Genomic DNA, 72,089 nt, shown 5'->3' on the forward strand with positions numbered 1-72,089 from the left:
ATAAAACCCGCCGTCCCAATAGCAGCCTAACAACCTCACGCTATCAGAGTGAACTGGCAACAAATGGAAAGCAGACTCAATATCGGTCTTAGCCAACAATGCCCCCTGCCACAACTCCGCACCCACCTATCTGATTCATCAAACGACGTATAAACCATGGAACAAAGCTCTGGGTCGATCTCATCATTCACAGACCTCCCTTTTGGATACGATAAGTGCTGAATAAGCCTAAACTTGTTAGGCTCCTTTTTGGGGACCACACCCAAACGTGACATGACCAGGTCATCCAAAGGAGGAACGTGAAACAGTCCAGACATCCTAACTAAAGCAACCTCTTTACTCAATTTCTCTGACACAACCTGCGCATGTAACTCGGCCGATCTAAGGTTTTTCAAACTCTGGGGTATAACAAAAGCAGGAGCGGGTATACAAAAACCATCACAAAAACCCACCCGCAGTAGCTCTGCCCTTTTCCTATCAGGGAACCTATTTAGATAGGGGACCATCGCGTCCAACCTCACTGTCGTCGCCCCCTTTGGAATTACTATCTGGTTTCCCTCTTGTCTTAAAGCATCTGGCCCCTCCATAGGAAGACCCCTTGCACTGCGAGCACAAGTGCTTGAACTTACAAGTGGTTCCAAACTTACACTGGCCTTCATTGAACTGCCAGCATACGCCATGCTTCTGACCTCCAGACTGCCCTGACTAACCCCCTGTACGTGAAGATATTATGGGATATCTATATAAAGACCCTTGGACTGCTGCAATCTTAACAGTTTGCTACTGTATCCTGCGTCTTGATGGATCTTCGCATGGAGAGCTTTTATTTCAACCTGGATTTAAGTATTAAGCTGTTTCTTGCCTGTGCGTTTGCTTGGGAGCAACAAAGAAATAGAGAATGACAGAAAAGGACATGGCGTAGGCATTTTTGGAGACACCGCATTATTAAACTCTGGGAGAGCCGTGGAGCCTACCACACGCTATATGGCGAGCTTAATGTCATCTCGGACAAATTCCCGGAATATACCAGGATGTCTCAAGACTCTTTTCAGGATTTGCTTGGTCGTATCCAAGGAGCCATCCGGAGACAGGACACCCAGCTCCGTAGAGCGATTCCTGCAGAGGAACGTCTCCTGGTTACATTAAGGTATGTAATAATTCTAAACAAATGCCAGTCATAATTATTGTTGGTCTGCCATGTATTATTTGCATTTTCCTTTATGCCTTTAGCTAAACACCACCATAAATCAAATTGATTGTAATTCTATTTTTTTATGTTATTTCAGATTTCTGGCAACCGGAGAGAGCTTATCATCCCTCCACTTTTAGTACCGGCTTGGAATTTCCACCTTGTCTGGAATAGTTGCGGACACCTGCCGGGCTTTGTGGAACGTTCTCCGGGATGAATTTATGCCCCTACCCACTGCGGACATGTGGATGGAAATTGCAGAAAAATTCTGCAGTGTGTGAATTCCCCAACTGTTTGGGAGCAGTGGATGGAAAGCACATACGCATTATCAAACCCGCCAGAACTGGAGTACTTCAACTACAAGAAATATTTTTCTGTAGTGCTGATGGCAATAGCAGATGCGGACTGTCACTTTATCGCCGTGGACATTGAAGCTTTTTGCCGTGGCAATGACTCCCAGACTTTCAAGAACTCTGATATGGGCCGACGTGTGTATGGCAAAAGTTTTAATTTTCCCCTGCCACGACCTCTCCACAACACTCAAGGCTCACCAGTGCCATTTGTTATGGTTGGGGATGAGGCCTTTCAGATGTGTGAAAACCTACTGAAGCCATATTCCAGTCGAGACTTGAACCACACTAAAAGGATTTATAACTTGTAGATTGTGAGCCCTCGCGGGCAGGGTCCTCACCTCCTGTACCAGTTATGACTTGTATTGTTTAAGATTATTGTACTTGTTTTTATTATGTATACCCCTCCTCACATGTAAAGCGCCATGGAATAAATGGTGCTATAACAATAAATAATAATAATAATAATAACTACAGACTGACCAGGGCCCGAAAAACAGTAGAGTGTACCTTTGGGATTCTTGTCTCAAAATGGCGCATTCTTGGGACAGCCATTAATGTAAAAATGGAGACAGTTGATGAGGTGGCAAAAGCCTGTGAGGTTCTCCACAATTACATAATGTCTAAGGAGCAACCCAACATTGAACTGGATGAACCAGTTGCAAACCCATTGCTAGATTACCAGCATCACCCGCTGCGGTCAACTGCTGAAGTTGGCCACATGCGGGACCAATTTGCTGCCTGTTTTGATTCTGATATTGGACGTGTGGCACGGCAAGACAATATTGTGTAAAATGTCCTGTTGGGTTTGGGTCTGTACCAGTTATGTTTTAAATGTTGCTAATATTTTTTGTTAATAAACTATGTGTTTTTATATCTTGACTGAGTCGCCTATGTATTTCCTCTAAAAACCACTTAGGTTGCTAGTAATAAAGGTAGTTGACATCATTACGTCCCGATTATGTTCTGCAGTATCTATTGGACACAGACTCAAGAGAAGATGGAGGTATAATACAAAGCAGATCTATACTCATCAGGTCATGTGTCACAAATAATGACTTCATGAGCACAAAACGCAGCCACATGAATTCACTATTTCTGACACCTGACCAGGTGAGTATAGATATGCCTTGTATGACCTCTATCGTCTCTTCAGTTTGTGTGAAATAGATTACGTACACTGAAGAAAAAATGGAGATTATACAAAGGCAGTTCTCTCCTCACCAGGTCAGGTGTCATAACTAATGAGTTTTTTGAAACATGACCTGTTGAGCATAGTTCTGCTTTGTATTACCGTGATTTTCTCTTCAGTCTGCCACACAGATTAAGCAGACTGAAGAGATTATGGAGAAAATACAAGTAATATTTTTTTTGCCACTTTGCCACCTCATAGCTCTACACCAAACACACAAAGCTGCAGTGTTGTACTTACTAACTACTGGAGCTATGAGTTGGCAAAAAAATAAAGTGTGTAGCGCAGTATTTTATTCGGCGCACAGTGTGTGATGACAGCGGCGAAATACACAAATAACCGTATAACACCAATAACAGTATTGGGGGCAAAAAACATTATTATTTATTTTTTAACAAATAACAAAATTTAACTGCGCCTGCTTGGGGTAGAGTGACGGAACTGTGGGGTGTGTAGCTGTGAACCCTGGCTAAGTGTGGATGACGCAGGGGTGGCAGGAGAAGGGGCACTGGAAGGGTGAGACAAACCTGGCATTACAAACACATTGGGAGGTGAGGGGGGGAGGAATGTAGATAGTCGGCTGCTTTTTATTTTTGTTCCCTTTTTGGGATCTACATGTAAGTCTGGGGAGCCTTGGTGCCTCGGTGGGCTCATTTGTTGTGGCCTGGTTGTGGTGGGCGACCTGTCCGGGACCTGCTGCTGCATTGTGCTCGTAGAGCAGACAGCCATGCCAGAGTCCTGCTGCTGATGCAGCATCTTGGTGGTGGAACAGAAGGCCATGCCTGGGTGCTGCTGATGCTGCATCGTGGTGGTGGAGCAGAAGGCCATGCCAGGGTCCTGCTGCTGCCTGGTTGTGGGGAAGGCCATGCCTGGGTCCTGCTGCATCGTGGTGGTGGAGCGGAAGGCCATGCCAGGGTCTTCCTGCTGCATGGTTGTGGGGAAAGCCATGCCTGGTTCCGCTGCATCGTAGTGGTGGAGCGGAAGGCCATGCCAGGATCCTGCTGCTTCATGGTGGTGGCAGTGGAGGAGGTCCAAGCAAGAGCAGCAATTGTCATGGTGGTGGCAGTGGGCTGTCCTACAGCAATCGTCATGGTGGTGGTGCTGTAGTGGTGTCCGGCAGTGCTTGGAATGGAGGTGGCCATGCAGTGGTATGCAGCAGAGCTCGGCATTGAGGTCAAGCGTGACAGTGTGGGCACAGGTGGAAATGCCGCCGATGTCTGCTGAAAATACCGACGCTGCTGCATAGCCTGCACATAAGCAGCATTGCAGGCCTGCATGACACTAAGCTGGAGATCAGGAATAAGGTGTTCCGACATGCCCTTCTCTATTTGATTGAAAAAATGATGTGCTGGCCTCTGGAGGTCAGCTTTCACTTGGTCAAGGCTTTTGGTGACCTCCTGGATACGTGTATTCATATGGTTTATGGCACTATTCAGTCGGTCCATCATGAAAGACCGAGCTCAAGTGCAAAAACTCGGGCATGAGTAACCTGTCCGAGGCCCTCTGCCGCTGCCAGGAAGAGCCCAAAAAAAAGAGGCAGAGGCAGAGGACTGGGACAGGGGAACACCTGATGGACCAGCTTCCTGGTCTCCAGTCTGTGTGGCAGGCCCACTTGCTGCAGCGCTGCTGGAAGGCTGGGATGGGTCCGTGGCTCTTTGATGAAGGACCGCTCCAGAACCAGGGTCAAGAGTGCTGCTCCATGTGCTGTGAAAAAAGAAGAAAAAAATACAATAATACAAAACATTTGCAATAGTAAAGCGCCAACTCCTGTTGAATAGAAAAATACAGATTAGGCAATCCAACACAACCCATTACACCACAAAAAATACTTACGTTCTCTGGGCAAGGACCAGTCTCAAAAATTCAAGGATGCGGTGATATTTTTTATTTGCGGATTCTTGCTCCAGAACCACTAGGAACCCGGCTCTCTTGACGAAGGTCCTTGTTGAAGCGATCCTTCATCGAAAAATATAAATAATGGTTAGACAATGCACTTTTGACCGTGATCACACAACTGTGTGTGATGAGAGAAACTCCTGAGAGTTTCTCTCATCACACACAGTTGTGTGATCTCGGCCAAGGTCACTGCTGCAGCACACCGCATTGCAATACTTACAAAATGCATTTCGGACCCGAGTCGGGGCGTTGTCCCAGCCATCTCACATCGCTTTGGCCACCTCATTCCATAGCCGCTAGATTGTCACGTTGTCCGAGTGCTGCGGAACCCGGGTGTCCCACAACGGGACTCGCTCATGGACCAGGGAGATTAGGAGGTCATTTTCAATGAGGTCCTCTTCCCATTATGGAACCTAAAAAATAAATAAAGACATTAATGTTGGAGACATTAACATAAGGAAAAGAAAGAAAACAGAGACAGAAAACCGGCATGAATATTTAAAGTCAAGGAAAAAAGAAGTCAAGAAGAAAAAGGTAAAGAAAGAGGAAAGTAAAGAAATTAACATTCAAGAATAGTAAAGTCAGGATACAACAAACAGTCAGCCAGGTATACTTACACGCTGCCGCCTTGCCACCCGAGTGTCTCCACGCTGCTCCTGCTCAGCCTCTGCCGCAGTAGAAGTGCTCTAAAAAAAGGAAAAAAAAATTTGTCACACGTGTAGATGTCACAATGAATACTTACCAATCTGAAGAGGTGAGTACTCCTCAGAAGAAGAAGATGACATTCTGATGCATGCAGAATGAAAAAAAATGACAGAAATTAGGATAAATAGAGACAGAAAATAGAAAATACAGACGTTGGCTTTGGTAAACTCACATTGTTCAGAGTCTTGTTTCCTCCAAGGTACTTTCCTGCGTCTGCTCTTGTTCCCAGTCTGCTGAGTAGTGACCTGTTAATGCCCACTCCCTCCTTTTATCTGTTTGTATGTGGGGGGTGGCTAATCAGTGTCTAGACATGTTTTCCTGTGGTACAACGCATGCGTTCACAAACGCAAGCAAACGCATGTGCTTGCGAACGCATGCGTTCACATAGACCGTAATACTTTTTTTGCTGCATTCCTTGCGCAAACAACTGCATACGTTTCAAGGTGGCAAATTGACGCCTCTGAAATTACTACATACGACGAAACGACGCATCCGTTGTCAAACGCGGCAAAACGCAACCTATCACAGGCACCTGCGTCCCTAATGTTAAAGATAGGAATACATGACGCATGCGGAAAATTGCGGCACAAACGCTGCGGACACAACTGCAAATGTTAAACCAGCCTTATTATGAGCAGCCTGTGTGGCCTAAACATGCTCCTGTGGCCGCAGCATTTTCAGACTTATCTCCCATTGAGCACAGGTGGGGCATCATTGGTCGGCATTAGAGAAGTTGCCAGCAGCAGATCTTGATGATTTGCCAAAGTGCATTTAGCACAGCACAACTTTCCTCAAACAACCATTAATATCCTCATTAATAGCAGCTGGGGCTGTAAGTGCAGAGATTTCTGCATGTGGCTCATACTTCATACCGACTGAGTGAATGGAGATGATGTGTCCAATTTATTTCCTTTTTTGTTCCTAATCAGTAACATGTCTATCCATTCTGTAATTTCTAGAATTCTACAAATTCTCCTTATTGGTGCTGCAATTTCAATGTTAAGAAATGTAGAAAAATAGGTAAGTATATGAATAGATAGATCTTTCTGATAGACATTGGGCTTCAAGGCTTAGGTAGCATCCCCACAGACAATACAGCTTTGGTCCAAACATATGCAGTTTTATTGCTTTACACAAGTTGCACACCACCAAAACAAACTCATAAATATAAATCTCTAGCCTTGTCCATATGCTAACCAATGATTCTTGCGGTTCCCTGCACAAGGTCTGTGCAGACTCATCTCAGAGAGGGATTCTGTCCTTTCTTTATCTGCAACCCCAAGACACATCCAGTCTGGTCAGCTTCACTCGGCTGACTGACTAAGGTGAACATCTTGCCAGTTGATCTAATCAGAACCTGTAGAGATAGGATTTATCCATAGCCTACCTGACTTTGCTATGATGCATAAGATAGATAGATTAATAGATAGATAGATTAAATTGGACAAGATATGAAATCTATGTTTGTGCCTCCTGTTCTCCAAGTTTCTGGCACCACACAATGGCTTATTTCCCAGTTGTATCAAGTGAGATCAATGTCCAAATGTTGACTTTGTTCTCCAGAAGGACTTGTGTCTCCTCTCTGTAGATACTGGCTATGTAAACCTCAGCAGATAAGTGCAGGGGATATATTTCTAGGAAAATAGGAATATCTCCTTATGATCTGCCTACTGACAGGTTAAACAGACTGCAAAAATGTCTCCAGCAGGATAAATGTTGTCTCCTTTTTGTCGGACTATTCTGCCAAATTATACAAACAGAGAACCAGGAGGCTTAGCACACTGCTAAAACTGAGATCATGTGGGGAATATGCGGACTTTTCACCACACGTCTACTAATCTACTGTTTTCTGTTAGCATCCATGTCACGTTGGAAGAGGAGGTAAGATATTTGTCTGCAGTTTCATTCAATGTGAAGAGAATTGGCACACATTTTAATAATTGAATTCAAGTTTTTCATTCAGTCCCATTACCCTTGGTGTATAAAATCCAGCCCGCACTATGCCATCTGCTATTACTTACATGTGTGACGGAATGCCTGGTGGTAAAGAGCTCACTGATACCAATGCTGTCCTATAATAGGGGCCGCAAGTACAATAAGTCAGTTCATGAAAATTGTGTGCTGGGAGCTTCACGGCATGGTTGCTCTTGGCCGAGCAACTGCATGCATCCTTGCGTCACCAAGCACAATGCTGAAGCCATAGGCAAAATGCACGTCGGGCAGGTGAAACAGCAGTCTGTTAGTATACTTTCACACAATTAACATCTGTTTCTATTTTCTTTCTTACCTTGGTCACCTTTTGCCACAATATATCAGACTCTCACCTACCATCGAAACCTTCAAAAAGAACCTGAAGACCTACCTCTTCCGGCAAGCCTACAACCTGCAGTAACCACCGATCGACCAAACCACTGCACGACCAGCTCTACCCTCGCCTACTGTATCCTCACCCATCCCTTGTAGATTGTGAGCCTTCGCGGGCAGGGTCCTCACTCCTCCTGTACCAGTTGTGACTTGTATTGTTTAAGTTTATTGTATTTGTTTTTATTATGTATACCCCTCCTCACATGTAAAGTGCCATGGAATAAATGGTACTATAATAATAAATAATAATAATAATAATATATATCTATGCATGGTTACATATATTTGAAGCTCTTCATACACATGTATTTTGTCTTTGGTGCCTAAAAACTTGTATACCGTATATACTCGAGTATAAGCCGAGATTTTCAGCCCACTTTTTTGGGCTGAAAGTCCCCCTCTCGGCTTATACTCGAGTCACACCCAGGGGTCGGCAGGGGAGGGGGAGCGGAGGCTGTCTAATAATACTTCCCCGGCGCCGGCAGCAGCAGCTTCTTCCTGTACTGAGCGGTCACATGGTACTGCTCATTACAGTAATGAATATGTGGCTTCACTTCCCATAGAGGTGGAGCCGCATATTCATTACTGTAATGAGCGGTAACGGTGACCACTCAGTACAGGATGAAGCTGCGGCATTGGGGAAGCAGGGACTGCACAGCGCCAGGACCAGGTGAGTATATTGGGGAGGGGAGCGCTGCACTGCGCGATAGTCACCTTTCCTCGTTCCGGCGTCGCTCTGTCTTCAGCAGTGATGCTCAGGTCAGAGGGCGCGGTGACGTGGTTAGTGCGCGCCCTCTGCTGAACGTCAGTGCTGAACATGGAGTGGCGCTGGAACGAGGAGCAGGTGACTATTGAAAGTGCTGGGGGCCTGAGCGACGGAGAGGTGAGTATGTGATTTTTTTTTTATCGCAGCAGCAGCAAATTGTTGTGAATTCCGCTCTTGGGCTCCCTCCGGTGGTTGTAAGTGGCACTTTTGTGAGTTCTGCTCTTGGGCTCCCTCCGGTGGGTTTAAGTGGAATGGCTGCTCCTTGGATTTAGCAGTCTGCAGCTGCTTCCACTGATTGTCTTTCTGCTCGGCTATTTATGCCTGGCTCTTCCCTTCAGCCAGTGCCACTTGTCAATGGTTCCTGGTTGGATTCACATCTCTCTTGGATTTCCCTGATATCCTGACCAGTTCAGCAAAGATAAGTCCTTGCTTTGCTCTTTTCTGTCCACATGTTGTGGACTTATTCGTTCTGTGCATTCTATGTTTTGTCCAGCTTGTCAGTATGGATTAATTCAGTTAAGCTGGAAGCTCTGGGAAGCAGATTTACCCTCCACACCTTTAGTCAGGTGTGGAGATTTTTGTAAACTCTGTGTGGATTTTTGTAGTTTTTTATACTGACCGCACAGTATTCTATCCTGTACTATCTATCTAGCTAGACTGGCCTCCTGTGCTACATCCTGGTTTCATTCTGTGTATGTCTTTTCCCTCTCCACTCACAGTCATTACCTGTGGGGGGCTATCTATCCTTTGGGGATTTTCTCTGAGGCAAGATAGTTTTCCTGTTTCTATCTTTAGGGGTAGTTAATTCTCAGGCTGTGACGAGGTGCCTAGGGAGTGACAGGAGCATCCCACGGCTACTTCTAGTGTTGTGTTGAGCTTAGGGACTGCGGTCAGTACAGGTACCACCTCCTTCAGAGCTCGTCCCATGTTGCTCCTAAACCACCAGTTCATAACACAAATGGGGCAAGTGTCTGTGTGGAGCATCTATGGGGCCATAAAGTTTGTGCAGCACTATATGGGACCATAACGTTTGTACAGCACTATATGGGACCATAACGTTTGTGCAGCACTATATGGGGCCATAACGTTTGTGCAGCACTATATGGGACCATAACGTTTGTGCAGCATTATATGGGGCAAGTGTCTGTATGGGACCATAATTAACGTTTGTGGAGCATTACAGTATATTGGGCAAGTGTCTGTATGGAGCATCTTATAAAGCCATAATCAAGGTTTGTGCAGCACTATATGGGATAAATATCTTTATGGAGCATCTTATGGGGCCATAATCAGCATTTGTGCAGCATTATATTGGGCAAATGTGTCTATGGAGCATCTTATGGGGCCATTATTAACCTTTATGCAGGATTATATGGGGCATATTTTAATATGGAGCATCTTATGGGGCCATCATAAATTTTATGGAGCATTATATGGGGCTCCTGATTCAATATGGATATTCCAAAACACTTAACCTACTGATGTCTCAATTAATTTTACTTTTATTGGTATCTATTTTTACTTTTGACATTTATCGGTAGCTGCTGCATTTCCCACCCTAGGCTTATACTCGAGTCATTTTCCCAGTTTTTTGTGGCAAAATTAGGGGGGTCGGCTTATACTCGGGTCAGCTTATACTCGAGTACATACGGTATTTATCCCCAACTACTGGGTTACTAACAAGCACTTTGGTTAATATTTATGTCATCCATTTGCAATTTATTTTGTATTATATATTTATTTTGAGCCACGTATTATATATTTAATATGTGCACACATAGTGCTTTAATATAGTCATTCTGACATTGGTGACCTTAATATCCAATAGCCCCTGCTTATGCACTTTTATGAGGATAATTGTACCCCTTTTTCAGTTTCGTTATATTACTTTTCAATTGCATGTTCAAAATCATGTATTTAATAAATCAATATACTGTTTTTCTGGTATATATGACTGTGTATCATGTTTGCAGGCTCTATACTGATAATAGATACACAAGTAGCAAGTTACTTTAATTTTTCTTTGACTTATACATGACTGTATAAAAGAGCATGTCAGAGAGGCAGAGTCTCTCAGAAGTAAAGATGGTTAGGGGTTCACCAATCTGTGAACAACTGCATACAAAAATTGTGAAACCATTTCAGAAAAATGTTCCTTAACGTAAAATTACAAATACTTTACATATCCCACTATCTTCAGTATCATCAAATTCAGGAATTCTGGAAAAATTCATGTGCACAATGGACAAGGTCAATGGTCAATACAGGATCACTGTCCAATCCACAAATGTAAGTTAAAGGTCAATCACGCAAAGAAGAAGCCATATATCTAGATTCTGTGATGGAGCGTTGCTCCAGGAAAGTGCCTGATTGCCATATGGAGTCGGGAAGGAATTTGTCCCCTAATATGGAGTTGGTAGTGTTTGCCCAAAATGGTTTTTGCCTTCCTCTGGATCAACATGTTAGGCTATGGATTGAACTAGATGCACTTAAGTCTATCTTCAACCTTATAACTATGAAACTATGTATCAACACAATCCAGAATTACTTCCATCTTCTCTAGGCCAAAGCTAAATTAAAATGGACTTAGGCAAAATGTAAATCTGTTTTGGGGTCAGATTAATCAAAATGTGAAACTCTTTATGGAAACCACAGATGCCATGTCCTGTGGACGCCAGGAGAGGGACCATCCAGCTTGTTATCAGCTTACAACTCTGCATCTTCTAATGGTACAAAGCTGCATTAGTGCCTATGGAATGAGCAGTTTACACATGGAAGGCGCTGTCAATGCTGAGTATTATATAGAGGTTTTAGAACAACATATGCTCCTCGTGTATTTCAGAGAAGTCTTAGTGCTGCAACTTTGCAACACCAAAAAAGAAAAATCATGGAATTATGGAAGTCATGTGATGGACAGACATGTTAATGATATAGAAATGTTGAAAAAAATGGAAACAACATTTTCAAAACATTTCAATCTATTCAGGATCAAGTGTGAGCAGCCTGACTGAAGTTATTAATGGCTGTCTGAGGAACGTTCTGCTGAGCTGAATGCACTTGGGCTTGAAAATCATCAAGATCCGCTCTGGCAGCTCCCTGTACAATTGTCGACCAATGACATCCTAGATGTGCTTGATGGGAGACAAGTCCGGGCACACTGCAGTCCCTGGCAACATGTATGGGCCATGCAGGCTGCTCACAGTATCATGAGCAACATACGGTCTGCTGTTGTCAATGTTGGAAAAGGTCTCCTGGGACACTGTCATATTACCTTGTGAAGGCATCTCCAGACCAGTCCTCGGCTATCATTGCATTCAAGACAAAAGCTGAAAAGGATAGTCTCCATTGCCATTTTGCTGTGCACCGTGACAGCCTTTGAGATTGGTGGCATCAGTTCAATAGAACATCTGAAGCTGTATGTCTTGTTGGTAGCCCAATGTCATGTCATGTAAAGCCTTCTTATAGTTTATATAAGCACTCTTTGATGCCTTAAGGTACCGTCACACTCAGCGACGCTGCAGCGATATAGACGAGCCGATCGCTGGAGCGTCGCTGTTTAGGTCGCTGTAGAGACGTCAAACACAGCAGCTCCAGAACGATGCAGGAGCGATCCAGTGACGTAACGGCGACTCACTTCTCGTTCTCGCTGGTTGTTAGCTCCATGTCAAAAAGCCGGAGTGTACCGATCCAACACACATCTAGGGGCCCTATGCTCGTTGCTGGCGTCGTTGCTTTTGATGTCAAACATGATGATACACGCCGACCTGGCGACAAAATAAAGTTCTGGACTTCTAGCTCCGACCAGCGATGTCACAGCGGGATCTAGATCGCTGCTGCGTGTCAAACACAACGAGATCGCTATCCAGGACTCTGCAATGTCACGGATTGTTGTCGCTCTCTTTGTAAAGTTGCTGAGTGTGACGGTACCTTTAGGCATGGTGTGTGACGTCTATGTTCATTTGCAGGACAGAGTGGATGACTATGCTTCTTTCTTTGAATATGACAAGACCATATACTGTAGGTAACGTCATGAAGAGGCATCTGCTTGAAGATGTCACACTGGTCCTACTCCTGGGATTGTATTATAGAGTGGCATAATGTACAGTAGCCAAACCCCTCTGGTCTTCATTCCAGGATCACTAACAGTTTGGCCTAACATTAATTTGAAAATGGAACCAGTGGTATGGACATTTTTTACCAAGTGTCCCAAGAACCTGTTTTTCAACATGATAGCAGGCCACATATTTCTCGTGCTACTGTGAGCAGCCTATGTGGCCTAAATGTGCTACCATGGCCTGCAGAGTCTCCAGCCTTGTCTCCCATCGAACACATCTGGGACATCATTGGTCCACAATTCCAAAGGAGCTGCCAGCAACGGATGTTAATGATTTGTCCAAGTGCATTCAGTGGCAGAAAGTACAACAAAAGAAACCAAAAATAAACCCTTTAAAATTGAACCTCTAATTTATGTATTAAAAATAAACTAAATAGACAGCAAATAAGATACATACGATCTCCCAAAACCCTTTAAAAATAGGGGTATATTTTGACAATTTGTTCAGCAAAGACTTAGGGCAGAAGGGTTGGTATGGTTGTGAATATAGCAAACCTGCATGACCCTAATGGGTCCCTTAAATCTGTCTCCCTGCCTGACTTCGAAGGTTGGCACCCTAAAATTCAATATGGCGCCTCCACTCAACGTCCGCAGTCCCTACAAGTCCCGGTTTGCCCCTATTATATAGAGCTATACAAATAATTCAACATGTATCCAATATACGATACTACGATACTAAGCTATGGGGAAGCTATATCTCACAGTGTTACCATTAATGATGTTCTATAATACTTTGGAGCAAATGTCTGTTGAACCAATTTTGAGGTCCATGTATTGATGAACATAAAGTTTAGTTCTCAGTAGTGTTCCCTAAAACTTGCTTCATTGCAGCTATACACACTATATAATAAAGTGCGTGCGTGCTAGATGTAAATATATTCATATAGCATATAAGGTGCAACTGCAAAGAAAAAAACCCCATCAAAATAGTCAGGAAAGTCCTGGATAAAGTCTCATCATTTCTCATAGACAAAACAGAGCATTTTATGGGCAAACATCAGATTAATGTTAGGATGTCCCTTGTCCCATGCATATAGCATATAAAGTGCGATGCATAAGATAGTCAAACAGGCAGGAACTTCCTGAGTATCACCATTAGTCATAGACAAAAAGGAGCATTCTATGGGTAGGCATCATAATGAGCCACTTATCTGGTATTGTTCCCAGTTAGGTTGTCCCTTGTCCCTACACGTTTCGCCCCTATGCGAGTAAGTGCGAGGTTTCAGAATACTCCCTACGGAATAAATCGAGATGCTTCTATTTTTTCATTATTTGCATATTATCCTTTGATTTTTATAATTCCATAAATTTTTCATCTTAGTGTTGAAATTTCAATACAGAGTTTATATATATAGATAGAGAGGTAAACAGAAAAACACACCAGAGTGTTGCTTCAAATATTGTAATATTTTATTATTTCAGATCCAAAAAACACCACTTGTGTAACCCTTATATCTTATAAGCAACAAGATATAAGTGTTACATAAGAAGTAATTAGAAATATATTTCTGGTCAAAGACCCTTCGTCTGGCAAAATACTGCACATCAAAGGATTTAAAGGTCCTGGTGAGTAGGAGCTAAGGGTGGTGTCACCTGTAACTCGGACCTGATAGTCTGAAGAAAGCTTGTGACCAGTGATCTATCAGGTAAGAGTCAATAGGACGTTGCATCAGGACCTTCATGACTCTCTACCACCTTCTTACCATGAACTTCGTTGGTCTTTGATGTCCTCTACCTGCTGAAGGGTCTTTGACCACAAGTTTTGCTTATTGGTACAGGATGGTGATTTTTATACAATGTATTTTCGGTCCTTACAAAAATTCCCAGATTTCACTTTACTCGCGTCAACCGTTAAAATTGTCTTAAACATGACAGCGTTCTGATTTACAACAATTTGCTGATTTTTATTGCTATATCCTGTGACTCATCTCATTCTTCTCTTCGTTTAAAGAAAATCCAAACAAACATTTCCTATTTAATCATAGACAGAAAGATACTAAAAAGAGGAAAAAATAACCTGCCCAGAACCAGAACCAACCGGAAATCGGTCTTGGCTTCAAGCTGAATGAGACAAAGAGATCACAAAATCTGTCGACATATAGACATTCTCCAGGTTTTGGTTTATTCCATGCTTACTGGAAATTCACGTTGCCCAACAACTCAATGAGTTGTTCCAGTTTCATTTTTTATTTTAGTGTCATTTAGAGGAATTGTATTTTTTTTTATCAAGACGATTTCAGGAATTCAGGTAAATTGCATGGAACATTCCTGGGCATGTGGATAAATTAAAGGCATTGTAAATGACTTGAGACTAGAGTTGAGTGAATTTTTCAAAATTTGGTTCCAATTACGATTGGCGGCAAACATTGTTTTTGCAATATTCGCCGAACAAAACCGAACGTCATTTGAGTCAAAGGGAGTAGAAATGAACAAATATGTTCAGAATCGATCATCAAACATAAATTCAGCACAATTAAGGTAGCAATGTGGCACGAATATGGCAAATTTAGATTCGGCGACCTGATTCTGAACATATTCGCTCAACTCTACTTAAGACCCTTATCAAAATTAGATGAAAATAGGCAAAACCAGTTGATTTTCTTTGGACCAGCCAATCATCTGATGTGTATGGAGACATCACAACTCTTCCATGACAGATGGATTGAGCAGTTGAAATTTCAACAATTGAACATTTTACTAACAGGGGCAAAAACCAGCTTCCAGAGGTGTTTGGCTGTGGCTTTGTCTTCCCTCCCTCTTGAAAATACATGAATACTTTACCAAAGCCAAGCTCTCACATGTACCGTATATGGAAGGTGAAGTCAGGAGAGATAGCTGCCATCCACATTAACATTGGGCTGACATCTATCTCATGTGTATGGCCAGCTTTAGATATTCATTTCTAGAATACCGGAGGATGGCCACTGCACAGTGTACCGAGCTCTGGGCTTCTAGTGGAGCCTGCAGGAGCCATTGGTGTTGAACCCCGATTGAGGTTAGACCTTTAAAATGAAAGTCCTGGACAACCCATTTAACGTTTCCATACACATTAGGAAAATGTAATTCAGCTCACCAATTTCAGTAAGCCTGGATAATAAATCAACTTCTACAGGTCTTTCTAATTTGACCCTCAAAGGCAGATGTCAAGGAAAGAAGGATTGAGAATACTGGATTTCAATATGCCGGTTATTGAGTGTCACAGGAGAAAACTTGATATTAGAAATCTCTTGTAGTTACATATTCTCCACGTCAAGATGTGCATGTTTATGGTGAAGTCGGAGGAAATAGCTTGAGGCCATTGTGAGTTCAGCTGACAATTAATTCATACATACATATATGGCCACTATGACTCTAGGTCACTTGTCAAAATCGATATAGAACAATTGGGTTATGGTGCATTTCAGAGTATAATCAAGGCCAAATTCTTGATTTTATGGCCAACCTTACTTGGCTATTTTGTGGTGAAGATATTCTTTAGTTATACCTAGGGGTGCTGTTCGTCTTAAAGGGGTTGTCCACTACTAGGACAACACCTTCTTAAACCAAATGTTATACCCCGATAAAATAATAAAGTCTATACTCACCTCCTGTGCTGTTGGCACTTCCTCTCTCCGGGTCTGTAATGCGGTATTGTGACACGTGGCACTGGCGTCCAATCAGTGTTGGCGTCACTATCTCTGCATTCAAACAAACTGAACATGAAGAGGGAGTCCGGGCTACAGAGGATCCCTGGCTTTCTCTTCATGTTCAGTTTGTCCGAATGCGGAAACAGTGACGCCAGAGCTGATTGGGCACCACCATCACGTCTCTCAACACTGCATCACAGCCCCGGGGAGAGCGAGTGACACCACGGGAACAGCGCCGACACAGTAGGCTTTATTTTATCAGGGGCGAACATTTGGTTTAAGAAGGGGTTGTCCTAGTAATGGACAAACCATTCAATGATCATTAATTCTACAATTCTTGCACGGTCAAAACCAATGTAAAGAAAAGTAATTATTAGATGGAGGAGAAATTGGAAGTTCAGCATGTTCTTCAAGTTCAAGTCATAGTTGTAGTGGCTAATATCCTGTTATTTTCAACTAAAAAACTTTACATATGTCATATCATAATAAATAATAATATCAGCTCTAAAAAAGTCATCTAGACTGGCCTTTTCCACATCTGGATGATTGTTACCATTAGGGTTGAGCGAAACGGGTCGAACATTTTCAAAAGTCGCCGACTTTTGGCTAAGTCGGGGTTTCATGAAACCCGATCCGACCCCTGTGCGGGGTCGGCCATGCGGTACGCGACTTTCGCGCCAAAGTCGCGTTTCAATGACGCGAAAAGCGCCATTTCTCAGCCAATGAAGGTAAACGCAGAGTGTGGGCAGCGTGATGACATAGGTCCTGGTCCCCACCATCTTAGAGAAGGGCATTGCAGTGATTGGCTTGCTGTCTGCGACGTCACAGGGGCTATAAAGAGGCGTTCCCGCCGACCGCCATCTTACTGCTGCTGATCTGAGCTTAGGGAGAGGTTGCTGCCGCTTTGTCAGAAGCAGGGATAGCGTTAGGCAGGGTCCATTAACCACAAAACCGCTTGTGCTGCAGCGATTTGCACTGTCCAACACCACCCTCGGTGTGCAGGGACAGTGGAAGTTTTTTTTTTTTTTTTTTTCCCCTCAGCGCTGTAGCTCATTGGGCTGCCCTAGAAGGCTCCCTGATAGCTGCATTGCTGTGTGTACGCCGCTGTGCAAACCAACTGCTTTTTTCAAAGCACAAATCCTCTTGTTCCTTCCTTTCTGCACAGCTATCTTTTTTGTTTGTCCACACTTTTTATTTCATTTGTGCATCAGTCCACTCCTTATTGCTGCCTGCCATACCTGGCTGAGATTACTGCAGGCAGGGAGATAGTAGCTGCCTGCCATACCTGGCTGAGATTACTGCAGGCAGGGAGATAGTAATTGTAGGACATTCCCTGTTTTTTTTTTTTTTTTTTTTTTTGGTGGGAGATTAAGATTGGCAATTTGGCATTTCTGCTAGAGTGCCATCCCTGTGTGTGCCATCTCTCTCACATAGTGGGCCATAGAAAGCCTTTTCATTTTTCTGTATTTTTTTTTGTGGGGTGTATAAATTCTCCCTGATAAAAATACAGTGGGAGATTAATATTGGCCTTTGGGCTTGTGTGCCAGTCCTGAGTGTGCCATCTCTCTCACAAATAGTGGGCCATAGAAAGCCTATTTTATTTTTTTTTGGGTTTTATAAATTCTCCCTGAAAAAAAGGGAGATTAATATTGGCCTCTGGGCTTGTGTGCCAGTCCTGAGCGTGCCATCTGTGCCAGCCCTGAGCGTGCCATCTCTCTCACAAATAGTGGGCCATAGAAAGCCTATTTATTTTTTTTTTTGGTTTTATAAATTCTCCCTGAAAAAAAGGGAGATTAATATTGGCCTCTGGGCTTGTGTGCCAGTCCTGAGCGTGCCATCTGTGCCAGCCCTGAGCGTGCCATCTCTCTCACAAATAGTGGGCCATAGAAAGCCTATTTAATTTTTTTTTTTGTTTTATAAATTTTCCCTGAAAAAAGGGAGATTAATATTGGCCTCTGGGCTTGTGTGCCAGTTGTGAGCGTGCCATCTGTGCCAGTCCTGAGCGTGCCATCTCTCTCACAAATAGTGGGCCATAGAAAGCCTATTTAATTTTTTTTTTGGTTTTATAAATTTTCCCTGAAAAAAGGGAGATTAATATTGGCCTCTGGGCTTGTGTGCCAGTTGTGAGCGTGCCATCTGTGCCAGTCCTGAGCGTGCCATCTCTCTCACAAATAGTGGGCCATAGAAAGCCTATTTAAATATTTTTTTGGTTTTATAAATTCTCCCAGAAAAAAAGGGAGATTAATATTGGCCTCTGGGCTTCTGTGCCAGTCCTGAGCGTGCCATCTGTGCCAGTCCTGAGCGTCCCATCTCTCTCACAAATAGTGGGCCATAGAAAGCCTATTTTTTTTTTTTTTTGGGTTTTAGAAATTCTCCCTGGAAAAAAAAAGGGAGATTAATATTGCCCTTTGGGCTTGTGTGCCAGTACTAAGCGTTCCATCTCTCTCTCTCTCTCAGTCAGTGGGCCATAGAACGCCTATTTTTGGTTTTATTTGTTTTCTAAATTCTCCCTGAAAAAATCATTTTATTTTATTTGGTTTCTAAATTCTTCCTGATAAAATCATATTTTTTTTATTATTTTTTTTTCTAAAGTCTCCCTGAAAAAAAAAAAAAAAACAGTGGGAGATTAATATTGGCCTTTCTGCTTGTGTGCCAGTCTTGAATCCTGGGTGCGTCATCTCTCAGTCAGTGGGCCATAGAACGCCTATTTTTGGTTTTATTTGTTTTCTAAATTCTCCCTGAAAAAATCATTTTATTTTATTTGGTTTCTAAATTCTTCCTGATAAAATCATATTTTTTTTATTATTTTTTTTTCTAAAGTCTCCCTGAAAAAAAAAAAAAAAAAACAACCAAAAAAAACAGTGGGAGATTAATATTTGCCTTTCTGCATGTGTGCCATTCTTGACTCCTGGATGTGCCATCTCTCTCTCTCTCTCTCTCTCTCTCTCTCTCTCTCTCTCCAATTGTGGTCCATAGAAAGCCTATATTTTTTTTCCTTGATTTGGGTTCTAAAATCTACCAGAGAAAATAACTACATCAATCATTGGTAGAAAAATATTGGCCTCTGGGTTTGTGTGCCACTCCTGACTCCTGTGTGCGTCATCTCTCAGTCAGTGGGCCATAGAACGCCTATTTTTGTTTTTATTTGTTTTATAAATTCTCCCTGAAAAAATCATTTTATTTTATTTGGTTTCTAAATTCTTCCTGATAAAATCATATTTTTTTTATTATTTTTTTTTCTAAAGTCTCCCTGAAAAAAAAAAAAAAAAAACAAACAAAAAAAACAGTGGGAGATTAATATTGGCCTTTCTGCTTGTGTGCCAGTCTTGACTCCTGGGTGTGCCATCTCTCTCTCTCTCTCTCTCTCTCTCTCCAATTGTGGTCCATAGAAAGCCTATATTTTTTTTCCTTGATTTGGGTTCCAAAATCTACCAGAGAAAATAACTACATCAATCATTGGTAGAAAAATATTGGCCTCTGGGCTTGTGTGCCACTCCTGACTCCTGTGTGCGTCATCTCTCAGTCAGTGGGCCATAGAACGCCTATTTTTGTTTTTATTTGTTTTATAAATTCTCCCTGAAAAAATCATTTTATTTTATTTGGTTTCTAAATTCTTCCTGATAAAATCATATTTTTTTTATTATTTTTTTTTCTAAAGTCTCCCTGAAAAAAAAAAAAAACAAAAAAAAAAAACAAAACCCCCAAAAAAATGGGAGATTAATATTGGCCTTTCTGCTTGTGTGCCAGTCTTGACTCCTGGGTGTGCCATCTCTCTCTCTCTCTCTCTCTCTCTCCAATTGTGGTCCATAGAAAGCCTACATTTTTTTTCCTTGATTTGGGTTCCAAAATCTACCAGAGAAAATAACTCCATCAATCATTGGTAGAAAAATATTGGCCTCTGGGCTTGTGTGCCACTCCTGATTCCTGTGTGCGTCATCTCTCACTCAGTGGCCCATAGAAAGCATATAGTTTGTTACATTTGTTTTCTAAATTCTCCCTGCAAAAATCTATTTTTTTTTTTTTGGGGGGTTTCTAAAGTGTTCCTGAAAAAAAAAAAAATAAAAAAAAAATAATAGTGTGACATTAATATTAACATTTGTGCTTCAGTGACAGTCCTGCGTGTGGGGCATCTCTCTAATTTGCAGCCACCAAAAAAAGAGTGTGTAACATTGGGCCTGATTTTCGCTGTGGTCTCACCAACCTGTAAAGGGGTAGCTAAATCATACTGAAGTTATAGCTCACCGTGTAAGTTGTGTGACTGCAACAAATAACGTTAGTTTGGTTACGTTTTTAAAACAATGAGGAAGTCTAGTGGAAGAGGTCGTGGCCGGGGGCGTTCATTGTCAGCTGGTAATGAGGGTAGTGTTAGTGGTGGAGCATCAGGTGGTCGTGGGGAAAAAAATATTGCACCTAAGTCTGGAGCTGTGGAGCCAGGTTCGTCGTCCGGCTACACAAGGCCTCGAACGCTCCCTTTTCTGGGATTAGGAAAACCGCTTTTAAAGCCGGAGCAGCAAGAGCAAGTTTTGGCTTATCTTGCTGACTCAGCCTCTAGCTCTTTTGCCTCATCTCGTGAAACTGGTAAAAGTAAAAGCAGCGCGTCGTTAGTGGATGTTCACGGTCAGGGACAAGTCACTTCCTTGTCCTCTTCAGCAAAAACAACAACAGAGAAGAATGCAGCAGGCGACACAACGGGTTACTCCATGGAGCTCTTTACACATACCGTCCCTGGCTTAGAAAGTGAAGCAGTTAACAGTCCATGCCCATTACAAATTGAATCTGACATGGAGTGCACTGACGCACAGCCACAGCCAGACTACTATGCTGGTCCTTTGACTCAGACCACAACATTGCCCTCGCAGGGTGCTGATCAAGAATCAGACCCTGATGAGACTATGTTGCCCCATCACGAACGCTATACCACCGAACGACACGGTGACACAGACGAAGTTGCGCAGGAGGTACAAGAAGAGTTATTAGATGACCCAGTTCTTGACCCCGATTGGCAGCCATTGGGGGAACAGGGTGCAGGCGGCAGCAGTTCTGAAGCAGAGGAGGAGGAGGGGCCGCAGCAGGCATCAACATCGCCACAGGTTCCATCTGCCGGGCCCGTATCTTGCCCAAAACGCGTGGCAAAGCCAAAACCTGGTGGAGGACAGCGTGGCCATCCGGTTAAAGCTCAGTCTGCAATGCCTGAAAAGGTATCCGATGCTAGAAAGAGTGCAGTCTGGCATTTTTTTAAACAACATCCAATTGATCAGCGCAAAGTCATCTGTCAAAAATGTTCTACTTCCTTAAGCAGAGGTCAGAATCTGAAAAGTCTCAATACTAGTTGCATGCATAGACATTTAACCACCATGCATTTGAAAGCTTGGACTAACTACCAAACGTCCCTTAAGGTTGTTGCACCCTCGGCCAATGAAGCTAGTCATCAACGCAACATCCCTTCCGGCAGTGTAGGACCACCATTTAGCGCACCACCTGCTGTATCTGTGCAGGTATCTTTGCCAGGCCAAAGCAGTCAGGGTCAGGGAATCACCAGTTTCGTAGTAGGAAACACTGCATCTAGGGCACCGGCGGCAACAATACCATCTCCCACCGTCTCTCAGTCTGCCATGTCCACCGGCACCCCCGCTAGTTCCACGATCTCCCGCTCTCCAGTCCAGCTCACCCTACATGAGACTATGGTTAGAAAAAGGAAATACTTAGCCTCGCATCCGCGTACACAGGGTTTGAACGCCCACATAGCTAGACTAATCTCGTTAGAGATGATGCCCTACCGGTTAGTTGAAAGCGAAGCTTTCAAAGACCTGATGGACTACGCTGTACCACGCTACGAGCTACCCAGTCGACACTTTTTTTCCAGAAAAGCCATCCCAGCCCTCCACCAGCATGTTAAAGAGCGCATCGTCCATGCACTCAGGCAATCTGTGAGCACAAAGGTGCACCTGACAACAGATGCATGGACCAGTAGGCATGGCCAGGGACGTTACGTGTCCATCACGGCACACTGGGTAAATGTGGTGGATTCAGGGTCCACAGGGGACAGCAAGTTTGGGACAGTTCTGCCTAGCCCACGGTCTAGTAAACAGTTGTCTGTAGCCGTTCGCACCCCCTCCTCCTCCTCCTCCTCCTCCTCGTCCTCCTGCAGAAGCAAGAGCTCGTCCACAGACCGCAGTCGCACAAACACTCCATCCGCACCTGCCACTGTTGCACACCAGGTCTCCCATTATGGGGCAGCTACTGGCATACGTCAGCAGGCTGTATTGGCTATGAAGTGTTTGGGCGACAATAGACACACCGCGGAAGTTCTGTCCGAGTTCTTGCAGCAAGAAACGCAGTCGTGGCTGGGCACTGTAGATCTTGAGGCAGGCAAGGTAGTGAGTGATAACGGAAGGAATTTCATGGCTGCCATCTCCCTTTCCCAACTGAAACACATTCCTTGCCTGGCTCACACCTTAAACCTGGTGGTGCAGTGCTTCCTGAAAAGTTATCCGGGGTTATCCGACCTGCTCCTCAAAGTGCGTGGACTTTGCGCACATATCCGCCGTTCGCCTGTACACTCCAGCCGTATGCAGACCTATCAGCGTTCTTTGAACCTTCCCCAGCATCGCCTAATCATAGACGTTGCAACAAGGTGGAACTCAACACTGCACATGCTTCAGAGACTGTGCGAACAGAGGCGGGCTGTTATGTTTTTGTGGGAGGATACACATACACGGGCAGGCAGTAGGATGGCAGACATGGAGTTGTCAGGTGTGCAGTGGTCGAAGATTCAAGACATGTGTCAAGTCCTTCAGTGTTTTGAGGAATGCACACGGCTGGTTAGTGCAGACAACGCCATAATAAGCATGAGCATCCCCCTAATGCGTCTGCTGATGCAAAGTTTGACGCACATAAAGGATCAGGCGTCTGCACCAGAGGAAGAGGAAAGCCTTGATGACAGTCAGCGATTGTCTGGTCAGGGCAGTGTACATGACGAGGTACCGGGCGAAGAGGAGGTGGAGGATGAGGAGGATGATGGGGATGAGTATATTTTTAATGAGGAAGCTTTCCCGGGGGCACGGGAAATTGGTGGCGTGGCAAGGCCGGGTTCTGGTTTTTTGAGGGACACAAGTGACGTAGATTTGCCTGCAACTGCCCCTCAACCAAGCACAACCGCAGATTTGACAACGGGAACTTTGGCCCACATGGCGGATTATGCCTTGCGTATCCTCAAAAGGGACACACGCATTACAAAAATGATGAACGATGACGATTACTGGTTGGCCTGCCTCCTTGATCCTCGCTATAAAGGCAAATTGCAAAATATTATGCCACATGAGAACTTGGAACTAATATTAGCAACAAAACAATCAACTCTTGTTGACCGTTTGCTTCTGGCATTCCCTGCACACAGCGCCCGTGATCGTTCTCACACGAGCTCCAGGGGCCAGCAGACCAGAGGTGTTAGAGGGGCAGAAATCAGAAGTGGCGTTGGCCAGAGGGGTTTTCTGACCAGGTTGTGGAGTGATTTTTCTATGACCGCAGACAGGACAGGTACTGCAGCATCAATTCAAAGTGACAGGAGACAACATTTGTCCAGTATGGTTACAAACTATTTTTCATCCCTTATCGACGTTCTCCCTCAACCGTCATTCCCATTTGATTACTGGGCATCCAAATTAGACACCTGGCCAGAATTGGCAGAATATGCATTGCAGGAGCTTGCTTGCCCGGCAGCTAGTGTCCTATCAGAAAGAGTATTCAGTGCTGCAGGTTCAATACTAACAGAAAAAAGGACTCGTCTGGCTACCCAAAATGTAGATGATCTAACCTTCATTAAAATGAACCACAACTGGATTTCAAAATCTTTTGCCCCACCCTGCCCGGCTGACACCTAGCTTTCCTATGAAAAGGTCTTGCCTGTGGACTATTCTGAATGACTTTTCCAATCTCGTAATTTTCTTCACCTGATTGTCCAGCATACGACATGTTTCCACCTCACGAAATGGCCAAACTCCCCACACGGGGCCGTGCTATCGCCACTTTGCGCTTGGACCCTTGAGAGTGCTGTTTGTCTGAAGAGGTGGGTGTGGCCGCTTTTGGTCGACGGCACTGCCACTGGGTCCCTCATAGTACAATAAAGTGTCTCTGGCGGTGGTGGTGCGCACCCAACGTCAGACACACCGTTGTAATATGAGGGGCCCTGTGCCTGTACCGCCGGCCACAAGACAGTTCCCCCCCCCAGCTCAAACAGTGCTCTACCACTAGCAAAATTATCTCTCACAGCTTCACCAATGTGTAGTCTAGGCGCTGACATCCTTCAATGCCTGGCACTGACAATACCATTGTTTTGACATTTTTGTTATGTTAGGCCTTCGAAGCCTGTCTGCGGTCCCTTCTTTCTACAACTACTACACTGACCAGGCCACTGCTGGCCGTGTTACCCTGGAACCAATTTAAAAGTGCCTACAGTCAGCCCAATTTTGTTATGTTAGGCCTTCGAAGCCTGTCTGCGGTCACTCCTTCCACTAGACTTCCACTGACCAGACCACTGCTGCCCGTGTACCCCTGCAACCAATTTAAAAGTGCCTACAGCCAGCCCAAGTTTGTTATGTTAGGCCTTGGAAGCCTGTCTGCGGTCACTCCTTCCACTAGACTTCCACTGACCAGACCACTGCTGCCCGTGTACCCCTGGAACCAATTTAAAAGTGCCTACAGCCAGCCCAAGTTTGTTATGTTAGGCCTTGGAAGCCTGTCTGCGGTCACTCCTTCCACTAGACTTCCACTGACCAGACCACTGCTGCCCGTGTACCCCTGGAACCAATTTAAAAGTGCCTACAGCCAGCCCAAGTTTGTTATGTTAGGCCTTCGAAGCCTGTCTGCGGTCACTCCTTCCACTAGACTTCCACAGACCAGACCACTGCTGCCCGTGTACCCCTGGAACCAATTTAAAAGTGCCTACAGCCAGCCCAAGTTTGTTATGTTAGGCCTTGGAAGCCTGTCTGCGGTCACTCCTTCCACTAGACTTCCACTGACCAGACCACTGCTGCCCGTGTACCCCTGGAACCAATTTAAAAGTGCCTACAGCCAGCCCAAGTTTGTTATGTTAGGCCTTGGAAGCCTGTCTGCGGTCACTCCTTCCACTAGACTTCCACTGACCATACACTGCTGCCCATGTACCCCTGGAACAAATTTAAAAGTGCCTACAGCCAGCCCAAGTTTGTTATGTTAGGCCTTCGAAGCCTGTCTGCGTCCCGTTCTTTCAACTACAACTACACTGACCAGGCCACTGATGGCCGTGTTCCCCTGGAACCAATTTTAACTTGCCTACAGCCAGCCCAATGTTAGGCCTTTGATGCCTGTCTGCCGTCACTCCTTCCACTAGGCCTCCACTGACCTGTCTATTGCTGCCTGTGTACCCCTTGAACCAACATCATTAAATATAAAAAAAATTAATTTGATTATAAAAAATAAGATCGTGTTGAGATCTCAAATGCAGACATTTTAACAATCAAAACAAACACACAACAAATATCTGGAACTGTACTACAAAGGTCCAACAGCTACAATTTCTTTCTCCTGCAAGAAGTTAACTGAAAGTTTTTTGGAGTTGTTAACACAGATATGGCATCCACCGAGTGTTGTCCTGTCGCGTCTCCTTTAAATTATTTCCAATAAGATGTTAAACTATTAATTTAATAAAATCAATAATTAAAAAAATAATTGAGTAAGTCAAAAGCACATTGCAAATAAACATTAATTACAAATCAAGAAGCATGGCGCGTCCGAGGGTGAGTAGATACCGAATAAGAATATAATCACCCTCGGACGCGCAATGCTTATTTACAACAGCCTTCCTTCCTAAGAATCAGCCCTTCCGTGGTGTAGAGAGAGGTTGTGTTACACTCCAAGGTGTTCCCCAGGTTGCCTTTCCTGAGCTTCGATCTTCCGGCTCTCGTTTAGTAGCTGTTGGAAACTACGCTGCATTAGGCCTACTAATTGTGTATGGGTGAAACAGTGGCGCATCTGCGGTCCCTCCTTCCACTAGGCCTCCACTGACCTGTCTACTGCGGCCCGTGTACCCCTTGAACCAACCTAATAAAATATTTAAAAAATTAATTTGATTATAAAAAATAAGATCGTGTTGAGATCTCAAATGCAGACATTTTAACAATCAAAACAAACACACAACAAATATCTGGAACTGTACTACAAAGGTCCAACAGCTACAATTTCTTTCTCCTGCAAGAAGTTAACTGAAAGTTTTTTGGAGTTGTTAACACAGATATGGCATCCACCGAGTGTTGTCCTGTCGCGTCTCCTTTAAATTATTTCCAATAAGATGTTAAACTATTAATTTAATAAAATCAATAATTAAAAAAATAATTGAGTAAGTCAAAAGCACATTGCAAATAAACATTAATTACAAATCAAGAAGCATGGCGCGTCCGAGGGTGAGTAGATACCGAATAAGAATATAATCACCCTCGGACGCGCAATGCTTATTTACAACAGCCTTCCTTCCTAAGAATCAGCCCTTTTGTGGTGTAGAGAGAGGTTGTGTTACACTCCAAGGTGTTCCCCGGGTTGCCTTTCATGAGCTTCGATCTTCCGGCTCTCGTTTAGTAGTTGGTGGAAAAGTACACAGCATTAGGCCTACAAAATGGGTATGGGGTGGAGAGAGATGGTGTGTTACACTCCAAGGTGTTCCCCAGGTTGCCTTTCCTGAGCTTCGATCTTCATGCTCTCGTTTAGTAGGTGTCGGAAAGTAGGCTGCATTAGGCCTACAAATTGGGTATGGGGTGGAGAGAGATGGTGTGTTACACTCCAAGGTGTTCCCCAGGTTTCCTTGCCATTGCTTCGGTCTTCCGACTCTCGTTTAGTAGTTGTAGAAAAGTACACAGCATTAGGCCTACAAAATGGGTATGGGGTGGAGAGAGATGGTGTGTTACACTCCAAGGTGTTCCCCAGGTTGCCTTTCCTGAGCTTCGATCTTCATGCTCTCGTTTAGTAGGTGTCGGAAAGTAGGCTGCATTAGGCCTAAAAAATGGGGAATGGGGTGGAGAGAGATGGTGTGTTACACTCCAAGGTGTTCCCCAGGTTTCCTTGCCATTGCTTCGGTCTTCCGACTCTCGTTTAGTAGTTGTAGAAAAGTACACTGCATTAGGCCTAAAAAATGGGTATGGGGTGGAGAGAGATGGTGTGTTACACTCCAAGGTGTTCCCCAGGTTGCCTTTCCTGAGCTTCGATCTTCATGCTCTCGTTTAGTAGGTGTCGGAAAGTAGGCTGCATTAGGCCTACAAATTGGGTATGGGGTGGAGAGAGATGGTGTGTTACACTCCAAGGTGTTCCCCAGGTTTCCTTGCCATTGCTTCGGTCTTCCGACTCTCGTTTAGTAGTTGTAGAAAAGTACACAGCATTAGGCCTACAAAATGGGTATGGGGTGGAGAGAGATGGTGTGTTACACTCCAAGGTGTTCCCCAGGTTGCCTTTCCTGAGCTTCTATCTTCAGGCTCTCATTAAATTGTGGTTAAATGGAACAACTGCATTTGGCGTACTAGTTGGTTTGGGGCCTACTATCGGTGTCTGCCACTCCTTGCTGTTCTCCTGGTTTCCTGTCCTGAAATACCATTTTCAGCCTCTCGTTAAGTAGTTGTTAATGTTAGACTGCATTTGGCCTACTAGTTGGGTTGGGGCCTACTATCGGTGTCTGCCACTCCTTGCTGTTCTCCTCCACTGAACAAAGCTGTGCCGCCTGTTTACTACGGTTGCCAATTTTGAACTGCATTTCGACTACTTACTGATTTGGCCCTACTCTCTGTGTCAGCCTCTCATTCCAGTTGTCCTCCACTGCAATGCCCCCTGGTTATTCCTGTGTTACCAATTTTGAACTGCATTTAGCCCACTTTCTTCTTTGGGCCTATATCTGTGTTTCCACTTCATCGTGCCCATTGCCCAGCCAGTGATAGATGAGTCTGCTGGTACATTGACCCATAACGCAACATTCCCCGTGCACGCTACACAACAACATTGTGACCCTGCTGAAAGTCAGGTTGCTCTTCCCGCATACCATACCACCTTACACGGGGACAAAGAGGAAGGTGCAGATGAAAGTGCAGGTTCCTTCATCAGGTGGGGGGAGGAATACTAGTTGGCGACGTCACTGGCACAGGGCCTCTCATAGTACGCAAAAGTGTTGCTGCCGGTGGGAGGCGCCCCCGCCGTGCAAACACACCGCTGTACTTTGAGGGGCCCTGTGCCAGTGCCAATGCCAACGAGTGGGCCCCCCCTGCTTGCTCAGGTTCACAGCACTTGCAAAGTTGAAATACTTACCTCTCCCTGCTCCACTGCCGTGACGTGGTCCAGATTTCCTGGGCCCACTAATTACTTGAACCAGCCCTACCCCCCACAACTTTAGCCAAATGACCCCCAATTTCAAATGCCTTCCAATTATTATAAGGTAAATTACGCTTGACAAGCTTCATTAAGAAGAATGGATGGTTTTGACATTAAAATGGGCACTCTAGGTGTTTTCCTGGCCCCCACTCACTGCCGACTATGCTGCCCCATTGACTTGCATTGGGTTTCGTGTTTCGGTCGATCCCGACTTTACGTCATAATCGGCCGATTTCACTCGACCCGACTTTGGACATAGTCGGGTTTCGCAAAACCCGGCTCGACTCTAAAAAGGTCAAGGTCGCTCAACTCTAGTTACCATATATAATGGACACTACTAGAGTTGAGCGACCTTGACCTTTTTAGAGTCGAGCCGGGTTTTGCGAAACCCGACTATGTCCAAAGTCGGGTCGAGTGAAATCGGCCGATTATGACGTAAAGTCGGGATCGACCGAAACACGAAACCCAATGCAAGTCAATGGGGCAGCATAGTCGGCAGTGAGTGGGGGCCAGGAAAACACCTAGAGTACCCATTTTAATGTCAAAACCATCCATTCTTCTTAATGAAGCTTGTCAAGCGTAATTTACCTTATAATAATTGGAAGGCATTTGAAATTGGGGGTCATTTGGCTAAAGTTGTGGGGGGTAGGGCTGGTTCAAGTAATTAGTGGGCCCAGGAAATCTGGACCACGTCACGGCAGTGGAGCAGGGAGAGGTAAGTATTTCAACTTTGCAAGTGCTGTGAACCTGAGCAAGCAGGGGGGGCCCACTCGTTGGCATTGGCACTGGCACAGGGCCCCTCAAAGTACAGCGGTGTGTTTGCACGGCGGGGGCGCCTCCCACCGGCAGCAACACTTTTGCGTACTATGAGAGGCCCTGTGCCAGTGACGTCGCCAACTAGTATTCCTCCCCCCACCTGATGAAGGAACCTGCACTTTCATCTGCACCTTCCTCTTTGTCCCCGTGTAAGGTGGTATGGTATGCGGGAAGAGCAACCTGACTTTCAGCAGGGTCACAATGTTGTTGTGTAGCGTGCACGGGGAATGTTGCGTTATGGGTCAATGTACCAGCAGACTCATCTATCACTGGCTGGGCAATGGGCACGATGAAGTGGAAACACAGATATAGGCCCAAAGAAGAAAGTGGGCTAAATGCAGTTCAAAATTGGTAACACAGGAATAACCAGGGGGCATTGCAGTGGAGGACAACTGGAATGAGAGGCTGACACAGAGAGTAGGGCCAAATCAGTAAGTAGTCGAAATGCAGTTCAAAATTGGCAACCGTAGTAAACAGGCGGCACAGCTTTGTTCAGTGGAGGAGAACAGCAAGGAGTGGCAGACACCGATAGTAGGCCCCAACCCAACTAGTAGGCCAAATGCAGTCTAACATTAACAACTACTTAACGAGAGGCTGAAAATGGAATTTCAGGACAGGAAACCAGGAGAACAGCAAGGAGTGGCAGACACCGATAGTAGGCCCCAAACCAACTAGTACGCCAAATGCAGTTGTTCCATTTAACCACAATTTAATGAGAGCCTGAAGATAGAAGCTCAGGAAAGGCAACCTGGGGAACACCTTGGAGTGTAACACACCATCTCTCTTCACCCCATACCCATTTTGTAGGCCTAATGCTGTGTACTTTTCTACAACTACTAAACGAGAGTCGGAAGACCGAAGCAATGGCAAGGAAACCTGGGGAACACCTTGGAGTGTAACACACCATCTCTCTCCACCCCATACCCAATTTGTAGGCCTAATGCAGCCTACTTTCCGACACCTACTAAACGAGAGCATGAAGATCGAAGTTCAGGAAAGGCAACCTGGGGAACACCTTGGAGTGTAACACACCATCTCTCTCCACCCCATACCCATTTTTTAGGCCTAATGCAGTGTACTTTTCTACAACTACTAAACGAGAGTCGGAAGACCGAAGCAATGGCAAGGAAACCTGGGGAACACCTTGGAGTGTAACACACCATCTCTCTCCACCCCATTCCCCATTTTTTAGGCCTAATGCAGCCTACTTTCCGACACCTACTAAACGAGAGCATGAAGATCGAAGCTCAGGAAAGGCAACCTGGGGAACACCTTGGAGTGTAACACACCATCTCTCTCCACCCCATACCCATTTTGTAGGCCTAATGCTGTGTACTTTTCTACAACTACTAAACGAGAGTCGGAAGACCGAAGCAATGGCAAGGAAACCTGGGGAACACCTTGGAGTGTAACACACCATCTCTCTCCACCCCATACCCAATTTGTAGGCCTAATGCAGCCTACTTTCCGACACCTACTAAACGAGAGCATGAAGATCGAAGCTCAGGAAAGGCAACCTGGGGAACACCTTGGAGTGTAACACACCATCTCTCTCCACCCCATACCCAATTTGTAGGCCTAATGCAGCCTACTTTCCGACACCTACTAAACGAGAGCATGAAGATCGAAGCTCAGGAAAGGCAACCTGGGGAACACCTTGGAGTGTAACACACCATCTCTCTCCACCCCATACCCATTTTTTAGGCCTAATGCAGTGTACTTTTCTACAACTACTAAACGAGAGTCGGAAGACCGAAGCAATGGCAAGGAAACCTGGGGAACACCTTGGAGTGTAACACACCATCTCTCTCCACCCCATTCCCCATTTTTTAGGCCTAATGCAGCCTACTTTCCGACACCTACTAAACGAGAGCATGAAGATCGAAGCTCAGGAAAGGCAACCTGGGGAACACCTTGGAGTGTAACACACCATCTCTCTCCACCCCATACCCATTTTGTAGGCCTAATGCAGCGTACTTTTCTACAACTACTAAACGAGAGCATGAAGATCGAAGCTCAGGAAAGGCAACCTGGTGAAAACCTTGGAGTGTAACACAACCTGTCTCTACACCCCATACCAAATTTGTAGGCCTAATGCAGCGTAGTTTCCACCAACTACTAAACGAGAGCCGGAAGATCGAAGCTCATGAAAGGCAACCCGGGGAACACCTTGGAGTGTAACACAACCTCTCTCTACACCACGAAAGGGCTGATTCTTAGGAAGGAAGGCTGTTGTAAATAAGCATTGCGCGTCCGAGGGTGATTATATTCTTATTCGGTATCTACTCACCCTCGGACGCGCCATGCTTCTTGATTTGTAATTAATGTTTATTTGCAATGTGCTTTTGACTTACTCAATTATTTTTTTAATTATTGATTTTATTAAATTAATAGTTTAACATCTTATTGGAAATAATTTAAAGGAGACGCGACAGGACAACACTCGGTGGATGCCATATCTGTGTTAACAACTCCAAAAAACTTTCAGTTAACTTCTTGCAGGAGAAAGAAATTGTAGCTGTTGGACCTTTGTAGTACAGTTCCAGATATTTGTTGTGTGTTTGTTTTGATTGTTAAAATGTCTGCATTTGAGATCTCAACACGATCTTATTTTTTATAATCAAATTAATTTTTTAAATATTTTATTAGGTTGGTTCAAGGGGTACACGGGCCGCAGTAGACAGGTCAGTGGAGGCCTAGTGGAAGGAGGGACCGCAGATGCGCCACTGTTTCACCCATACACAATTAGTTGGCCTAATGCAGCGTAGTTTCCAACAGCTACTAAACGAGAGCCGGAAGATCGAAGCTCAGGAAAGGCAACCTGGGGAACACCTTGGAGTGTAACACAACCTCTCTCTACACCACGGAAGGGCTGATTCTTAGGAAGGAAGGCTGTTTTAAATAAGCATTGCGCGTCCGAGGGTGATTATATTCTTATTCGGTATCTACTCACCCTCGGACGCGCCATGCTTCTTGATTTGTAATTAATGTTTATTTGCAATGTGCTTTTGACTTACTCAATTATTTTTTTAATTATTGATTTTATTAAATTAATAGTTTAACATCTTATTGGAAATAATTTAAAGGAGACGCGACAGGACAACACTCGGTGGATGCCATATCTGTGTTAACAACTCCAAAAAACTTTCAGTTAACTTCTTGCAGGAGAAAGAAATTGTAGCTGTTGGACCTTTGTAGTACAGTTCCAGATATTTGTTGTGTGTTTGTTTTGATTGTTAAAATGTCTGCATTTGAGATCTCAACACGATCTTATTTTTTATAATCAAATTAATTTTTTAAATATTTTATTAGGTTGGTTCAAGGGGTACACGGGCCGCAGTAGACAGGTCAGTGGAGGCCTAGTGGAAGGAGGGACCGCAGATGCGCCACTGTTTCACCCATACACAATTAGTAGGCCTAATGCAGCGTAGTTTCCAACAGCTACTAAACGAGAGCCGGAAGATCGAAGCTCAGGAAAGGCAACCTGGGGAACACCTTGGAGTGTAACACAACCTCTCTCTACACCACGGAAGGGCTGATTCTTAGGAAGGAAGGCTGTTTTAAATAAGCATTGCGCGTCCGAGGGTGATTATATTCTTATTCGGTATCTACTCACCCTCGGACGCGCCATGCTTCTTGATTTGTAATTAATGTTTATTTGCAATGTGCTTTTGACTTACTCAATTATTTTTTTAATTATTGATTTTATTAAATTAATAGTTTAACATCTTATTGGAAATAATTTAAAGGAGACGCGACAGGACAACACTCGGTGGATGCCATATCTGTGTTAACAACTCCAAAAAACTTTCAGTTAACTTCTTGCAGGAGAAAGAAATTGTAGCTGTTGGACCTTTGTAGTACAGTTCCAGATATTTGTTGTGTGTTTGTTTTGATTGTTAAAATGTCTGCATTTGAGATCTCAACACGATCTTATTTTTTATAATCAAATTAATTTTTTTTATATTTAATGATGTTGGTTCAAGGGGTACACGGGCAGCAATAGACAGGTCAGTGGAGGCCTAGTGGAAGGAGTGACGGCAGACAGGCATCAAAGGCCTAACATTGGGCTGGCTGTAGGCAAGTTAAAATTGGTTCCAGGGGAACACGGCCATCAGTGGCCTGGTCAGTGTAGTTGTAGTTGAAAGAACGGGACGCAGACAGGCTTCGAAGGCCTAACATAATAACATAGGGCTGGCTGTAGGCAAGTTAAAATTGGTTCCAGGGGAACACGGCCATCAGTGGCCTGGTCAGTGTAGTTGCAGTTGAAAGAACGGGACGCAGACAGGCTTCGAAGGCCTAACATAACAAACTTGGGCTGGCTGTAGGCACTTTTAAATTTGTTCCAGGGGTACATGGGCAGCAGTGTATGGTCAGTGGAAGTCTAGTGGAAGGAGTGACCGCAGACAGGCTTCCAAGGCCTAACATAACAAACTTGGGCTGGCTGTAGGCACTTTTAAATTGGTTCCAGGGGTACACGGGCAGCAGTGGTCTGGTCTGTGGAAGTCTAGTGGAAGGAGTGACCGCAGACAGGCTTCGAAGGCCTAACATAACAAACTTGGGCTGGCTGTAGGCACTTTTAAATTGGTTCCAGGGGTACACGGGCAGCAGTGGTCTGGTCAGTGGAAGTCTAGTGGAAGGAGTGACCGCAGACAGGCTTCCAAGGCCTAACATAACAAACTTGGGCTGGCTGTAGGCACTTTTAAATTGGTTCCAGGGGTACACGGGCAGCAGTGGTCTGGTCAGTGGAAGTCTAGTGGAAGGAGTGACCGCAGACAGGCTTCCAAGGCCTAACATAACAAACTTGGGCTGGCTGTAGGCACTTTTAAATTGGTTCCAGGGGTACACGGGCAGCAGTGGTCTGGTCTGTGGAAGTCTAGTGGAAGGAGTGACCGCAGACAGGCTTCGAAGGCCTAACATAACAAACTTGGGCTGGCTGTAGGCACTTTTAAATTGGTTCCAGGGGTACACGGGCAGCAGTGGTCTGGTCAGTGGAAGTCTAGTGGAAGGAGTGACCGCAGACAGGCTTCCAAGGCCTAACATTACAAACTTGGGCTGGCTGTAGGCACTTTTAAATTGGTTCCAGGGGTACACGGGCAGCAGTGGTCTGGTCTGTGGAAGTCTAGTGGAAGGAGTGACCGCAGACAGGCTTCGAAGGCCTAACATAACAAACTTGGGCTGGCTGTAGGCACTTTTAAATTGGTTCCAGGGGTACACGGGCAGCAGTGGTCTGGTCAGTGGAAGTCTAGTGGAAGGAGTGACCGCAGACAGGCTTCCAAGGCCTAACATTACAAACTTGGGCTGGCTGTAGGCACTTTTAAATTGGTTCCAGGGGTACACGGGCAGCAGTGGTCTGGTCTGTGGAAGTCTAGTGGAAGGAGTGACCGCAGACAGGCTTCGAAGGCCTAACATAACAAACTTGGGCTGGCTGTAGGCACTTTTAAATTGGTTCCAGGGGTACACGGGCAGCAGTGGTCTGGTCAGTGGAAGTCTAGTGGAAGGAGTGACCGCAGACAGGCTTCCAAGGCCTAACATAACAAACTTGGGCTGGCTGTAGGCACTTTTAAATTGGTTCCAGGGGTACACGGGCAGCAGTGGTCTGGTCTGTGGAAGTCTAGTGGAAGGAGTGACCGCAGACAGGCTTCGAAGGCCTAACATAATAAACTTGGGCTGGCTGTAGGCACTTTTAAATTGGTTCCAGGGGTACACGGGCAGCAGTGGTCTGGTCTGTGGAAGTCTAGTGGAAGGAGTGACCGCAGACAGGCTTCGAAGGCCTAACATAACAAACTTGGGCTGGCTGTAGGCACTTTTAAATTGGTTCCAGGGGTACACGGGCAGCAGTGGTCTGGTCTGTGGAAGTCTAGTGGAAGGAGTGACCGCAGACAGGCTTCGAAGGCCTAACATAACAAACTTGGGCTGGCTGTAGGCACTTTTAAATTGGTTCCAGGGGTACACGGGCAGCAGTGGTCTGGTCTGTGGAAGTCTAGTGGAAGGAGTGACCGCAGACAGGCTTCGAAGGCCTAACATAACAAACTTGGGCTGGCTGTAGGCACTTTTAAATTGGTTCCAGGGGTACACGGGCAGCAGTGGTCTGGTCAGTGGAAGTCTAGTGGAAGGAGTGACCGCAGACAGGCTTCCAAGGCCTAACATTACAAACTTGGGCTGGCTGTAGGCACTTTTAAATTGGTTCCAGGGGTACACGGGCAGCAGTGGTCTGGTCTGTGGAAGTCTAGTGGAAGGAGTGACCGCAGACAGGCTTCGAAGGCCTAACATAACAAACTTGGGCTGGCTGTAGGCACTTTTAAATTGGTTCCAGGGGTACACGGGCAGCAGTGGTCTGGTCAGTGGAAGTCTAGTGGAAGGAGTGACCGCAGACAGGCTTCCAAGGCCTAACATAACAAACTTGGGCTGGCTGTAGGCACTTTTAAATTGGTTCCAGGGGTACACGGGCAGCAGTGGTCTGGTCAGTGGAAGTCTAGTGGAAGGAGTGACGGCAGACAGTCTTCGAAGGCCTAACATAACAAAATTGGGCTGACTGTAGGCACTTTTAAATTGGTTCCAGGGTAACACGGCCAGCAGTGGCCTGGTCAGTGTAGTAGTTGTAGAAAGAAGGGACCGCAGACAGGCTTCGAAGGCCTAACATAACAAAAATGTCAAAACAATGGTATTGTCAGTGCCAGGCATTGAAGGATGTCAGCGCCTAGACTACACATTGGTGAAGCTGTGAGAGATAATTTTGCTAGTGGTAGAGCACTGTTTGAGCTGGGGGGGGGAACTGTCTTGTGGCCGGCGGTACAGGCACAGGGCCCCTCATATTACAACGGTGTGTCTGACGTTGGGTGCGCACCACCACCGCCAGAGACACTTTATTGTACTATGAGGGACCCAGTGGCAGTGCCGTCGACCAAAAGCGGCCACACCCACCTCTTCAGACAAACAGCACTCTCAAGGGTCCAAGCGCAAAGTGGCGATAGCACGGCCCCGTATGGGGAGTTTGGCCATTTCGTGAGGTGGAAACATGTCGTATGCTGGACAATCAGGTGAAGAAAATTACGAGATTGGAAAAGTCATTCAGAATAGTCCACAGGCAAGACCTTTTCATAGGAAAGCTAGGTGTCAGCCGGGCAGGGTGGGGCAAAAGATTTTGAAATCCAGTTGTGGTTCATTTTAATGAAGGTTAGATCATCTACATTTTGGGTAGCCAGACGAGTCCTTTTTTCTGTTAGTATTGAACCTGCAGCACTGAATACTCTTTCTGATAGGACACTAGCTGCCGGGCAAGCAAGCTCATGCAATGCATATTCTGCCAATTCTGGCCAGGTGTCTAATTTGGATGCCCAGTAATCAAATGGGAATGACGGTTGAGGGAGAACGTCGATAAGGGATGAAAAATAGTTTGTAACCATACTGGACAAATGTTGTCTCCTGTCACTTTGAATTGATGCTGCAGTACCTGTCCTGTCTGCGGTCATAGAAAAATCACTCCACAACCTGGTCAGAAAACCCCTCTGGCCAACGCCACTTCTGATTTCTGCCCCTCTAACACCTCTGGTCTGCTGGCCCCTGGAGCTCGTGTGAGAACGATCACGGGCGCTGTGTGCAGGGAATGCCAGAAGCAAACGGTCAACAAGAGTTGATTGTTTTGTTGCTAATATTAGTTCCAAGTTCTCATGTGGCATAATATTTTGCAATTTGCCTTTATAGCGAGGATCAAGGAGGCAGGCCAACCAGTAATCGTCATCGTTCATCATTTTTGTAATGCGTGTGTCCCTTTTGAGGATACGCAAGGCATAATCCGCCATGTGGGCCAAAGTTCCCGTTGTCAAATCTGCGGTTGTGCTTGGTTGAGGGGCAGTTGCAGGCAAATCTACGTCACTTGTGTCCCTCAAAAAACCAGAACCCGGCCTTGCCACGCCACCAATTTCCCGTGCCCCCGGGAAAGCTTCCTCATTAAAAATATACTCATCCCCATCATCCTCCTCATCCTCCACCTCCTCTTCGCCCGGTACCTCGTCATGTACACTGCCCTGACCAGACAATCGCTGACTGTCATCAAGGCTTTCCTCTTCCTCTGGTGCAGACGCCTGATCCTTTATGTGCGTCAAACTTTGCATCAGCAGACGCATTAGGGGGATGCTCATGCTTATTATGGCGTTGTCTGCACTAACCAGCCGTGTGCATTCCTCAAAACACTGAAGGACTTGACACATGTCTTGAATCTTCGACCACTGCACACCTGACAACTCCATGTCTGCCATCCTACTGCCTGCCCGTGTATGTGTATCCTCCCACAAAAACATAACAGCCCGCCTCTGTTCGCACAGTCTCTGAAGCATGTGCAGTGTTGAGTTCCACCTTGTTGCAACGTCTATGATTAGGCGATGCTGGGGAAGGTTCAAAGAACGCTGATAGGTCTGCATACGGCTGGAGTGTACAGGCGAACGGCGGATATGTGCGCAAAGTCCACGCACTTTGAGGAGCAGGTCGGATAACCCCGGATAACTTTTCAGGAAGCACTGCACCACCAGGTTTAAGGTGTGAGCCAGGCAAGGAATGTGTTTCGGTTGGGAAAGGGAGATGGCAGCCATGAAATTCCTTCCGTTATCACTCACTACCTTGCCTGCCTCAAGATCTACAGTGCCCAGCCACGACTGCGTTTCTTGCTGCAAGAACTCGGACAGAACTTCCGCGGTGTGTCTATTGTCGCCCAAACACTTCATAGCCAATACAGCCTGCTGACGTTTGCCAGTAGCTGCCCCATAATGGGAGACCTGGTGTGCAACAGTGGCAGGTGCGGATGGAGTGTTTGTGCGACTGCGGTCTGTGGACGAGCTCTTGCTTCTGCAGGAGGACGAGGAGGAGGAGGAGGAGGGGGTGCGAACGGCTACAGACAACTGTTTACTAGACCGTGGGCTAGGCAGAACTGTCCCAAACTTGCTGTCCCCTGTGGACCCTGAATCCACCACATTTACCCAGTGTGCCGTGATGGACACGTAACGTCCCTGGCCATGCCTACTGGTCCATGCATCTGTTGTCAGGTGCACCTTTGTGCTCACAGATTGCCTGAGTGCATGGACGATGCGCTCTTTAACATGCTGGTGGAGGGCTGGGATGGCTTTTCTGGAAAAAAAGTGTCGACTGGGTAGCTCGTAGCGTGGTACAGCGTAGTCCATCAGGTCTTTGAAAGCTTCGCTTTCAACTAACCGGTAGGGCATCATCTCTAACGAGATTAGTCTAGCTATGTGGGCGTTCAAACCCTGTGTACGCGGATGCGAGGCTAAGTATTTCCTTTTTCTAACCATAGTCTCATGTAGGGTGAGCTGGACTGGAGAGCTGGAGATCGTGGAACTAGCGGGGGTGCCGGTGGACATGGCAGACTGAGAGACGGTGGGAGATGGTATTGTTGCCGCCGGTGCCCTAGATGCAGTGTTTCCTACTACGAAACTGGTGATTCCCTGACCCTGACTGCTTTGGCCTGGCAAAGATACCTGCACAGATACAGCAGGTGGTGCGCTAAATGGTGGTCCTACACTGCCGGAAGGGATGTTGCGTTGATGACTAGCTTCATTGGCCGAGGGTGCAACAACCTTAAGGGACGTTTGGTAGTTAGTCCAAGCTTTCAAATGCATGGTGGTTAAATGTCTATGCATGCAACTAGTATTGAGACTTTTCAGATTCTGACCTCTGCTTAAGGAAGTAGAACATTTTTGACAGATGACTTTGCGCTGATCAATTGGATGTTGTTTAAAAAAATGCCAGACTGCACTCTTTCTAGCATCGGATACCTTTTCAGGCATTGCAGACTGAGCTTTAACCGGATGGCCACGCTGTCCTCCACCAGGTTTTGGCTTTGCCACGCGTTTTGGGCAAGATACGGGCCCGGCAGATGGAACCTGTGGCGATGTTGATGCCTGCTGCGGCCCCTCCTCCTCCTCTGCTTCAGAACTGCTGCCGCCTGCACCCTGTTCCCCCAATGGCTGCCAATCGGGGTCAAGAACTGGGTCATCTAATAACTCTTCTTGTACCTCCTGCGCAACTTCGTCTGTGTCACCGTGTCGTTCGGTGGTATAGCGTTCGTGATGGGGCAACATAGTCTCATCAGGGTCTGATTCTTGATCAGCACCCTGCGAGGGCAATGTTGTGGTCTGAGTCAAAGGACCAGCATAGTAGTCTGGCTGTGGCTGTGCGTCAGTGCACTCCATGTCAGATTCAACTTGTAATGGGCATGGACTGTTAACTGCTTCACTTTCTAAGCCAGGGACGGTATGTGTAAAGAGCTCCATGGAGTAACCCGTTGTGTCGCCTGCTGCATTCTTCTCTGTTGTTGTTTTTGCTGAAGAGGACAAGGAAGTGACTTGTCCCTGACCGTGAACATCCACTAACGACGCGCTGCTTTTACTTTTACCAGTTTCACGAGAGGAGGCAAAAGAGCTAGAGGCTGAGTCAGCAAGATAAGCCAAAACTTGCTCTTGCTGCTCCGGCTTTAAAAGCGGTTTTCCTAATCCCAGAAAAGGGAGCGTTCGAGGCCTTGTGTAGCCGGACGACGAACCTGGCTCCACAGCTCCAGACTTAGGTGCAATATTTTTTTCCCCACGACCACCTGATGCTCCACCACTACCACTACCCTCATTACCAGCTGACAATGAACGCCCCCGGCCACGACCTCTTCCACTAGACTTCCTCATTGTTTTAAAAACGTAACCAAACTAACGTTATTTGTTGCAGTCACACAACTTACACGGTGAGCTATAACTTCAGTATGATTTAGCTACCCCTTTACAGGTTGGTGAGACCACAGCGAAAATCAGGCCCAATGTTACACACTCTTTTTTTGGTGGCTGCAAATTAGAGAGATGCCCCACACGCAGGACTGTCACTGAAGCACAAATGTTAATATTAATGTCACACTATTATTTTTTTTTTTTTTTTTTTTTTTTCAGGAACACTGTAGAAACCCCCCAAAAAAAAAAAAATAGATTTTTGCAGGGAGAATTTAGAAAACAAATGTAACAAACTATATGCTTTCTATGGGCCACTGAGTGAGAGATGACGCACACAGGAATCAGGAGTGGCACACAAGCCCAGAGGCCAATATTTTTCTACCAATGATTGATGGAGTTATTTTCTCTGGTAGATTTTGGAACCCAAATCAAGGAAAAAAAATATAGGCTTTCTATGGACCACAATTGGAGAGAGAGAGAGAGAGAGAGAGAGAGAGAGAGAGAGAGAGAGAGAGAGAGAGATGGCACACCCAGGAGTCAAGACTGGCACACAAGCAGAAAGGCCAATATTAATCTCCCATTTTTTTTTTTGGGTTTGTTTTTTTTTTTTTTTTTTTTTTTTTTTTCAGGGAGACTTTAGAAAAAAAAATAATAAAAAAAATATGATTTTATCAGGAAGAATTTAGAAACCAAATAAAATAAAATTATTTTTTCAGGGAGAATTTATAAAACAAATAAAAACAAAAATAGGCGTTCTATGGCCCACTGACTGAGAGATGACGCACACAGGAGTCAGGAGTGGCACACAAGCCCAGAGGCCAATATTTTTCTACCAATGATTGATGTAGTTATTTTCTCTGGTAGATTTTGGAACCCAAATCAAGGAAAAAAAATATAGGCTTTCTATGGACCACAATTGGAGAGAGAGAGAGAGAGAGAGAGAGAGAGAGAGAGAGAGAGAGAGAGAGAGAGAGAGAGATGGCACACCCAGGAGTCAAGACTGGCACACAAGCAGAAAGGCCAATATTAATCTCCCACTGTTTTTTTTGGTTGTTTTTTTTTTTTTTTTTTCAGGGAGACTTTAGAAAAAAAAATAATAAAAAAAATATGATTTTATCAGGAAGAATTTAGAAACCAAATAAAATAAAATGATTTTTTTCAGGGAGAATTTATAAAACAAATAAAAAGAAAAATAGGCGTTCTATGGCCCACTGACTGAGAGATGACGCACACAGGAGTCAGGAGTGGCACACAAGCCCAGAGGCCAATATTTTTCTACCAATGATTGATGTAGTTATTTTCTCTGGTAGATTTTGGAACCCAAATCAAGGAAAAAAAATATAGGCTTTCTATGGACCACAATTGGAGAGAGAGAGAGAGAGAGAGAGAGAGAGAGATGGCACACCCAGGAGTCAAGACTGGCACACAAGCAGAAAGGCCAATATTAATCTCCCACTGTTTTTTTTGGTTGTTTTTTTTTTTTTTTTTTTCAGGGAGACTTTAGAAAAAAAAATTATAAAAAAAATATGATTTTATCAGGAAGAATTTAGAAACCAAATAAAATAAAATGATTTTTTCAGGGAGAATTTATAAAACAAATAAAACCAAAAATAGGCGTTCTATGGCCCACTGACTGAGAGATGACGCACCCAGGAGTCAAGACTGGCACACAAGCAGAAAGGCCAATATTAATCTCCCACTGTTTTTTTTTTTTTTTTTTTTTTTTTCAGGGAGACTTTAGAAAAAAAAATAATAAAAAAAATATGATTTTATCAGGAAGAATTTAGAAACCAAATAAAATAATATTATTTTTTCAGGGAGAATTTAGAAAACAAATAAAACCAAAAATAGGCGTTCTATGGCCCACTGACTGAGAGAGAGAGAGAGATGGCACGCTTAGTACTGGCACACAAGCCCAAAGGGCAATATTAATCTCCCTTTTTTTTTCAGGGAGAATTTCTAAAACCCAAAAAAAAAAAAAAATAGGCTTTCTATGGCCCACTATTTGTGAGAGAGATGGGACGCTCAGGACTGGCACAGATGGCACGCTCAGGACTGGCACAGAAGCCCAGAGGCCAATATTAATCTCCCTTTTTTTCTGGGAGAATTTATAAAACCAAAAAAATATTTAAATAGGCTTTCTATGGCCCACTATTTGTGAGAGAGATGGCACGCTCAGGACTGGCACAGATGGCACGCTCACAACTGGCACACAAGCCCAGAGGCCAATATTAATCTCCCTTTTTTCAGGGAAAATTTATAAAACCAAAAAAAAAATTAAATAGGCTTTCTATGGCCCACTATTTGTGAGAGAGATGGCACGCTCAGGACTGGCACAGATGGCACGCTCACAACTGGCACACAAGCCCAGAGGCCAATATTAATCTCCCTTTTTTCAGGGAAAATTTATAAAACCAAAAAAAAATTAAATAGGCTTTCTATGGCCCACTATTTGTGAGAGAGATGGCACGCTCAGGACTGGCACAGATGGCACGCTCACAACTGGCACACAACCCCAGAGGCCAATATTAATCTCCCTTTTTTTCAGGGAGAATTTATAAAACCAAAAAAAAAAATTAAATAGGCTTTCTATGGCCCACTATTTGTGAGAGAGATGGCACGCTCAGGGCTGGCACAGATGGCACGCTCACAACTGGCACACAAGCCCAGAGGCCAATATTAATCTCCCTTTTTTCAGGGAAAATTTATAAAACCAAAAAAAAAATTAAATAGGCTTTCTATGGCCCACTATTTGTGAGAGAGATGGCACGCTCAGGACTGGCACAGATGGCACGCTCACAACTGGCACACAAGCCCAGAGGCCAATATTAATCTCCCTTTTTTTCAGGGAGAATTTATAAAACCAAAAAAAAAATTAAATAGACTTTCTATGGCCCACTATTTGTGAGAGAGATGGCACGCTCAGGGCTGGCACAGATGGCACGCTCAGGACTGGCACACAAGCCCAGAGGCCAATATTAATCTCCCTTTTTTTCAGGGAGAATTTATAAAACCCAAAAAAAAATAAAATAGGCTTTCTATGGCCCACTATTTGTGAGAGAGATGGCACACTCAGGACTGGCACACAAGCCCAAAGGCCAATATTAATCTCCCACTGTATTTTTATCAGGGAGAATTTATACACCCCACAAAAAAAAATACAGAAAAATGAAAAGGCTTTCTATGGCCCACTATGTGAGAGAGATGGCACACACAGGGATGGCACTCTAGCAGAAATGCCAAATTGCCAATCTTAATCTCCCACCAAAAAAAAAACAAAAAAAAAAAACAGGGAATGTCCTACAATTACTATCTCCCTGCCTGCAGTAATCTCAGCCAGGTATGGCAGGCAGCTACTATCTCCCTGCCTGCAGTAATCTCAGCCAGGTATGGCAGGCAGCAATAAGGAGTGGACTGATGCACAAATGAAATAAAAAGTGTGGACAAACAAAAAAGATAGCTGTGCAGAAAGGAAGGAACAAGAGGATTTGTGCTTTGAAAAAAGCAGTTGGTTTGCACAGCGGCGTACACACAGCAATGCAGCTATCAGGGAGCCTTCTAGGGCAGCCCAATGAGCTACAGCGCTGAGGGGAAAAAAAAAAAAAAAAACTTCCACTGTCCCTGCACACCGAAGGTGGTGTTGGACAGTGCAAATCGCTGCAGCACAAGCGGTTTTGTGGTTAATGGACCCTGCCTAACGCTATCCCTGCTTCTGACAAAGCGGCAGCAACCTCTCCCTAAGCTCAGATCAGCAGCAGTAAGATGGCGGTCGGCGGGAACGCTTTATAGCCCCTGTGACGTCGCAGACAGCAAGCCAATCACTGCAATGCCCTTCTCTAAGATGGTGGGGACCAGGACCTATGTCATCACGCTGCCCACACTCTGCGTTTACCTTCATTGGCTGAGAAATGGCGCTTTTCGCGTCATTGAAACGCGACTTTGGCGCGAAAGTCGCGTACCGCATGGCCGACCCCGCACAGGGGTCGGATCGGGTTTCATGAAACCCCGACTTAGCCAAAAGTCGGCGACTTTTGAAAATGTTCGACCCGTTTCGCTCAACCCTAGATACTACTAAGAAATGCTGAATCTATGATATATTAGATGTCAAAAACTCAACAAACCTTATTGAGTTCCATTGGAGTCTGTCAGATTCCACCAAGGTAGATGTCAAGGTCAGCATTGATTTGAAGGGAAAAACAGAGTGCAGTACTATTTCTTCCCATCAAATAGTGCAGGGATAAACAATAAAAAATTTTCAAAATGCCAAAGGATGCGAAATACGAGGATAAGACCAATCAGTAAGAATACACTCGGTATATAAAGGCAAGAAAGGTATGGGCGGTAAGGATATCAAAGAATCATAGAATGATGCTAAATATAAACGTAGATCTTATAATATAAGAATCAATCAAGAGACAAGATATAAAATTTTGGTGGTGGGGGAAAAAAGGAAAAACTATGGAAATGAACCCACGCTTATCACCACTAAGGCACAGATTCATCAGGGGTGGGAACGATGGTACCATTGGTAGCATATGGCACCATATTGATGTGATGTTGGTCAACATATGTGATTCTCTGTCTTATATCTGCGCTTGCACCTTCAGATCAACCATGCATTAACAGGACGTGGTTGTCTTCACTTATGGCGCGCAAAACATAGGCTTCTCTTCTAAAGGTACCAGCTCTTTTTTCTTTCTTCATAATCATGAGTCATTAAAAGCTAAGAATCTCATGTTCAGTCTTGAAAATTTTGCAGAGTCATAGTAGATCGATTTTATTTATTTTTTTCAGTCATGGTATGTGAATCAAATATCACACTATCCCTCCAGGGAAGTTTAAACTAGTGTGTAATATATTTCAATTTTCCTTGGTAAAGTCCAAAAATGTAGCACCGGTCTCTTCATTTGAGAAAGGAGATAATTAATTTTTCCAGTTTTTTTTTGTAAGACTAAAGCTAGAATGGATGGAGTAAAATAACATACAGACATGTTTGTGATCTATGTTAGTCCGATGTTTTAGTGCTACATCCTGTATTACTGTAATACCTGAAAGAACAAAACATGGACTTTACGCACGCGATAGTCAGCAGAAGTCATGCTCATAAAAATGAAACTGGCCAGGACTAGAATTAACGAGGACGAGTATAGTCTCATAGCCGTGGCACCATCAAGGCAAACACTCACGTTTACGGTCAGTGTGAACATTTCATCAGGAATTACTAGTACTGTTTGTAGACTTTCTCTAGAATATTTTCAGAATTAACTTTGTTTTGTCTTGCCGTCTCTCTTCAAAGTGTGGGAATCAGGGAACAGGGATGGTGATCTCTGCTGGAAATGAGGAAAGAATTTACCAGCTACAAAGAGAAACAAATCCTATATGTGGTTACATAAGGACAGTCTGACCGGTGTCTGGGGAACGTCTGGAGAACTTTTGACAATCCACTTTTCCTTCTTCATCCACTGTGTACTGTTTTTATATTATCATTTTTTTTTCATTGCATATGTGCAGAAAACATACACAGGCACCTGTTATGGCATTCCACTGAGAAAAGACCACTAAGGACCTTTACATGGTTGCCGATGGTCTGAAAAGTGATGTCCTCCCTTGTGCAATTCCATGATCGGGCTTGATCAGGCACTGAATGTGGTAAGAGCAGTTTTCTCGAAATCCAACAGTTGTGGTGTAGGTGGACTTGTAAACTACCTCCCGGCGTGATGGTGCCCATATGATTACGTTTATGCAATAATACGTCTAGGTGCCTCAGCTTGTTGAATTCCCTTTAAGCCCCATGGGTGGTTTGCACGTTAATGACGGGGCCAATTTTTTCAATTCTGACCACTGTCCCTTTATGAGGTTATAACTCTGGAACGCTTCAATGGAACCTGATGATTCTGACAATGTTTTCTCGTGACATATTGTACTTCGTGATGTTGGTAAAATTTCTTTGATATTACCTGCGTTTATTTGTGAAAAAAAAATGAAATTTGGCGAAAATTTTGAAAATTTTGCAATTTTCTAAATTTGAATTTTTATGCCCTTAAATCACAGAGATATGTGACACAAAATATTTAATAAGTAACATTTCCCACATGTCTACTTTACATCAGCACAATTTTGGAACCAAATTTTTATTTTTTTAGGGAGTTATAAGGGTTAAAAGTTGACCAGCAATTCCTCATTCACCATTTTTTTTTTAGGGACCACATCACATTTGAAGTAATTTTGAGGGGTCTATATGATAGAAAATAACAAAGTGTGACACCATTCTAAAAACTGCACCCCTCAAGGTGCTCAAAACCACATTCAAGAAGTTTATTAACCGTTCAGGTGTTTCACAGGAATTCTTGGAATGTTTTAAAAAAACAACGAACATTTAATTTTTTTTCACCAAAAATTTACTTCAGCTCCAATTTGTTTTATTTTACCAAGGGTAACAGGATAAAATGGACCCCAAAAGTTGTTGTACAGTTTGTCCTGAGTACGCCGATACCCCATATGATATGTTGGCGTAAACCCCTGTTTGGGCGCATTGCAGAGCTCGGAAGGGAAGGAGCGCCGTTTGACTTTTCACTGCAAAATTGACTGGAATTGAGATGGGACGCCATGTTGCTTTTGGAGAGCCACTAATGTGCCTAAACATTGAAACTCCCCATAAGTGACACCATTTTGGAAATTAGACCTCCTAAGGAGCATATCTAGATGTGTGGTGAGCACTTTGACCCACCAAGTGCTTCACAGAAGTTTATAATGCAGATAGCCGTAAAAATAAAAAATCATATTTTCTCACAAAAATGATCTTTTCACCCCCAATTTTTTATTTTCCCAAGGGTAAGAGAAGAAATTGGACCCCAAAAGTTGTTGTGCAATTTGTCCTGAGTACGCCGATACCCCATATGTGGAGGTAAACTACTGCTTGGGCGCATGGCAGAGCTCAGAAGAGAAGGAGCGCCGTTTAACTTTTCAATGCAAAATTGACTGGAATTGAGATGGGACGCCATGTTGCGTTTGGAGAGCCACTGATATGCCTAAACATTGAAACCCCCCACAAGTGGCACCATTTTGGAAAGTAGACCCCCTATGGAACTTATCTAGATACGATGTGAGAGCTTTGAACTCCAAAGTGTTTCACTACAGTTTATAACGCGGAGCCGTGAAAATAAAAATTATTTTTTTTTTCACAAAAAATATTTTTTAGCCCCCAGTTTTGTATTTTCCCAAGGGTAAAAGAGAAATTGGACCCCAAAAGTTGTTGTCCAATTTGTCCTGAGTACGTTGATACCCAATATGATATGTCGGGGTAAACCCCTGTTTGGGCGCACGGGAGAGCTCGGCAGGGAAGGAGCACTGTTTTACTTTTTCAACGCAGAATTGGCTGGAATTGAGATCGGACGCCATGTCGCGTTTGGAGAGCCCTTGATGTGCCTAAACAGTGGAAACCCCCAATTCTAACTGAAACCTTAACCCAAACACACCCCTAACCCAAACATACCCCTAACCCTAATCCCAACTCTAACCATAACCCTAACCACACCCCTAACCCAAGCATGCCCCTAACCCTAATCCCAACCATACCCCTAACCCCAACCACACCCCTAACCCCAACCACACCCCTAACCCAAACACACCCCTAACCCTAATCCCAACCCTAACCACACCCCTAAATCCAACACACCCCTAACACTAATCCCAACCATATTCCTAACCACACCCCTAACCCTGACATACGCCTAACCCTAATCCCAACCGTAAATGTAATCCAAACCCTAACCCTAACTTTAGCCCCAACCCTAACCCTAACTTGAGCCCCAACCCTAACTTTAGCCCCAACCCTAACCTTAGTCCCAACCCTAACCCTAACTTTAGCCCCAACCCTAACCCTAACTTTATCCCCAACCCTAACTGTAGCCCTAACCCCAACCCTAGCCCCAAGCCTAACCCTAACCGCAACCCTAAACCTAGCACCAACCCTAGCCCTAACCCTAGCCCCAACCCTAACCCTAGCCCCAACCATAGCCCTAACCCTAGCCCCAACCCTAACCCTAGCCATAACCCTAATGGGAAAATGGAAGTAAATACATTTATTTTATTTTATTATTTTTCCCTAACTAACGGAGTGATTAAGGAGGGTTTGATTTACTATTTATTTTTAGCGGATTTTTATGTTTGGCAGCTGTCACACACTAAAAGATGCTTTTTATTGCAAAAAAAACAGTTTTTGCGTCTCCACATTTTGAGAGCTATAATTTTTCCATATTTTGGTCCACAGAGTCATGTGAGGTCTTGTTTTTTGCAGGACGAGTTGACGTTTTTATCGGTACAATTTTCAGGCATGTGACATTTTTTGATCGCTTTTTATTCCGAATTTTGTGAGGCAGAATTACCAAAAACCAGCTATTCTTGAATTTCTTTTTTTTTTTTGTGTGGGGGGTGGGGGCGGCGTCTATACCGATCCACGTTTGGTAAAATTGATAAAGCAGTTTTATTCTTCGGGTCAGTACGATTACGGCGATACCTCATTTATATCTTTTTTTATGTTTTGGTGCTTTTAGACGATAAAAACTATTTTATAGAAAAAATAATTATTTTTGCATCGCTTTATTCTGAGGATTGTAACTTTTTTATTTTTTCGCTGATAATGCTGTATGGCAGCTCGTTTTTTGTGGGACAATATGATGTTTTCAGCGGCACCATGGTTATTTATATCCGTATTTTTGATGGCATGTTATTCCACTTTTTGTTTGGCGGTATGATAGTAAAGCGTTCTTTTTTGCCTCATTTTTTTTAACGGTGTTCACTGAAGGGGTTAAATAGCGGGACAGTTTTATAGGTCGGGTCGTTACGGACGTGGCGATATTAAATATGTGTACTTTTATTGTTTTTTTTTTTTAAATTTAGATAAAGAAATGTATTTATGGGAACAATATTTTTTTTTCTTTATTTAGGATTTTTTTTTTTTTTTACACATGTGAATATATATTTTTTAACTTTATAACATTGCCCCAGGGGGGACATCATGTTATAGTGTCAGATCGTTGATCTGATATTTTGCAGAGCACTGTGTCAGATCAGCGATCTAACAGGCAGGGCTGTAGGCTTAGGCTGGGTTCACATTGCGTTAATGGCAATGCGCTGACGGAATCCGTTACATAGCGGCACTAACGCTATGTAACGGATGCATTAGCGCACCCATTAACTGCCATTATGAAGCGCATTGCTAATGCATGTCATAATCGGCATGCGTTAGCGATGTGCCGTCATTCTGTGACGGACCCTCGGACGCAGTCTGCAGCGTTTTCGGGTCCGTCACCGCTGGCACAGATAGAGCATCTGCGATAACGCGATCGCATAAACGCGATCTTTTTCGGCACTTGCGTTAACACAGTCCGTTTAACGTATGTGTTGAACGGACTGCACTAACGCAACGTGAACCTAGCCTTACCAGCGCCTGCTCTGAGCAGGCGCTGGTAAGCCACCACCCTGCAGGAGCCTCTCTGACCTTTCCCGGCGCAAGACAAGAAGAGGATGTCATCGTAAGAAGATGGGAGTCCCCGGACCGGACAGTGACGCCTATCGGACCCGGACAACAGCGGGACCACCCCTGGGTGAGTATAATCTAACCTCTTTTTCTAATCTTTCAGGATACATCAGGGGCTTATCTACAGCATTACAGAATGCTGTAGATTAGCCCCTGATGCTGGTGGGCTTAGCTCATCTTCGATTTTGGGGGTGACAAGTTCCTTTTAATAATGGGACTCAATAAAAAAATTAAAAATTCAACGTTGTCCTGGCATGTTCTAGTGCCATAGCTGCCTTTTGCTCTCCTCAATAATCTACGGCACCTCTGATTAGAGATGGACACTCTTGACTCCCGGGTTGGATACATCAATACAATATTTGGTCTCTAAGTTTTCAGGCCCTATTGCAAAATTTGTAACAGAGCCCCAAATACCATTTCTTACTTCAACCTGGGAGAAGAGTAACCATACTGTACCGGAGGGCACCAAAACTAATAAACAAGGTCAAACTAGCAGAGGTCAGGAAACAAGAAGCTCAGAAATCCAGGCAAACCGTACAGGGGGTCTCAAATTATGTAGTCAAGCGATCCGAGCCAAATATAAAGTTAACACATAGAGGAAAAATATGTGTTATTTTGAGGTTCCTGTTTTAGTTATAGTTGGGAAACTTCGGATATTAAAATTGAATACTCAGAAAACAGAGTTCTTTTCAAATTAAATTCAGAAGAAATTCAAGGGCAGCGATCCAATGATTAATTGTTTCACTCATTTGTAAAATGGCTAAATTCTAATAAATATTGTCTATTTTACATTTAATGACTAATGTTAAAGGGTATTCTAGTATTAAGACGTTATCACCTATCCACATTCTAATAGGGATTACAATACCCTGTTCTGACAAACGGTTGGGGACATAGAGGATGGACCACCACTGATCTAGAAGATATTATCTAACCCATGGAGAGGTAATAATGTCTGTCTACCAGAATTCTTCTTTAAGTGTCTGACACAGGTAGGAGCCAGGAATGACTAAGGTTCCGGGAGAAGGATTGTGCATGGTGATAGAAGGTACAAGAGGATGAAGGTGAATGGAGATGATGGAAAATGCAAGAAAGTGCATGTAGATGAATTTGCTTGCAGATAGAAGATGTATGGAGATAGAAAGTGTATAAATATGGAAGGTGCTGGGAGCTTAAAGGTGCACATGGAAGGTGCATGGAGATAAAAGCACAGGTAGATATAAGGTGCATGGAGATGGAAGGTGTAGAGAGGTGAAAGGTGCAGATAGATGGTACATGGAGATGGAAGGTGAGTTGAGATGGATGGTGCTTAAAGATGGATGGCACATGGAGATGGAGGGTGTATAAAGATAGAAGGTACATGGAGATGGAAGGCGCAAAGAGATTGAAAGTACAATTTTTCATAGAGATTAGGGATGAGCGAACATGCTCGGTGATACTCGGATATCATTCGAGTATCTGAGTTCTCTTCGAGTATCTGAGTTCTCTTCGAGCATTAGCTGGTGCACAAATTTGAAACTCGAATCCTTGCCCCACATGTTTGGCGACTGTTACACATCCAATAAGAAAGCAGGGATTGTCTGTGAGTCACTGCAATGCTGTAGCCATCTTGGTGGTGGCATTACTGTGATTGGTTGGCCGTATGTCATCATCAGGGGGTTATAAAAGAACAGGCGTCACCACACTGGGCACACTGATTCCATTGCACAGCTCAGGCACATTTCTTATTAGAGAAAGAGAGTTGTCCAGGACTGTGTATACATAGTTTAACTAATCAGAGTCCTCTGGCGTTGATACTGCTGCTGATTCTGAGCCATCTTACTAACAGACCTTGTATGGACTAAATCTGTGTTTTACTGTTTGGATCAGATACATTCTGCATTTATACTAGGGAGTGACATTTGCAGGAGCAGGGAGAGTGGCAGAATACAGTCTCTAGGTAGTACTTAAGGTTTGAAGTCCATTGCTAAATATATATTCTGCTGCACGTGACCACATTTGTTTTGGGGGAGCAGTGAATATATTTACATCCATAAAGTATTATGTGCCTTGTGGTATATAAAACTCCAAAAAAGCATTTCATTTTTTTTTTTATTCAATTATTCATCCATAAAGTATTATGTGCTTTGTGATATAGTTCACTGTTCTTTTTTCTGGAATCAATTACTCATTGTTAGGACTGGCGGAACGCACCAAGACAGATGGTATAGATGCGTTCGCAGTCCGGGGTCCACCGTGCAGGTGAAAACCTGCTGCTAGCAATTAGCAGACTATATGGCGGTACACTAAAGTATACACGCGTGGGTTAACCTCACCCAGCGTGAAAGAAGCAATCCTGTTAAGGCACAGGACCGCGGTACCGTACCTAAAGCGCGAGCAAGTAGTCAGCGAACTCAACCCCAACTAGGATTAAAGTCCGATTAGACCCTTGCTGGCACAACACCGCAACTGGGTGAGTAGGAAACTGAAGAGCAATATTAAGGCACAAGAGTGCATGCAGTGCCGCACTGACGAACGCCACTAACCACCCAGGCTTGGGTAAGGAAAGCACAGAGGAAGTGCACGGCGCCGTACTGGCGGTCACAGCAACTGGACGCTATAATGTGTGACTAGTGCTGTAGGATAAGTCGGGCGCTAGGTAGCAGCCATACACCTTCCGCGAACAGTCATTCAATAGGGTAGGGGTATCCAAGGACGACTTGCACTCACAACATACACACATTAGCGATTGAAAGACAATACTAGCGCATGGCCGTGCGGTCATGCGCAGTTTATATAGCAGCAGCACAGGAAGTGGCCACAGCACCTTTGCCCTTCCAAGACCTGCCAAGAGGACCAATGGAATGTGCTGCAGAGCCTGAGCACATGACCCTCGATCTCCAACGGGAGATCTTACCCTGGGCATGCTCAGTACGTGCAGACAAGGACATAGTCCCAGAGAAGTCCGCTCGCTGCTGACCAGCACTGACTTTAATGGCAGAGACTGGAGAAGCAGCAGTAACTCTCAGAACAGAGTGAGAATGAGCAAGACGCTGGGACCGACGTCTTTGCTGAGCAGACTCCACTGCGGCTGGACAAGAATGGGAGACCGCAGCGGAGGTGGCTCGAGATTTCCCCTGTGCAGAAGCGGGAACTCGACCCCTAACACTCATCTTTTGAGTATTGCGTGCTCTTTGGTGTATTTTGGTGGTTTATAACACTACAAAAAAAATAGTTGTAAAACTTTTCTGGATTTAGTTACTTACCCATAGAATATTAAATGCTTTGTTGTACTTTTTGGTGGTATATAACACTTCAAAAAAAGCATTCTACATTTTTTCTGGAATCAATTAGTAACCCATAGAGCATTACATGCTGTGTGGTACATTTGGATGGTATATAACACTACAAAAAACAGTTAAAAACTTTTTCTGGATTCAATTACACATTCGCAGAGTATTAAGTGCTTTGTGGTACATTTTGGTAATATGTAACACTTCAAAAAAGCATTGAAAATTTTTTATGGACTCAATTATTCTTCCACACAGTATAACATGCTCTGTGGTACTTTTCTGTGGTATATAACACTCCAAAAAAGCATCAGATTTTTTTCTGTATTCAATTACTCATCCATAGAATACTATGTGATTTCTGGTTCATAACGGTGGTATTAAACTTCAAAAAACAGCTTTGACTGCTGCAGGTGACCAATTTTTTTTGTAAGTTAAAAATAAACATTGTTTCAAAAGACCTACTAATTAAAAAATGCGTAAGGGATGGGGAAGTGGAAGTGCTGATCGTGCACGCAGATGTCGAGGACGTGGGGCAGGTGTGACTATGCCTGATGCTGGAGCACAAGAAACACGCCCATCTACATTACATAGGATCCTGTCACACTTTGCAGGAAGGCACGGTACACCACTTCTGAAGCCAGAGCAGTGCGATCAAGTTGGAACATAATTTTTTTCTGAGGAGGAAGATTATGATGCGACCCAGTTGCCGATAAGTCAGGTTGTTGTTAAGTCACCAAGTCAGGAGGAGCAGAGTGTGTTAGGGGAAGATGAGGTGGTGGATGACGAAGTCACCTACCCAACTTGGGAATCTGGCACGCAGAGCGAGGCCAGTAGTGCTGAGGGAGATAGATCGGCAGCACCGAAACAGGCAGGAAGAGGCAGGGGGGGTCCTTCTATGCCTTGGAGGTGTTGTGCTGCCTTGCTGCTAGCATCTTATTTGAGTGTGTTTTTAGTGCTGTCGGGGGTGCCACAACAGACAAGCATTTTTGCCTGTCAACAGAGAATGCTGACAGGCTCCCTGTCATAAAAATGAACAAAGCCTGGATTAGCCCCACTTTTGCTCACCACCAGATGACTGCAGCCCGTAAAGTGTTTGTAATGTTCAATATTTGAATGAGGGCCTGCAGTTGTTGCCTTCAATGGTGTATGGATGACCTTCTGTATATTTTTTTCCTGGCTTTCAATTTGTGCAAAGCCTTTAATGAGTGTAGGAGCACAACAACTACACATTAAAAAAAAGTTGAATGAGGCCAGTCAGTTGTTGCCTTTCAGGGGTTTCAGGGGTTTATGGTTGACTGAATGACCCTCCGTATATTTTTTTCACAACTTTGCACTTTCTGCTAAGGCTAGGTTCCCATTGCGTTAATGGGACCTCGCTAACGGACAGCGTTGCACGGCGAAATTAACGCCGTGCAACGCGTCCGTTAGAGCGCCCATTACCAGCAATGGGGACGCGCATCACTAGCACGTGGCATTTTCGGCACGCGCTAGCGATGTGCCGGTGTTATGTGGCGCGCCGCGGACGCTGCATGCAGCATCCGAGGCGCGCCCGCAGTCCGTTCCCCGCTCTCGCAGATCTCCGATTAGTTTTCCAAATTCTTGTCCTGTCACTGCATTGTTACTGTTTTGCTCCTGGTGGTGGAAAAATATTTTTCTTCCTGAATACTACGAAATACACAAATACAACCTGTCCTCACATTCCCTAATACCTCAGTGTGTTATTAGGTTGATTCCTAAGTGAAAAGTCATTGGTTCGAATAGAGGAGCATCGATGAAGACGATTTCCCAAGAAAAGAGAAACGGCATCATCCAGCTCATTGATAGAGGTCTCTTGGCCAAGAAAACTGCTAAACTGCATCATGTGAGTGCAATGACAGTTGGAAAAATACGAAATGAGAATAGATATAAGGGGGCACCAAGGATAGTGGGATACCACCAGGACCAGTGGCGTAGGAAGGGGGTTGTGCGGGGGCGGGTCACCGGGCCACGGCCGGCGCTGCAGGAGGAGGAAGAAAAAAAAAAAGAGACGCGGGCCCTTTAAATCTGCGGGCGGTGCCATCCGCCGCCACGACCAGGGCCCCCGTTCTATAATACTCACCTCTCCTGGTTCCTGCGGCAGCTGCAGCGTCTTCAGCACCTTCTGACTCTGCGACGTCTCAGGGCAGAGGGCGCGATGACGTCATCACTGTGCGCGCCGCTCAGCCTCTCTGTCCTGAGCATTGCAGAGCCGGAGAGACGCTGAGTGCACCGGACCTGCGCTGGGAACGGGAGAGGTGAGGATTTTACTTTTTTTTTTCTTTATGTCTGACTCTGTCTGTCTGGGGGCAATGCTGGACACACTGGGGCAATGCTGGAGACCCTGGGGCAGATTTCTGGACACACTGGGGCAGATTTCTGGACATACTGGGGCAATGCTGGAGACTGGGGCAGATTGCTGGACACGCTGGGGCAATGCTGGACACGCTGGGGCAATGCTGGACACTGAGGCAGATTGCTGGACACACTGGGGGCAATGCTGCACACACTGGGGGCAATGCTGGACACACTGGGGCAATTCTGGGCACACTGGGGGCAATGCTGGACAATTGGACATACTGGGGCAGATTGCTGGACACACTGGGGGTAATAGGCTGGACACACTGGGGCAGATTGCTGGACACACTGGGGCAGATTGCTGGGCACACTGGGGCAGATTGCTGGGCACACTGGGGGCAATGCTGGACAATTGGACATACTGGGGCAGATTGCTGGACACACTGGGGGCAGTGCTGGACATACTGGGGCAGATTGCTGGACACACTGGGGGTAATATGCTGGACACACTGGGGCAGATTTCTGGACACACTGGGGGCAATGCTGGACACACTGGGGGCAATGCTGGACACACTGGGGGCAATGCTGGACACACTGGGGCAATGCTGGACACTGGGGCAGATTGCTGGACACACTGGGGGCAGTGCTGGACATACTGGGGCAGATTGCTGGACACACTGGGGGTAATATGCTGGACACACTGGGGCAGATTGCTAAACAACCTGGGGGTAATGTGCTGGACACACTGGGGGTAATAAGCTGGACACACTGGGGCAAATTGCTGGACACACTGGGGGTAATATGCTGGACACACTGGGGCAGATTGCTGGACACACTGTCCAGGGGCAATACTGGACACACTGGGGCAATATGCTTGACATACTGGGGCAGATTGCTGGACACACTGTCTGGGGGCAATTCTGGACACACTGGGGCAGATTGCTGGACACTGGGGCAATATGCTGGACATACTGGGGCAGGTCACTGGACACACTGGGGGTAATATGCTGGACACACTAGGGGTAATATGCTGGACACACTGGGGCAGATTGCTGGACACAGTGGGGGCAGGACTTGAGGCATGGGCAGAATGTAGATACGGGGCAGGATTGGATCATGGGGCAGGATTGGATCATGGGGCAGGATGGATACGATGGAGGCTGATGGGGCAGGATGTGGAGATCATATAATTAAGGGATATTATTACTGCAGTGATGTATTTATTTTATTTTTTGAGTATACTGTTTTAAATGGGGGGGGGGGTGGTCCTGTTACTGTGCAGAGTGACACTATATCACCTTTTTTTCTTCATGTGGTGTAATGTAGAAGTTGTGAAAAATTGAGTAATGTGTTCTGCAAGCGGAGCTCGAGATAACTGTGTTATTTCCTGCAGAAACGAGTCCTGGCTGGAAGAAATGATGGTGGTCTGTGCTGGATGAAAGATGAAGGACTTCACCTAGAGACGTCACTGGTGAGTCAGTGTTACCTATACACTGACATTATACACTGTATACTATATACAGCGGTCCTGTGTACAATGTCACCAGTGATCACTGTATTACCTATACATTACATACAGAGCTCCTGTGTATAATACCACCAGTGATCTCTGTATTACCTCTACACAGACACTGCATACTAAGCACAGATCTCCTGTGAATACTGGCACTTATGGTGATAGTATTGTGTTTTTTTTTATTACTGATCAGTAGAGTTGAGCGACCTTGACCTTTTTAGAGTCGAGCCGGGTTTCGCGAAACCCGACTATCTCAAAAGTCGGGTCGAGTGAAATCGGCCGATTATGACGTAAAGTCGGGATCGACCGAAACACGAAACCCAATGCAAGTCAATGGGGCAGCATAGTCGGCAGTGAGTGGGGGCCAGGAAAACACCTAGAGTGCCCATTTTAATGTCAAAACCATCCATTCTTCTTAATGAAGCTTGTCAAGCGTAATTTACCTTATAATAATTGGAAGGCATTTGAAATTGGGGGTCATTTGGCTAAAGTTGTGGTGGGTAGGGCTGGTTCAAGTAATTAGTGGGCCCAGGAAATCTGGACCACGTCACGGCAGTGGAGCAGGGAGAGGTAAGTATTTCAACTTTGCAAGTGCTGTGAACCTGAGCAAGCAGGGGGGGCCCACTCGTTGGCATTGGCACTGGCACAGGGCCCCTCAAAGTACAGCGGTGTGTTTGCACGGCGGGGGCGCCTCCCACCGGCAGCAACACTTTTGCGTACTATGAGAGGCCCTGTGCCAGTGACGTCGCCAACTAGTATTCCTCCCCCCACCTGATGAAGGAACCTGCACTTTCATCTGCACCTTCCTCTTTGTCCCCGTGTAAGGTGGTATGGTATGCGGGAAGAGCAACCTGACTTTCAGCAGGGTCACAATGTTGTTGTGTAGCGTGCACGGGGAATGTTGCGTTATGGGTCAATGTACCAGCAGACTCATCTATCACTGGCTGGGCAATGGGCAGGATGAGGAGGAAACACAGATATAGGCCCAAAGAATAAAGTTGGCTGAATGCAGTTCAAAATTGGTAACACAGGAATAACCAGGGGGCATTGCAGTGGAGGACAACTGGAATGAGAGGCTGACACAGAGAGTAGGCCCAAATCAGTAAGTAGTCGAAATGCAGTTCAAAATTGGCAACCGTAGTAAACAGGCGGCACAGCTTTGTTCAGTGGAGGAGAACAGCAAGGAGTGGCAGACACCGATAGTAGGCCCCAACCCAACTAGTAGGCCAAATGCAGTCTAACATTAACAACTACTTAACGAGCGCCTGAAAACGGAATTTCAGGACAGGAAACCAGGAGAACAGCAAGGAGCGGCAGACACTGTTAGTAGGCCCCAAACCAACTAGTACGCCAAATGCAGTTGTTCCATTTAACCACAATTTAACGAGAGCCTGAAGATAGAAGCTCAGGAAAGGCAACCTGGAGAACACCTTGGAGTGGAACACACCATCTCTCTCCACCCCATACCCATTTTGTAGGCCTAATGCAGTGTAGTTTTCTACAACTACTAAACGAGAGTCGGAAGACCGAAGCAATGGCAAGGCAACCTGGGGAACACCTTGGAGTGTAACACACCATCTCTCTCCACCCGATACCCATTTTGTAGGCCTAATGCAGTGTAGTTTTCTACAACTACTAAACGAGAGTCTGAAGACCGAAGCTATGGCAAGGAAACCTGGGGAACACCTTGGAGTGTAACACACCATCTCTCTCCACCCGATACCCATTTTGTAGGCCTAATGCAGTGTAGTTTTGTACAACTACTAAACGAGAGTCGGAAGACCGAAGCAATGGCAAGGAAACCTGGGGAACACCTTGGAGTGTAACACACCATCTCTCTCCACCCCATACCCAATTTGTAGGCCTAATGCAGCCTACTTTCCGACAACTACTAAACGAGAGCATGAAGATCAAAGCTCAGGAAAGGCAACCTGGGGAACACCTTGGAGTGTAACACACCCTCTCTCTACACCACGGAAGGGCTGATTCTTAGGAAGGAAGGCTGTCGGAAAGAAGCAGGGCGCGTCCGAGGGTGATTATATTCTTATTAGGTATATACTCACCCTCGAACGCGCCCTGCGTCTTTATTTGTAATGAATGTTTATTTGCAATGTGGTTTTGACTTACTCTATTTTTTTGGTAAATAATGATTTTATTATTTCATTGTTTTGCATCTTCTTGGCAATAATATAAAGAAGACGCGACAGGACAACACTCGGTGGATGCCATATCTGTGTTTTAAATTGAAAAAAACTTTCAGTTAACTACTTGCAGGAGAAAGTTATTGTAGCTGGTGGCCATTTTTAGTACTGTACCAGATTTTTGTTGTATGTGTTTGTTTTTAATGTTAAAATGTCTGCATTTGATATCTCTCCAGTATTTTCTTTTTTATAAGCAAAATACTTATTTTTATATTTTCTGATGTTGGTTCAAGGGGTACACGGGCAGCAGTAGACAGGTCAGTGGAGGCCTAGTGGAAGGAGGGACCGCAGACAGGCTTCGAAGCCCTAACATAATAAATTGGGCTGGCTGTAGGCAATTTAAAATTGGTTCCAGGGGAACACGGGCAGCAGTAGACAGGTCAGTGGAGGCCTAGTGGAAGGAGGGACCGCAGACAGGCTTCGAAGGCCTAACATAATAAATTGGGCTGGCTGTAGGCAATTTAAAATTGGTTCCAGGGGAACATGGGCAGCAGTGGCCTGGTCAGTGTAGTAGTAGTGGAAAGAACGGGCCGCAGACAGGCTTCGAAGGCCTAACATAACAAAAATTGGGCTGTAGGCAATTTAAAATTGGTTCCAGGGGAACACGGGCAGCAGTAGACAGGTCAGTGGAGGCCTAGTGGAAGGAGTGACCGCAGACAGGCTTCGAAGGCCAAACATAAGAAAAATGTCAATACAATGGTATTGACAGTGCCAGGCATTGAAGGATGTCAGCGCATAGACTAAACATTGGTGGAGCTGTGAGAGAAAATTTTGCAAGTGGTAGAGCACTGTTTGAGCTGGGGGGGGGACTGTCTTGTGGCCGGCGGTACAGGCCCAGGGCCCCTCATATTACAACGGTGTGTCTGACGTTGGGTGCGCACCACCACCGCCAGACACTTTATTGTACTATGAGGGACCTAGTGGCAGTGCCGTCGACCAAAAGCGGGCACACCCACCTCCTCAGACAAACAGTACTCTCACGGGTGCTGGCGCCAAGTGGCGATACCACGGCCCCGTGTGGGGACTTTGGCCATTTAGGGAGGTGTTAACATGTCGGATGCTGGACAATCAGGTGCTGCAAATTACGAGATTGGAAAAGTCGTTCAGAATAGTCCACAGGCAAGACCTTTACATAGGAAAGCTAGGTGTCAGCCGGGCAAGGTGGGGCAAAAGATTTCGAAATCCAGTTGTGGTTCATTTTAATGAAGGTTAGATCATCTACATTTTGGGTAGCCAGACGAGTCCTTTTTTCTGTTAGTATTGAACCTGCAGCACTGAATACTCTTTCTGATAGGACACTAGCTGCCGGGCAAGCAAGCTCCTGCAATGCATATTCTGCCAATTCTGGCCAGGTGTCTAATTTTGATGCCCAGTAATCAAATGGGAATGACGGTTGATGGAGAGCGTCGATAAGGGATGAAAAATAGTTAGTAACCATACTGGACAAATGTTGTCTCCTGTCACTTTGAATTGATGCTGCAGTACCTGTCCTGTCTGCGGTCATAGCAAAATCACTCCACAACCTGGTCAGAAAACCCCTCTGGCCAACGCCACTTCTGATTTCTGCCCCTCTAACACCTCTGGTCTGCTGGCCCCTGCAGCTCGTGTTAGAACGATCACGGGCGCTGTGTGCAGGGAATGCCAGAAGCAAACGGTCAACAAGAGTTGATTGTTTGGTTGCTAATATTAGCTCCAAGTTCTCATGTGGCATTATATTTTGCAATTTGCCTTTATAGCGAGGATCAAGGAGGCAGGCCAACCAGTAATCGTCATCGTTCATCATTTTTGTTATGCGTGTGTCCCTTTTGAGGATACGTAAGGCATAATCCGCCATGTGGCCCAAAGTTCCAGTTCTCAAATCTGTGGTTGTGCTTGGTTGAGGGGCAGTTTCAGGCAAATCCACGTCACTTGTGTCCCTCCAAAAACCAGAACCCGGCCTTGCCGCGCCAACAATTTCCACTGGCCCCGGAAAAGCTTCCTCATTAAAAATATAATCATCCCCATCATCCTCCTCGTCCTCCTCCTCCTGTTCGCCCGCTACCTCGTCCTGTACACTGCCCTGGCCAGACAATGGCTGACTGTCATCAAGGCTTTCCTCTTCCTCAGCTGCAGACGCCTGATCCTTTATGTGCGTCAAACTTTGCATCAGCAGACGCATTAGGGGGATGCTCATGCTTATTATGGCATTGTCTGCACTAACCAGCCGTGTGCATTCCTCAAAACACTGAAGGACTTGACACATGTCTTGAATCTTCGACCACTGCACACCTGACAACTCCATGTCTGCCATCCTACTGCCTGCCCGTGTATGTTTATCCTCCCACAAAAACATAACAGCCCGCCTCTGTTCACACAGTCTCTGAAGCATGTGCAGTGTTGAGTTCCACCTTGTTGCAACGTCTATGATTAGGCGATGCTGGGGAAGGTTCAAAGAACGCTGATAGGTCTGCATACGGCTGGAGTGTACGGGCGAACGGCGGATATGTGAGCAAAGTCCACGCACTTTGAGGAGCAGGTTGGATAACCCCGGATAACCTTTCAGGAAGCACTGCACCACCAGGTTTAAGGTGTGAGCCAGGCAAGGAATGTGTTTCAGTTGGGAAAGGGAGATGGCAGCCATGAAATTCCTTCCGTTATCACTCACTACCTTGCCTGCCTCAAGATCTACAGTGCCCAGCCACGACTGCGTTTCGTTCTGCAAGAACTCGGACAGAACTTCAGCGGTGTGTCTGTTGTCGCCCAAACACTTCATAGCCAATACAGCCTGCTGACGTTTGCCAGTAGCTGCCCCATAATGGGAGACCTTGTGTGCAACAGTGGCAGCTGCGGATGGAGTGGTTGTGCGACTGCGGTCTGTGGACGAGGTCTCGCTTCTGCAGGAGGACGAGGAGGAGGGGGTGCGAACGGCTACAGCCAACTGTTTCCTAGACCGTGGGCTAGGCAGAACTGTCCCAAACTTGCTGTCCCCTGTGGACCCTGCATCCACCACATTTACCCAGTGTGCCGTGATGGACACGTAACGTCCCTGGCCATGCCTACTGGTCCATGCATCTGTTGTCAGGTGCACCTTTGTGCTCACAGATTGCCTGAGTGCATGGACGATGCGCTCTTTAACATGCTGGTGGAGGGCTGGGATGGCTTTTCTGGAAAAAAAGTGTCGACTGGGTAGCTCGTAGCGTGGTACAGCGTAGTCCATCAGGGCTTTGAAAGCTTCGCTTTCAACTAACCGGTAGGGCATCATCTCTAACGAGATTAGTCTAGCTATGTGGGCGTTCAAACCTTGTGTACGCGGATGCGAGGCTAAGTACTTCCTTTTTCTAACCATAGTCTCATGTAGGGTGAGCTGGACTGGAGAGCTGGAGATCGTGGAACTAGCGGGGGTGCCGGTGGACATGGCAGACTGAGAGACGGTGGGAGATGGTATTGTTGCCGCCGGTGCCCTAGATGCAGTGTTTCCTACTACGAAACTGGTGATTCCCTGACCCTGACTGCTTTGGCCTGGCAAAGAAACCTGCACAGATACTGCAGGTGGTGCAGAAAATGGTGGCCCTACACTGCCGGAAGGGATGTTGCGTTGATAACTAGCTTCATTGGCCGAGGGTGCTACAACCTTAAGGGACGTTTGGTAGTTAGTCCAAGCTTGCAAATGCATGGTGGTTAAATGTCTATGCATGCAACTTGTATTGAGACTTTTCAGATTCTGCCCTCTGCTTAAGGTAGTTGAACATTTTTGACAGATGACTTTGCGCTGATCAATTGGATGTTGTTTAAAAAAATGCCAGACTGCACTCTTTCTAGCATCGGATACATTTTCAGGCATTGCAGACTGAGCTTTAACCGGATGGCCACGCTGTCCTCCAACAGGTTTTGACTTTGCCACGCGTTTTGGGCAAGATACGGGCCCGGCAGATGGAACCTGTTGCGATGTTGATGCCTGCTGCGGACCCTCCTCCTCCGCTTCAGAACTGCTGCCGCCTGCACCCTGTTCCCCCAATGGCTGCCAATCGGGGTCAAGAACTGGGTCATCTATTACCTCTTCTTGTAGCTCGTGTGCAACTTCGTCTGTGTCACCGTGTCGGTCGGTGGTATAGCGTTCGTGATGGGGCAACATAGTCTCATCAGGGTCGGATTCTTGATCAGCACCCTGCGAGGGCAATGTTGTGGTCTGAGTCAAAGGACCAGCATAGTAGTCTGGCTGTGGCTGTGCATCAGTGCACTCCATGTCAGATTCAACTTGTAATGGGCATGGACTGTTAACTGCTTCACTTTCTAAGCCAGGGACGGTATGTGTAAAGAGCTCCATGGAGTAACCCGTTGTGTCGCCTGCTGCATTCTTCTCTGTTGTTGTTTTTGCTGAAGAGGACAAGGAAGCGACTTGTCCCTGACCGTGAACATCCACTAACGACGCGCTGCTTTTACTTTTACCAGTTTCACGAGAGGAGGCAAAAGAGCTAGAGGCTGAGTCAGCAAGATAAGCCAAAACTTGCTCTTGCTGCTCCGGCTTTAAAAGCGGTTTTCCTACTCCCAGAAAAGGGAGCGTTCGAGGCCTTGTGTAGCCAGACGACGAACCTGGCTCCACAGCTCCAGACTTAGGTGCAATATTTTTTTTCCCACGACCACCTGATGCTCCACCACTACCACTACCCTCATTACCAGCTGACAATGAACGCCCCCGGCCACGACCTCTTCCACCAGACTTCCTCATTGTTTTAAAAACGTTACCAAACTAACGGTATTTGTTGCTGTCACACAACTTACACGGTGAGCTATAACTTCAGTATGATTTAGCTACCCCTTTACAGGTGGGTGAGACCACAACGAAAATCAGGCACAATGTTACACACTCTGTTGTTGGTGGCAACAAATGAGATGGCACACACGCAGGACTGTCACTGAAGCACAAATGTAAATATTAATCTCCCACTGATTTTTTTTTTTTTTTTAAAAGGGAGACTTTAGAAAAAAAAAATAATAAAAAAAAATGATTTTTTAAGGAAGAATTTATAAACCAAATAAAATGAAATGATTGTTTCAGGGAGAATTTAGAAAACAAATAAAAAAAAAAATAGGCTTTCTATGGCCCACTGAGTGAGAGAGGACGCACACAGGAGTCAGGAGTGGCACACAAGCCCAGAGGCCAATATTTATCTCCCACTGATTGATTTAGTGATTTTTTCAGGTAGATTTTGGAACCCAAATCAAGCAAAAAAATAAATAGGCTTTCTATGGCCCACTATTTGTGAGAGAGATGGCACGCTCAGGACTGGCACACAAGCCCAGAGGCCAATATTAATCTCCCACTTTTTTTTTTTTTTCCAGGGAAAATTTATAAACCCAATAAAAAAAATAATAAATAGGCTTTCTATGGCCCACTATCTGAGAGAGAGAGATGGCACGCTTAGGACTGGCACACAAGCCCAAAGGCCAATATTAATCTCCCACTGATTGATTTATTGATTTTTTCAGGTAGAATTTAGAACCCAAATCAAGCAAAAAAATTAATAGGCTTTCTATGGCCCACTGAGTGAGAGATGGCACACACAGGAGTCAGGAGTGGCACACAAGCCCTGAGGCCAATATTTTTCTCCCACTGATTGATGTAGTGATTTTTTCAGGTAGATTTTGGAACCCAAATCAAGCAAAAAAATAAATAGGCTTTCTATGGCCCACTGAGTGAGAGATGACACAGACAGGGATGGCACTCTAGCAGAAATGCCAATCTTAATCTCCCACGAAAAAAAAAAAAAAAAGAAAAAAAGAAACTGTCCTTCAATTACTATCTCCCTGCAGTAATTTCAGCCAGGTATGGCAGGCAGCAATAAGGAGTGGACTGATGCACAAATTAAATAAAAAGTGTGGACAAACAAACAAGATAGCTGTGCAGAAAGGAAGGAACAAGAGGATTTGTGCTTTGAAAAAAGCAGTTGGTTTGCACAGCGGCGTACACACAGCAATGCAGCTATCAGGGAGCCTTCTAGGGCAGCCCAATGAGCTACAGCGCTGAGGAAAAAAAAAATATGTAGCTTCCACTGTCCCTGCACACCGAAGGTGGTGTTGGGCTGTGGAAATCGCTACATCACAAGCGGTTTGGTGGTTAATGGACCCTGCCTAACGCTATCCCTGCTTCTGACGAAGCGGCAGCAACCTCTCCCTAAGCTCAGATCAGCAGCAGTAACATGGCGGTCGGCGGGAACGCCCCTTTATAGCCCCTGTGACGCCGCGGACAGCAAGCCAATCACTGCAATGCCCTTCTCTAAGATGGTGGGGACCAGGACCTATGTCATCACGCTGCCCACACTCTGCGTTTACCTTCATTGGCTGAGAAATGGCGCTTTTCGCGTCATTGAAACGCGACTTTGGCGCGAAAGTCGCGTACCGCATGGCCGACCCCGCACAGGGGTCGGATCGGGTTTCATGAAACCCGACTTTGCCAAAAGTCGGCGACTTTTGAAAATGAACGACCCGTTTCGCTCAACCCTACTTATCAGTATTGTAGTATTCAGTCACTATGTGGTGGTAATATGTGGTCTGGAAATGGTGTTGTGGTATTTGTCCCTTGTATGTGCTATTTGGTCACCAAGTGGTGGTAATATGTGGTCTTGACATGGTGCGGTGGTATTTGTCCCTTGTATGTAGTATTATTTGGTCACTATGTGGTCTGGTCATGGTGTGGTGGTATTAAGTCACATGTTTGGCATGTGGGGGTGACACCATTAGGCCCAGTTTAAGTTTTAGAAAACAGGAAAACCATTTTTGGTAACCTTTGTGCGTATTGAGCCCGGGGGGGGGGAGCGCCAAACGCTCTAGCTTCGCCTCTGACCAGCACCTATACTAAGATAGACGTACACGAAGAAAAGCAGACTAGATCCTATGAATGGGGATCACCACAATACGGAAATGGCACTAGTGTAAACACAGTTTTATTAGGAAACACATAAAAAGTGACAAAACACTCACATTTAAAAACACTTAAAATGCATAGTCATGCTATAAACAACAACCCCTAATACGGCAGTAACCCACATAGGACTCAGAAATATGATAACATATACAATGTGTACTCATAGAACCAATCAGTCCAAAGTATGATATATATGGACCATGGTACCTTGGCACTCCCCCAGATAATTTATGAAAATGACACAGTAAATATACAAGCAAACACAAATATGTGAACATGTACAAACAAAATGTGGAGCTCACACTGATGTGTTTATCCCTGCACCCAGAATCAGGACATAAAGAGCTGCACAAAATAAACCTGCCTAACGGTTTAGGAACAGATATGCATGTGGATGCGTAGAATAAAGGATAACACGAACTTATAAGCAATTCAGCCACTTGTAATATGTGACCTATGATGTACCACAAAGAAATAATAATAAAATAACACAAGGAGAGTTTCAAGGCCACATGTGGACCAAAGGCCCCCAGTATCTCATGCCCAACACTCTATATTACCACAGCCGAGCCTCCCGTAAGAGTCCTAATGTGGGCTAAACCAAAACCCAACGCGTATCGCCACCACACAGGGTGGCTTCGTCAGGGATGATCTAGAGACCAAGTGTAGGCCACTTAAATAAAGCTAATTAATAACATTACCGCATTCAGCTGTGTTATCGCTTGACGGCCGCATGGAGTATTCCCAGACGCAACATGCGGTGCCCTATTCTCCCTTCATCTGCGCATGCTCCAGCGTCTGGAGATCATTGGTGTAACAGCCAGGTTGCCTGGGAGACCAGAGCGCTTCTCAAAGACCGCCTACCTAAAGTTCTCAAGCAGAAGCTTGAACCGCACTATTGTGACGCCATCACCGGCAGGATATGTGGGCATCAGTGTAAACCCATATTTAGTCCTTTCGCCGCTTATGTACCATATATGATGATAGAGCGCGCAATACAATACGCCGCACCTTCCTCTACGCATAATCCAGCACCTGCCAGAGATAGGCATACCCATCTGGGTTGCCTAGGACACCAGAACGCCATTTAAGCGGCGCCTGCGCACTGCTCCCTTAAATAGGAATGGGGCAGAGCCGTGAATACGCCGTGCATTACCAGTTGAAACCCGTGCCTGCACACAGTTTTGTATAATGGTGCAAGCACTAAATAACATAGATCTGCCAAAGGTACGTACGACGATGAAAACACAGTATTAAGACGCATTCTACTCCCTCTGCGCATGCTCCAGAGTCTCGCAGTAAAAGGCATACCAAAATGGGTTGCCTAGGAAACCAAAAACGCCATATAGAAAGCGCCTGCGCACTGCTCTTATACAAAGTGGAGAGCAGTATTGAGGATGCGCCGTGCACATAAAGTAAACACCGTGCCCACACACATGTTTGTGTTATGGTGCCGCTGTTGTATAAAGTAAACCATAAGGCCCTGTTTGGCCAACCATATGCGCAAATGTGTATGAAATATTAAGACGCAAACTGCATCACTCTGCTCCCTAATCATGTACACACACTCCGGCGCCTTAAAGGAATAGGCATACCCAACTGGGTTACCTAGGGTATCAGACTGCCAAATAGGAACAGCCCACACAATGCTGTTAAACAGTCAAATACAGTCAAAAGGGTAGCGCTGTAGATGCGCCGTGCACACCAAATAAAAGCTGTGCCTGCACACACCCTTATGTAATGGTGCAGGTCTTATGTACAGTACAAGAAATGTAAAATAGTAGAAGGTCTTATAAAGCCAACCAAATGAATAAAAGGATACATGGTAGCTACTACCTACAGAATTGGTAATAAGCGCTAGAGTAACCGGAACCAAGGTATGCCAAAATAAGGGTTGCCTCGGGCCTGAGTACGCTACATGTGAACTACCCTAGCAACAACTTAGGTGCACATTATAACGACACATTAAGGAAGCTATCAGCATCAATGTAGACAGACTCCATAACCTGTAAAGAGCAAACCAACATATATGCAGATGCAACATCAAAATGTTTATTATATGTATTACCCTGCAAATAGGCGCCCAAAACCAAATGACGGGTGTGGCTAAGGACAGATGGGCATGTAGTACCTCCCAAATAAGAAGACACAGCCCAACATGGATGAGACACTAACCCACGGCCCGGCACGTGGAAACAACTGGGTATGTACCAGTGTAGGACAGATACCTGCGTATAGCTGTATGTCCCAATAAACAGAACAACAAACGTAAACAAGAAGAAGATGTCATGCTATATAGAGGGGACCACCAAACAATAAACAAAAATTATAGAAATAACTTCAAATATTTTATTATGTCGACCAAAAAAAACACACAAAACAACACACTACAATTTTAAAAACATTTAAAAACACCCAAATGTGACATCATGATGTCACATTTGGGTGTTTTTAAATGTTTTTAAAATTGTAGTGTGTTGTTTTGTGTGTTTTTTTTGGTCGACATAATAAAATATTTGAAGTTATTTCTATAATTTTTGTTTATTGTTTGGTGGTCCCCTCTATATAGCATGACATCTTCTTCTTGGTGTTTACGGATCTTACTATAGGTCATGCTGTGGGTTGAACCCCTGTTTTATGTTATTGTGTTTGATGGTGCCCTCCATCTCTCTGTTACACAATAAACAGAACAACAGCACGCAGCCGTAAAGTGCCCCTAGGCACAAACTCACCCAAATATGGGTTATACAGAAAGGATCCAAATATTGGATAACCACACCTATTTTGCACCAACTTTGAGAACATGTAAAAGAGATCTGAGAACAAATTTCGGTCAACACATGTTTGAATCTGATCAAGAGCATGCCCAGAAGGATTCAGGAATGAATAATAAAAAATAAAATTTAGATCTTTAGGAGCAAAACAGTAACAATGCAGTGATTTGACAAGAATCTGCATAAGTAATCATATGCTTAATAGTTGCAAGTCAAAGTTAAGTATGAGATAGCCAAAATGATTGTCTATAAAATAATGGCAGTCTCAAGTTCAAAGCAGAAGGGGATGAGATATGGAGCATAAAAGTCAAAATCATTGTTACACTTTTGCTCTTCATTATATGTGCTTTATGGTACATTTCTGTGTTATATAACACCAAAAAAGCCTTGAACTTTTTTTCTTGATTCAATTACTCATCCATATGGTATTATGTGCTCTGTGGTACATTTTGGTGGTATATAACACTCAAAAAAAGCATTGTAAATTTTTTATGGATTCAATTAGTCATCCATACAGTGTAACATGCTTAGATGGCAGAATTAAGCATGACTCACTAAAGAGTGACCTGATGAATATTGGAGCCAGACCAGGGTGGTGCAACAGTGGAGGTGGCAGGAGCACATGGTCTAGAATTGGCCTCTTTCCCAGAACCACCAAGGCCCGAACTTATTCCAAAACCCATGCTGCAGCCTTAATTGCTGGGGTTCTTGCAGACTGCGGATGGGAGAGCCAGGATCCCGAGGAGGCCAGCCAACATCAGGGCTTGAGAAATGCTACTTGCTGTCTGGCCGAAAGGTACCGAGCTGGCATTCTGGTGGGAGGTTGTTAAGTACAACCGGCAGTGGTAATCACATTTTGTTCAACCAGCGAGCATGGAGAGATGGAACATTTGCCTTAAAGGCTGCGAGAGTGGACGGCTGGGACCAGGGTCAAATTCCTCGAAATGGAGGGCCAACATAGCTGGTATGCGGTGGGTGTGATCTGAGAAGGAAGGGAGCAGAATTAACTGTTCTTGAGGAATGAACAAGCATGTTACCCATTTCTACATGTCGAGGGCTCCGGCACAACCCAAAGCTGGGTCACTTACAGCTCTAATATTTTCATATTTCTAGTGCAGTAATGCAGTTAAGTTTTCATGTTTCATGTTTGCATGTTTTAGCGCCACAGTGTGCTGCCTTATTTATTTGACTTTATACGAGTTGGTGACTCTAGGTTCAGCACCTGTTCACACTTATTCTATGTTTGGATGTGACGGTCAGTTTTTTGAAATTTGTATTCTTTAGCCTTCTGACTGAGCACTCCGCCTCCTAGCCACAGGTGTTTTAATCATAGCAGGTCCATTACCCCTCCACAGAGAGAGAGAAATTTAGTCTAAGAAGAGGTTTCGCAGGTACCCATTCAGATGAAGATGTTTATTCTCAGCGAGGAAAGGCAAGTGTAGGACATGGTATAAGAGAGATGCCCTAATGTGGCTACCAGGTACACATAAATCGGCCAATTTATGCGCTAAACGCTCTCATTTTTTCATATTTCTAGTGCAGTAATGCAGTTCAATTTTCATGTTTCATGTTTGCATGTTTTAGCGCCGCAGTGTGCTGCCTTATTTATTTGACTTACAGCCCAGGCACCTGGGCACCAGGTTGAAGAAGTCCCTCCAGCCTCACGAGGCAGGAAAATAAGAAATGGACACCTGAAGAGGATTACTATATTACCCTCCTTATAATTTTTACTGGTTTTGAACATTGTGCAAAGACTTTAAGAGTATAGGAGTACAGCAACTACACTTTAAAAATATTCGAATGAGGCCTGCCAAATGCTGTCTTTCTGGGGTCTATGGATGACTGGATGACCCACCTTATAATTGTTCCTGAAGTCTTTATGAGTGTACAAGTGCATCAACTAAACTTTCCAAATATTGACATTCAAACATTTTTTCTGGATTCAATTTATCATCCAAACAGCTTAATGCTGTTCTTGTTACATTACGGTGGTATGTAACACTCCAATAAAGTGTTAAAAAGCAGCACAAACATGATATTTCTAACACATGGTCTTGTGTCGGGAAATGTGGGAGGTTTAAGTCTGTTCCATATCTCTGCACATGACAAGCCTTAACTAGTACATCCATCTCTTGTTTGCTGGCGTCTTGCTCACCCAGAATCAGAATGCAGAGTACCATGTCATTGTTATTATTATTTATTTATATAGCTCCATTAATTCCATGGTGCTGTACATGTGAAAAAGGGTTACATACAGGGTTATAGATATCGTTAACAGTAAACAAATTTACAATGACAGACGGGTACTGAGGGGAGAGGACCCTGTCCTTGTGGACTTACATTCTTCGGGATAATGGGGAAGAGACAGGAGGTCGGTGTGCTGCAGCACTGGTGGTGGTGAGGTGGCAGCTCTGGTGGTGGTGAGGCGGCTGCTCGGGTGGTTGGTGAAGCGGCAGCTCTGGCAGTTGCGACACGGCAGCTCAGATGGTTGGTAAGGTGGCATCGGCTCAGGTGGTTGGTGGGGCGGCAGCTCGGGTGGTTGGTGAGGCGGCAGCTCGGGTGGTTGGTGAGGCGGCAAGCTCAGGTGGTTGGTGAGGCGGTAGAATGGTTATTGCAGGCTAAACGCTTTCCTGAAGAGATGGGTTTTCAGGTTCCGTCTGAAGGATCCGAGGGTGGTGGATAATTGGACGTGTTGAGGCGTGGAATTCCAGAGGATGGGGGATATTCGGGAGAAATCTTGGAGGTGGTTGTTTGAGGAACGAATAAGTGTGGAGGAGAGTAGGAGGTCTTGGGAGGATCGAAGATTATGTAAGGGAAGGTAGTGGGAAATTAGTTCAGAGATATAGGGAGGGGACAGGTTGTGGATGGCTTTGTAGATCAGTGTTAGTAGTTTGAACTGGATTCGTTGGGGAATTAGGAGCCAGTGGAGGGATTTGCAGAGGGGTGAAGCACGGGAGTAGCGAGGAGAGAGGTGGATTAGCTGAGCAGCAGAGTTGAAGACAGACTGGAGTGGTGCAAGGGAGTTAGCGGGGAGGCCACAGAGGAGGGTGTTGCAGTAATCGAGGCGGGAGATGATGAGGGCATGCACAAGAGTTTTAGTAGATTGTGGGCTGAGGAAGGGATGGATTCTGGCAATATTTTTGAGTTGGAGGCGACAGGAGGTGGCAAGAGTTTGAACGTGCGGTTTGAAGGACAGGGCAGAATCGAGAGTTACCGAGAGGCAGCGGATTTCAGGTACGGTAGAGAGAGCGTAATGCCATTTACCATAATAGATAGATCAGGTAGGGGGGATACGTGAGATGGGGGAAAGATGATGAGTTTGATTTTGTCTACATTGAGTTTTAGGAAGCAAGAGTTGAAGAAGGAGGATATGGCTGACAGACACTCCGGGATTCTGGACAGAAGAGAGGCGACATCTGAGCCAGAGAGGTAGATCTGAGTGTTGTCCGCATATAGG

The sequence above is a fragment of the Ranitomeya imitator genome, chromosome 5 (genome assembly GCF_032444005.1).
Source record: "Ranitomeya imitator isolate aRanImi1 chromosome 5, aRanImi1.pri, whole genome shotgun sequence".
Classification (NCBI taxonomy): Eukaryota; Metazoa; Chordata; class Amphibia; order Anura; family Dendrobatidae; genus Ranitomeya; species Ranitomeya imitator.